A 72,089-nucleotide genomic window follows, 5' to 3' on the forward strand; every position below is an offset into this window, starting at 1 on the left:
ATCACATAGATACGAAGATCACGAAAATCGGAGCTAAAACGACCAAGTTACGACCTTTCAGCGATTTCCTATAGGCAATTAATTAATTAAACCTAACCCTGAAAATAAAAAGTGGCAAACTATAGAAACAGTGGTACTATCATGTAGAGGATTTAATTACGAATCTAACGCAATTTGAACGGGTCAAATCGGAGCTATAACGAATATTTTATGGCCAAAATACTGCAGTGGCAAATCTGTAAATAAAGCAGGATTTAAATGAACTTAAATAAATATAAAATTTCTGGAATATTCTCTGGCCGGGGACTGCGGGCACAAAAACGCAATTTTTGGGGGTCTCTTTAGCGAAAACAACCCGCGAAGGGGTACGGTGCATCCAGGGCCGTTGATCTGGAATCGGACGCGCGAGATTAGAAGGGGAAAGAAAGGGGGAGGGGATGGGCGGCGCTCCTGGCCGGCGCTGCAGCAGGAGGCGGCGGCGGCCATTGCCGCGGCGAGCAAGGTCGCCGGAGTAAGCCGTTCGGGCGCTACGGTGCACCATTTCACAAACCGATTGCCCCGGGAGAGAGAGGAAGGTAAGGGGAACTCATTCCCGGCCTTGGCGTGGCCGGGGAACGCCTGGGAGGCCCGCGCCATGGCCGGCCGCGGCGAGCTGCTCCGGCGAGCGCGGCCGGGGCGCTAGAAAGCCCCAATTCGCTCGGGAATTGGATGGGGAGAGAGCGGGAGGGAAGAGGAGGCTCACCAAAGCGACGAAACGCGGCGAAGAGGGCTCCAAATGGAGGAACGACGCGCGGCGGCGTTAGCTTCTTCGGCGACAGTTTCTTGCGCGAAAGAGAGAGGAAAACGGAGGCGAGGAGGGGGAATGGGGGAGAAAGAACAGGGCTCGGGCGCGGGGCTCTTCAAACGCTTCCGAGGCGCGGGGAAAAAGGGAGAGAGGGGGATCGTGGGCGCGGGGCTCGGCCCGGGCGGTTCCAACCGAGAGAGAGAAGAGCGGGGCGGCGGTTGGGGGAAGATGAAGCTGACAGGCGGGCCCGGCCTGTCAGCGGGTGAGAGAGGGGAAAGGGAGAGAGAGGGGGGGGCGGCTGGGCCGCGGCCCAGGAAGGGGAGGGCGCGCGCGGGGGGGGGGGGGGGGGGGTTTGGGCCGAAAGGCCGAAATGGAGAGAAAGGGGGAGAAAGAAATTCCTTTTCCTTTTCTTTTTCCCAAACAGATTTTCAATGCATTTCCCAAATGGATTTTTAATCAATTTTGATTTTCAAAACACTCATCACATAAAGGAATGCCCCAGCATGAATGCAACAATAAAGCTTTCTCTAAGCTTATATCAAATTTTAATTTCTCCAAATTTATTTATTTTCCTATAGTGAAAATGCTCACAAAATAAATTCATTTAAATTCAAATTCATCTATTTTAAATAAGTAAAGTTTTTGGGTGTTACAATTCGCTCTAAACATGTACCGATTTGTAACAAGTTCTCTTAAACTAACAAGATAATGCAGTCGTCTACGCGTCATATTAAAGACCATGGAGTAAGAGCATAACAAATCCTCCGATCCAATATATGTAGGGAAACACTAGACTAGTGATGACTCAAACGATCTAGGGGTTGTTTAGTTTTCTAAAAAGTTTTACAAATTTTTTTAAGATTCTCCATCACATCGAATTTTACGGTACATACATAAACATTAAATATAAATAAAAAATAATTAATTATCTGTAATTTGCGAGATAAATATTTTAAACTTAGTTAGTTAATAATTAAAAATAATAATCAAATATAAATAAAAATACTACGGTAGCCATTTTTTTCTGCTGGCCCTACTTCTATGTTACGAGCATTCAATAATGGACGCTAGTAGTAGTACGTCATGACCCAGTTCCGAACCTTCGATAGCTTAACGCGCTCCTCCATCTTTTTTAAATGAAACTGATGTGACTTGACTCTCGATCACAGTCTCGTCAAGGAGAACAAGCAACATAACTATCCACGCGCGTTGTGCCAGCAATTCTAGTCTAAGCCCTGTTTAGTTCCCAAAATTTTTTGTTTCGTACTATCACACATCGAATTTTTATATACATATAAAACATTAAATATAGACACTAGTATGGATGGGTTGTAATCCCGGTTGGAAAACCCCTTTAGTCCCGGTTTTCCCAGGAAGGAATTCGGGACTAAAGGTCGTCCACGCTTTTAGTCCCGGGTCATGCAACCGGGCTAAAAACATATCTTAAAAACTCAAAAATAATTATATGCATTAAATATAAAAAATAGGTAATTGTATAGTTTGCATGAAATTTGCGAGGCGAATCTTTTGAACCTAATTAGTTCATAATTGAGTACTAGTTATCAAATAAAACAAAATGCTACAATAATAAAATCTAAATTTTTTTCACAAACTAAATAAGGCCTTAGATATTTTGTTAAAATTTGTGGCCTGCTAGCTAAAGTACTACCCTCTGTCCATAAAAGAATGTGCTCGAACTGGTCAATTAAGCTCAAATTTGACCAAATTCATAGTAAACAGTTTTAACATTTATATATCTAAATAAATTTATTATAAAAATATATTCTATAACTAATTTAATGGCACTTATTTGTATAAAAGTATTTATATTTCTTGTATAAATTTAGTCAAAATTCTGATTGTTTGACTCCTTGAAATTTGAGAATTGTATTTTTTTTGGAGGCAGTAGTAGTTTAATCTCACCAACTAATAAAAAAAAAGTCATGTCATTATATACCTCACGTGACGAAAGAAATAAACGCAATATATGCAGAGGTCAGGTGCGACGCTAGTGTTGAATTGACCGTCATGCACGCTACAAGGATATGACGCTATAGGCAGTAGCAATTTTTTTTTCTCACCCTGGTGCATTGGTAAAATTGATTTTGGTTGAACCCATAGAGATCTGATACTTCCTCGGTCACAAATATGAGTCCATGCATGTGGTTCCAAGTGAAAATTTTTATTATACCAACGTTTATAACATATTTTACATCAATGAATATTATGAAACTATTATATATATATATATATATATATATATATATATATATATATATATATATATATGGTTGGTATATTGGGAGCCTAGGGCTACAAATAGCTATTGGAAGCCCAGTCAGCCACCTCTACCCAGCTGATGTGCGTGCGGGTGGGGGACAGCATCTGACGTAGTCTGACACATGCATGTATACCTGCCAACATTCTAATCACTTCTATTTTTTTTACAATTATTCCTCAACGAAGCATCCGATTCAAAAACGGTTTTCACCATTGAACTCCTGATATTTTTGTGAATGATTCAAGATCCATTATGAATATTTTTTTTTTAAAAAAATAAAATTCATAAATTTTAAATTTGAATCATAGCACGTGATGGCTGATTGGATGCGTAGAATCAAGTGTCAAGATGCGTAAAAAAGTTTTTACGCCGACGTTGTATAGAAATTAGTTGTTGGGTGAATATAAATTAATTCTGCTATCGCATAAAAACTTCTCTGTGAGAGATATTCCACCAAACAACCGTAATTGCCTCCACCAACATCATGCTCCTCACTATAGGGTGTATAACTAACATAGGAACAATGTATAGAACATAGAGACTGGAAGTGTAAAATATGGAGATGATCTCGTCTTCCTCTAAACTTCGAAATTTGAATTATGGTATGTGATGGCCGATTGGATGCATAAAATCAATGGCTAAGATGTAAAAGTTTTTGGTGCTGACGTTACATAGAAGTTAGTGGTTGGATGAATAAAAATTAATTTTGTTACCATCTAAAAACCTCTCTACGAGATGGATATTAGATGCACAGAATCACTGATTAAGATATGTAGGAAAGCTTTTGGCGCCGACATTGAATAGAAAGTAGTGGTTTGATAAATAAAAAATATTTGTTTGTTACCACATAAAAGTATATCTACATGGAAACGACCTTGTCTTCTTTGAAATTAGTGGTTGAATGAATAAAAGTTAATTTTGTTGTTGCATAGAACCCTCTCCACGAGTTAGATATTCCAAGTAATGGAACCGTGATTTCCTTTACCAATATCATGATTCCCAATATGAGCATGTATAATTGACATGAGAATAATACATCGAATATAGGAACCACACACGTAAAACATTGAAAACGATCTTGTCTTTTTGAAAATTTAAAATTTTAAAAATAGCACGTGATGGACAATGAGATTCATAAAATCAGTGATCAAAATGCGCTTAAACTTTTTCTATGCTGACATTGCATGGAAATTAGTAGTTTGATGAATAAAAGTAATTTTTTTTGCTGCATAAAAACATCATAAAACTGCTCCAACCATATATAGAAACTTATACTCACAACCATAAGAACACAAAAATGCATAAAACTGCTCTCATTACGTGTATAGAAACTTATTCACACAATTATAAGAACAGAAAAAACAACAATCAAAATCACAATGGACTGCACCATTGACATTTTCACCCAACCAACCACTACCGCTGATTCGCACCAGTGCCACCACTATGGACTGCATGCCACCAATTGCTTCGCGCCAGCGCCGCCTCATTGGTCTACGTCATGCAACAGACTACCATCGGAATTGATCTGAATGTGTAAAAACTTAATTCATTTAGTATAGAACCCATGAAGCATAAAGGTCCAAAATCAAATGCACAAAAAATTATTAATTGCACATACAATCAAAGAAATGCATATAAATCTAACTTGTTAAGCATGCAAACTTATTGGTGAAATTAATATCAGCTACATGATTAAACAATCACAGACCATTTATAAAAATCAAAATCCAAAGCACAGAACAATACAACTAGTTTCAGCCAATGTTGGTAGTGACTATTGCCTTACTGCACATTATGGCTACCCAAATTAGAATGCATAAAAACTAGGAATGACTTTTAATGTAATTAATAAACAATCAAACTAGACTATAGGAGCTTGCAAAAGATAAAGATTTGGCCACAATTATTTATGCTGATACAAGCTGTCGGCTGTGGACACGAGCCGTCCCTGGACCCATGAGCCTGTCGCCGCTTTCAGACTTGGTGGCCTCGCCGCTCATCCCCTCTGACCTGGTATACCAACAGTGTTTAGAATTCTATACTAACAATATATAGAGCATTTAAACTGATACACACACGTTACACTTTAGCTATTACACAGTTGGCATAAAAAATTTACGACCTATGGCTATATTCCTCAGATACACAAAATATTCAAACATGTCATAAAAACACAAAAATAAATTGATCTAGCCGCAGTTGGATCCCTTGTGCTCATTGTATTTTAGTGAAGCATAAACAACCAAGGTCAAATTCATAAAACACCCTATGTGACCAAAAAGATCACACAAAGTACAATAAAACAAACTACAATAGTCATTATTGATAACTGTATAGAAATCTGTAACAAACTATAGAAATATCATCTAGTGATGTATAGAAGTCATCTAAAAGAATGCATGTCATAAAAACTATAGAAATGTCATCTAGTAATGTGATCCAACATTATATATAAATATACCTCAATAATGTATAAAATTGTGTTCCAACAATATATAAAATACTATCCATTAATGTATATAAAATTCTGCATAAACCTTGCCACTAGATTATCGCACTGACAATACACATAGAAATGTAACAACACATAGAACCTTGCCACTAGAAGTATAAAAACACTAGTGATAAAATCACAGAAAGTTGAGTATACATATAGAAATGTAACAGTGCATATAACAATCCGTCAAAATTTAGAGGCATCCGATATAGATGAATGGAGAAATAAATTTTGAATTGACCTTGTTGTTCATTCTGTAGCTCAGAGATGGATGGCCCTGGGGGACCAACAATATATCGAATGTCATGGGGCAAGCATCTAGAACCCACCACAAATTATTACTTCCAAGCATAGAAAGCTTAGTGGAGGTAAGTAATTAGAAATTTACATCCAAAATTCAAAATTGCATGAAAATGAATTGCATAGAATCCTATGCACACTAAGCATGAATAATTTGAACAATCAAGAGCTACAAGCACACAAATTGATATGTGTCATGTTCTAAATCAGCAAAAAAAAAACAATCAAATTTCATAGTCAAAATACAGGATCTAAATGTGTAAAAACCTAAGCATAGAACACATGGGAAGCCTGGAGGGCTGCAGCAGTAGGTGTAGGATCCTCTTGCGGCTTGCCTCTAGTCAGCTGCAGTCAGCAGCAAGCACATTAACTGATATATGTCATGTTTTAAATTTACAAAAAAAGCAATCAAATTCCATAGTCAAGAGTGAATTTGAATGTGTAACAACCTAACTCGTGGAGCATAGAATACATAGTCAAGAGTGGATCAGGCCGATATGAGCCCGAGACCAAGCCTAGATGGCTAGAATGCTCCCCCTAAATGGCTGAGTGGGTGCATAGAAACATAAATACAAGTTTTTAATGAGGCCTGAAAACAGTCTCACCATGCATAAAAAACTATGCATGCAAGCAAAGTAATCGACTAGATCTTCCCTAAGAGCAACTCCAGCTAAAATCACATTACACACATGAATTGAACGCATAAAAAGCTAACTCATCAAGCATAGAACAAAAAATAAGATTTCAATTTTATAGCAGACACTAACGCAAGCATAAAACTACTGCTATGAGAGTTAATAAGCTTCACCTTCTCCACTTAAGTGCACACGGGTCATCTAGAAATAGGAAAGTATTCTATAAACGAAGGCACAACAATATATCAATCCATGTAATATGCATACTTGACCACGCCGTGCCATTGTCGTTGTCCACGCCACCATCCGCCACCGTTGATTGGCACTACACTCATGCAGTAGTTTCACAAAAATAAGTAATTTTAGCCTCTTATCAGAGAAAATTGAAGATATGCATAGAAACTCACTAATGCTAGAATAGAAACTTACATTGATGCAAATACTAGAAAATTAGAAAGCACAAAACATATAAAATTGAGTTCCAACAATGTATAAATGTATAAAATTATGCTCCAACAATGTATAAAATATGCTCCAACAATGTATAGAGTTCCAGATGATTTCTTAATTGCACGGTTGGCTCAAGAAGTATAGAAATAAAAAATTAAAGTATATGAAAACAATCTGCGAAATTCATTATTTATTTAGTCAGATTGCCAAGTCATAACTGCTATGCATAGAAACTTATATATGCAAGGACAGAAATAAATTTGCAGGAAATGATTTGAGTTGCATTCACATTAAATCAAGGCTAAGCACAAAACATCCATGAAGGCATAAAAAATGTTAAACAATCACGTAAAAATCCTTGGATGTCTCGTGCAACACCGTTGCCGTTGTCCACGTCGTCAGCCAGTGTGTCCCTCTTCTTCCCCTTATCTTGCTGCTTTAGTTACTATGCATCCAATGATCTAGTAATTATAGGGGAAAAAACAATTTTATGTGGCAAAAAAATAATTCACGGGCATAAAAAATCCACCTATTCCTCTGTGAAGCTGCTACTCCCAGAACACTTAATCATTTGGTGCCACATATACTACCAAAACGAAACACATACTAAATTAAATTTACAAAGGCTAGCATGTGTTTGGTCCATTTATTCAAATCAATTTTGCATTCAAAAGCATAATCGCGCACATAAAAACATGCATAGAAGTGCATAGAAACTCTATTTATTTAGTCAGATTGCCAAATCAAAAGTACATGAAAACAATCTGTAAAAACTATTATTTATGTAGTCAGATTATCAAATCATAATTGCTATGCATAGAAACTCATGTATGCAAGCAAAGAAACAAATTTGTCTATAAATAGAAGCATCAATATTGCATAAAAAGATGCTCCAACTATTATAATCGTAGAATCATCTCCATGTTCATGTATATTATTAGCTCTAAATGAACTGTCCTGGCTTCCAAACAAAGCAACATAACTACTAAAATCACCAGAACTTCAGATGTGACCATTACCAAGGCTTTCAATCAAATCAAACAATCTGATTAATATAACTTGCCCCAGAATATAACATGCTATAGCTCTATAAAAAAAAATTGAATCGACATAAGAAATCTTCTGACTAGACTGACAATATCACGAGGGATCAGGAGCAAACAGTGCATAATTCTGAGCAGTCCAGTAGTTTCCTATAACAACCAACAGGCACTGGTTTTCTCCACGATGGTGGTGTGGTTTGCTTGGACTGGTTGGCTGGTCCAGTTGGGCTAGGGCTTCCAATAGCTATTAGAAGCCCTATGCTCTCAATAATATATATATATATATATATATATATATATATATATATATATATATATATATATATATATATATATATATATATATATATATACGGTAGCGCTATTCTACACCCTAGGTGTAGAATATTATTCTACACCGCAAGTCAAAACTGAGTAGAAAAAATACTGAGCAGTACTGGAGAGTGTTCAGTATCAACTTGTCCAACACTCAGGACCATGAAATACTGAATAATACTGAAACACGAATACTGAGCGATACTGAATTTTGCTCAGTATAACAGTTCGGTGTAGAATAGCACTTATATATATATATATATATATGTTGTCAATCTACATGCAGTTGCAGTTGTAGATGCTAAATATAAAGGTTAATAAAACATATGTCTTAGAACAAATTTAAATGAACTAATATATATGTTGACGATATGAAGAATTAGTATATAAGCATAGCACCAAGACAAACACAGGGTGTTTTCCTTAAGTACGTGAATCGTGATTTCACCTATATGGCCAAAAAGATACTCCATCCATCTTGAAATATAAGGGATTTAAGTTTGAGCTAAGTGAAATAGTCACCTTAAATTTGATCCAGTCTATATAAAAAGCATTAACATACTACATCAAAGAGACAAATTATGAAAAATATTTTATTATGTATCTCGCAATGCTCATTTATTGGTATCATAAATATTATTGTTCTTTTATATACTACTAAGTTTAATCAAACTTAGAATAGTTTGACTTAGTACAATTAAAAATATCTTATATCTCATGATGAAAGCAATACTAAGACTAGTCTCAATGAAAGGTTTCACCTTCCAGTTTCCAAGATGTGAAACATAAAACGGTCTCTCTCAATTCATAGTTTCATCGACACAATTTCATGGGATTATTTTTAGCTTTTCATGGGTCCCACCTGTATTTCACACGCGCACGAGATGAAACGAACTAAAGGTTCTTAATGGGGGCTTCATGCGGTTTCCAACGTTTTGGAAACAACACTCATTTGTTTCATCTCCATAAAACATTTCCCTTATCTCTCCTCCTCGATATATGTAAAAGCTCTATTTATGCTGATTTGTCACTCTATTTAATGTACATGAAACCCTATGAAATTTATATTGAGATTGACCTAAAGCTATTATGAAGTGTTTGGCATATTAGGAACAAAAAAAGCCCTAAAGTGGCACGCATATTCAAAACAGAAGTTGATGAACTTTTCTATGTTGATTATGGATGTCCCAAAATGGGGTGCTTAAGGTTTACAAACTGATTATATATATCCATTATCACACATTAAGATACCTATTTCGGGATAGCCGTGATTTTTGCTGTACTTGGTGAACTTTTCTGTGTTGACCTTTTCTTTCTCAACTAATGTCACCAAGCATCATCTACTTTTGATTTGGCGGCTCATCATTAAAGATTTATGCAACCAATGGATCCACTTTGGAATGTAGATAAGAAAGATGGTTTGCATTTGGTTTAGAGACAACAAGGAATGTGATGGACCATTTTTCTAGAATGGGATGAACATGTGTTTCTATTTGGTTGAGGGAAGAAGGATGCCCCTGATTTATGTTTCGTAGGAGAGATGGGAAAGAATCGTATGCATGGATTACAATTTTTGGCCCGTTTACCACTGTTAAGTAGGCCCTAGCTGTTAGTCTCCTTCCTTTCGCCCAATATGATCTTCTTCCTTTTTTGCTCGATCTTTGCCCATATGATGGGCTTGACCGTGCCACCCAGGTGGGCCCCCTGCCGATCCACGGCGCCTATCCAATGTGGGGCTTGCCCGCGCCGCTCTGCCGGCTGTGCCATCCATCCAACAACATGCGCCACCTAGTGTGGCCCTCGCCCATCCATGACGCGCCTAATGGTGGGCGCTCGCTAAATTATCCCAAACCACTATATCTGAACCGTTATGATATAGTGATAAGGGCTGCTAAGCAATTGCGGCCACTATTGATGCTATCTAATACTACCTTGCCAATAAGAAAAAAAATATTTTTGTCCTCTATCTTCTTCTCCCTCCATGTCCAACTGTCCACGCGCTGTTTCCACAAGTCGGTTTCATGGCACATTTGGGTCATGCATGCCAGGTTTTGGTGCTATGGCTCCACACACCAAAACGGCTTCGGTTCCGTGCACAGGAGGCCCGAAGCACTCCTCCGCGTGACATTATTTGGTGTGGTTCCGCCCGCTCGGTTACATGAGGCGCACACAGATTCAACATGTGAGGCGTACCAAATAAGTCTTTGATTTAGGTTGTCATTTCTCACATTCTATATTATATCATTCGGTGCGGTTCTTCTGCTCCGTTACAGTAGGCGCACACGGTTTTGATGCGGGAGGCGCACCAACCAAATCCTCGATTTAGGTTGTCATTTCTCATATTCTAGCTTATAACTTTCATTTCATATAACAAAATTTGAATAACTCATGAGCCCTAATCATATAGACTAGTTGTACAGTATTATAACCGCTCCTGGCCAAGAATAGTACCTCGTAAGTCGTAAAATTATACACGAGCAGTGTTTCCATATACCAGAAATCCCAGCAAGCAGCACACTCGGCCCCCCACAAAATTCTAAAACCCCAGAACCAAAGGCAGAAAATCATTATTATTATAAAATATACTCTATGCAAATAAATAAATAAATAAATAATAAATAAATGAATAAAATAAAAAACAAAAAACAAAAAGAAATTGCGAGGCAGCTTCCAAGCCGCGTGCTCTCTGCTGTGGCGTCCCCTTCTTCTCCCTCCCACGCTGGCCGCTATAAATACGCGCGCCCCGCGTTTGTTCCCGTTCCTCTGTTCTCTCGCGGTCTCGCCATCCCAAGAAGAGGCACGCACGGGCACGAGAGGAAGGTGGGGAGAAAGAAAACCACAGCCGCTTCAGGCGGGCGCTCACCCTGCTCCTCCCTCCTCGCCTGGCCTCGCCATGGCGGCGGCTTCCAGCAGGTGGACCCCGGCGGCCGGGCTCCTGCTGCTGCTCCTCCTCCTCGTCCCGTTCGCCGCCATCCCGTCCCGCGCCGCCACGCCGGCGGCGTCGTCCACCGCCATCTTCCAGCTCCAGGGCAACGTCTATCCCACCGGGTACGCTGGCCGACCCCCCTCCCCTCTTCTCCCGTCCGTCCCCTGATCAGGGACGATTAGTATAAGAGTCTGTCGAATCAGCACGGGCGCGCGCGACTGCGAGGAGGGAAGGGATTCCGCCGCTCAATTCGAGCTCTTGCCGTTCGATTAAATGCGCGATTCGGACCTTTTTTTGCTGGAGCTGTCGTTGCGCCTTCTTGCTTAATCATTTGCGGCCCCGCGCCTGGCGATTTGGGGGCTTTCTCGCGGAATGCAATGCACGGCATCGTCGCCTCCGTCGCTCCGCGGGCGTTGGCGGCCTTGTCTGACCAAGTCGCCGGTCGAATCGCGATGTTTAGCTTTTGACTCTGCGCCCCTTTCTTGCCTGTCTCTATCTGTCTCTCAGTTTTCATTGCTGGCTTCAAGCTTCTTTTTTGCCGTTTCCGTCAGCACTTTAGAGCATCACGAGTTACTCTTCACTACAACTAGATGTCACTGCAAGAGTGATCTCTTCGAACTACTTTCAGGTCTGGGAGCCTTTTTTTTTTTATCGGCATTGACTTTTACCCCAACCGAAATTTCCTAGTTTCCTCTGTTCTTGCTCTTAGGCTCCCCTGCCTCTACTGGCTCTTTGTTCCTCAGTAATAACTCCAAATTCTCCATTCCGATGAAGGAAAAGAAAGGGATAAAAATCCTCTGTTGTTTTTCTCGTGCAATTTTACTTGTTAGGAAACAAGAATCAGATTGCTTTTACCCTTGATTCCATCGAAGTTTATAAGGTTTTGAGCATCCACTTGTGTACAGAACTTGACATTTTTCTCTCCATCTGCAGCCACTACTATGTCACGATGAACATTGGGAACCCGGCGAAGCCCTACTTCCTGGACGTGGACACTGGCAGTGATCTCACCTGGCTGCAGTGCGACGCACCCTGTCGGAGTTGCAACAAGGTACCGTTGACTCAATGCTGCATATGTATTCTTCAGGGTTGTGCCATAACTCTAGTCTTGGTTACTGAATGCCTTGTGTTTGGCTGAAATCCCTGCGATTATCTTATCCATGATAGAATGAGCTCTGTGCCAGTGTGTCAAAAGAACATTTTATCTGTTTCAGGTTGAACTTTTTCTTTATATCAAACATGCTTCAGGTGTAAATATGACTTGTCTTTGTATTCCAAGTTGACCGGTTGCTTTGACCTAGGATTTGATATCAGTTTTGCTTCAAATCACCTCACATTGACTGACTTTTCCCCGTTCAGTGATGACATTATCTTCATTTGTATATGTAGAAGAATCTTGGCTTGGTCCTTGATGTTGCATTCCTGATTTCTGTTGCAGGTGCCACATCCCTTATATCGACCAACGGCAAACAGCCTTGTGCCATGTGCAAATGCACTCTGCACTGCACTTCACAGTGGACATGGCTCTAATAACAAATGTCCTTCACCGAAACAATGTGACTATCAGATAAAGTACACTGATAGTGCATCTTCTCAAGGTGTGCTGATCAACGACAACTTCTCACTGCCCATGAGATCCTCCAACATTCGTCCTGGCCTCACATTTGGGTATAACACTTAACGTTGTCTGATGAATGCTACTGGGTTCAGCTGTTAACGGTTAATTTTGTGTTGCGCAGCTGTGGATATGACCAGCAAGTGGGGAAAAATGGAGCTGTGCAGGCAGCGACTGACGGCATGCTTGGGCTTGGGAGGGGATCAGTTAGCCTCGTTTCACAGCTCAAGCAGCAAGGGATCACCAAGAATGTCCTTGGCCATTGCCTCAGCACGAATGGAGGGGGGTTCCTCTTCTTTGGCGATGATATTGTGCCTACATCACGTGTAACTTGGGTACCGATGGCGAAGATATCTGGGTAAGCATCTTTACAGCTGATGTTTGTGTCACTGTTACATTGTATTTGTCGTGCTGACTTCTTGATTTTGACAAGGATCAAGAAAAGGCATAGTTTGTCTGATTGCTGCAAGTTTGTTAGCATTCTATTACAACATGGACTTGAGGTTTTCATAGAAAAAAATTATGGTCCTAAGGTCAATATAGATCTTTATAGGATTAGTTTAAGTTATTATCCTTTTTGTCCCTTTGGATTGAAAGGCCAATTTTCTGCATCAGTTTCCTTGACAGCTCTCTGATGTTATTAGTTTGCAAACAGTTTAAACTCTTGTTTATCATTTCCAGTCTATTTAAAGATTTTGATGCCAGTTAACCAAATGAATGGTCATTCTCTAAAAATAGAATAACCTGGAGTGAATAATGAGAATTCCTCCATCATGGATGATCCCATACGAAGGACTTGTATATAAGGGAATCTTTAAGTTCCTTTTCCCTTTTCCATTTTGTTTGATGGATTATACACATTTGTAGGAACTACTACTCACCTGGCTCAGGAACATTGTACTTCGATAGACGTTCACTTGGCGTGAAGCCAATGGAGGTGGTATTTGACAGTGGTAGCACCTATACCTATTTTACTGCTCAGCCATACCAAGCTGTTGTTTCTGCGGTATATTTCGACCACGGATTGTTCTGATTAAAATGAAATTTTCAAGAAACAAACACTAAACTATTGATACTCTGGCGTTGCAGCTCAAAAGTGGTCTCAGCAAATCACTTAAACAGGTGTCAGATCCCAGTCTGCCTCTGTGCTGGAAAGGTCCGAAAGCATTCAAATCTGTGTTTGACGTCAAGAAGGAATTCAAGTCACTGTTTCTGAGCTTTGCCAGTGCCAAGAATGCCGTCATGGAGATCCCTCCTGAAAACTACCTCATTGTTACAGTAAACCCTTGACACTCAACTGAATAACCAGCAGTTGAACCACATTTATTTTGAGAACCAAATGATGGCTAAATTGTCTTCTTACATGTATGTACCAGAAAAATGGAAATGTGTGCTTGGGCATCCTTGATGGAGCGGCTGCCAAGCTGAATTTCAACGTAATTGGAGGTACAGAGTGCAGTCGTACAGTACCAAATTTCTGAGATTTGGATGCAATGCATCTTTGTGTACTAACTTGTCTTGACTTTTGTTTTGTAGACATCACGATGCAGGATCAGATGGTGATATATGACAATGAGAAGTCACAGCTGGGATGGGCGCGTGGGGCATGCACTAGGAGTGCCAAGTCTATCATGTCTTCCTTTCCCTGAACTCAGTTCTTTGTACTTCTGATGACTTTGAGAAAATCAATATATCAAAAAACTCCTCGGGATGCATGAATTTCCTAACTGAAGAGTGCCAGCTTATGTTGAACGGAATAAAGATTAGTTTGGATTACTAAAAGGCTATAGGTTTCTTCAGAGAGAGAGAGGGAGAGAGAGAGAGAGAGAGAGAGAGAGAGAGAGAGAGAGAGAGAGAGAGAGAGAGAGAGAGAGAGAGAGAGAGAGAGTATAGGAGTGAAGTTTAGATAGGCAGATAGGAAGTTACTAACAGTGGCTGTATGCTCCTCCTGTTCATATAGAAGTGGAGTCCGTAATTTGTAAGGCTCATCTGAGTTGTTCTCCATATGCTATTAATGATACAGGAGAGCTGCTTATTTCGTTATTACAATGCTTTAAGCATAGGGCTCCATCTGTGTTTTTTTACATGTCATATTTGGTTTGTCCTAAGTCAAACGTGTGTATCTTTGACCATTGATTTCCAAAATTTTAAGATTTTATATTTTTAGACTTATTATGAGAAATATTATCATAATATGTAATTCATATATTGTCAAAGTACAAGGATTTTTAAAAATGGTTGGTCAAAGATTGCAATGTTTGACTTAGGACAAACCAAATATGACATAAAAAACAGAGGGAGTAGTATGTGAGTCAAAAGCAAAGAAACTGAAAAGATGGAGAAGATCACTGATACCCGGATATTTCTCTCCACATTCAAAAGTTTCTGTGCACAAGCACATGGAGGTGAGCTGGGACCAGGGTTGAGAATTGTTCTGTGAGGAACTAAGGAGAATTGGGAAGGAATCAATAACGAAATCAAGCAGAAACTTGTATTCAGGGATAACCGCAGAATATCCATGTATAATCCATGGAGTACTGCAGATGTACTCAACTGCTACTGCTAGGGTCCTGTCCTGAGTTCATCCTGAATGGCATAAGCCTTACAGGCAGCCTCGGGTGGTCCTTGTATACATGGACCGGGGATTACACTTAACGCAGGAATTAAACAGAGTATAACATAGCGATAACATACACATAATTGCCGTTTGGTGGGAGCTTGGTGAGTGCTTAAACTTGTTCTGTCAGATGGAGGATGGAGTTTTACTGAAGACTGAAGAGGGAACTGCAGTCAGAATTGTGCTGTCAGATGGCTAAATTGGGCATGTGCAGGAATTGTTCTGATTTGGAAGTCTCCTAAGCTGACTTGGGCACTATGTGACGGCTTACAATGGCCAAGTTTGGATAAAGAAATTTCTTTATTCTGGCTTTGTGAGTTGGCTCTGGTGCAAAAAATATTGCTTGCGCTGCAGAGGTTGTCCATTTTCTGCCTATGGAACATGAGTGGCGATTGCTTAAACGCTTGCACAAAAGGGTTACCAATTGACTGTACAAAATGTTTTTTGTAGCATAGGTGTCGTTGAGTGGGAAATATTGGAAATGCAGCCGTTATTATACTAAAACGGGAACATCCTACTCACATGCACACTTTCATGCATGTTCCGTATATATCAATTGGATAGTTATGAACGAAGACAATAATTTAAGAGGTAACTTGCAAACCTGTTCTATATTTTTGCACCATATATAGACCTAAAAAGAACAAAAAGAAGTGGTGTTTCTTTAGTGCAGATGCCTCTAGTGCGCTTGGATTGGCATAATTTACATCTATTGTTTTCTAATGTGTGGTAACATATATACTTAGAATCCAATTTATGCATCTCTTAACCTTTTGAGTGGAATATTGTGCACAACTATTTATCTCAATTCTCAACTGAGTGGATATATACGGTAGGAATGAATACATTTTCATTTATGGAAACTTTACACTAATGGCTTTTAGCGATGCACAAGCAACCAACAAATAATCAGATGTAAATCCAATGATCCAAATTAGATACTTATTTCTAGAAACCCACAATTGGGCATTCCTGAATATGCATATACAGCTTGAAAAGAATTGACTATGGATTCTATATGTATTTTTCCACAATAATTATTTTTATTTATCAGTCATTTAGTGCATGTTTTAGATTTTATAAATATTTTAAAATCTAATATTTCTTTAATTTGTAGGAGTCCATACTCCATAGAGCCTGTTCGCTTGGCAGAAAAGCCATGACTAAAAGTACTGTTCGCTTATTTATTGTGAGAGAAAAATACTGCTGAATGGTTTGGATTCTATAACATTGTTTTCACTAGTGTATCATAGTAAAAAAGATCAAAAGATGTAAGAAAGTATATGGACTTGGCATTTGATCGAGTTTTTTTTACCAAAAGTTGTGGCTTGCTTATCTTTCAAGGAAAAGGAAAAGATGAAGGCGCTCAAATAGGATGGCAACCTCTACTTATCTACAAAAGAGACAACTCTTGATCTTTTTCTGCCAAACAAATGATTGACATCGTTTCAAGTAAAACACTAAGTTCCATGCATGGGATGGGAGGTGGCAGACACATTCTAAACAAATGAATGCATTTTGTTATAACCTCCCACTGCATGTTTCCTGCATATTGTGTTATGTGCTATCTGTGTTTTGTGATTATATATACACTCAAATATTTTCGGATGCTTTGTAGTAGAGATTTTAATTTGTCACATTTTAAGAGCCTGGTGCCTTACTAACCTACCCGTCTGGTGGCCACTTCCATTTTTGCAGATGAGTTTTTTTCTCTCCCAAAAATAAGTAATCGTGGGACTCACCTTGCTGATCTCACTATTAATTTTTAGAACGTAACTATCAGATGGCATATATGGTTGTGGAGTGGATTGTTGAAACTTCCTGTGTGCACTTTTTTAGAATATGCGATGAAGATATATATCTTGCTAGAGGTTTAGCATTTCCTGATCCGTCTTCATCTTTCTAGACGAAATGTACCACTATTGACATAGTTCCAAATGTGTTTCATTCTTGTACATTAATAGATCATATAGTTGGCAATTGCAAATCATATTTTAATTTGCATTATATGGAGTACTATATAGCTCACTAGAATCGAAGATGTTACAAGATGTTTTATTAAATTACACATGATTCAATTTGCATAATTGACAAGTATACTTTCTAATGTGCAGCAATAAACTTGAAATTAATAATCTAACCTTAATTTTTCTGGTTTTCCTCAATTGAATTGATGTTTTTCTCTGACATGATGATCAAGATTTTGGAAGTGATCGACTAACTTATCATGTTTGGGAATCCTGTGAAGACTGGTAGGTTGTATGGATATTGAACTCACGAAATGGATGTACGTAATCACGAAGCAAAATGGTAGACCTACAATTAGTCACTGCTAACTATATGTAGCTTGAAAATATTAGTTAAAAGTTTATTTTTTAATTATGTTATCTGTATTTTGTTTGGCTGTACTTGTATCCACCCAATCCATGTATGTTGAAGTGGGTTGGGGTGGAAAATTAACTAATTTCCACTCCAATCCACCCTAATACATGTTGATTGAGGTAGTTACAAGTGTAGCCAAACAAGGCCCAATGGATATTTTTGTTTACATGCAAGTTTCATAAATTATTGGTTATATGTGATATCGTAATAATATAAATATTTGCTTATTTATGAGTAGTCCACTAGCATAGCATAATCAACTAGATGCTAAAGATGGAAATAATATAAAATTTCAATGTTAATTATTTTGGATTGAAGGAAATGGACCGACTAGAATAGGACAACCACCTCTCCTTATTGACAAAAGATAGAACTCTAATAATGTTTTTCCTACTGAATAAACAATCATGCCAAATATACATGGGAAGGATCCATCATGTATGTGTGTTTTCATCAGGAAGGGACATTATGTGAGTGTGTTTGCTATATGCCCCAATTCTAAGCTTGGGATAAAAAATAGTTAGGAGGTTAGTGAGGCAGCTAAGGCCCTAAAGAATGTGAAAAAGGAACAGATTTTCTAGAGTATAAGAAAATGTTTGTGATTTATACTCATCATCACTACCATAGCATGCCCATTACTACTACAGTATTCTTAATGGAGACAGTCAAAATGGATTATTGGAGGCGAGCACCGCCTCCGATCGTTGACCTTGGTTAATGAAGGCTTAACGGAGGTGGTTGCCCTGCCCGCCTCGATTAATCGCTTAATGGAGGCGGTTGCATTAAACTGCCCACCTCTATTAATCAATTAAAAAAATAAAAAAAAACTAGTAGGCCCATTGAGCCCACTATCAGGCCCAATCAAGCCCGCAACCCATCGGCGCATGCGCCGCCGCTGATCACCGCATCCGCTGCATCGATGCAGGATCCATCGTTGGCCACCGAGATCTGCAGGAAGAGGAAAAGAGGGCGCGGCTCCATAGGGTCACCAAATCTGCCTTGGTCTGCCAGGACCCGTCAGGATTCGACTCACTGAGGGTGTGCCACCACTGCCGGGAGCACCCTGCACCTGCTCTGGATAGATCGAGCCCGCTGCCACACCCTCCACCTGCTCCACGCTGCACGTGGCCCTGATGCAGATCCGTTGACGAGGGTGTAGATCCACTGTCGGGGTCGCAGATCCGGCCCTTGCTCGCATGCCTGCAGATCCACCGCCATAGGCGCGGGCCGAGAGGCCACGCCAAGAGGGAGGGCGCAAGGCCGCACCACGAGGGAGGCGGTGAAGTCGGGCCGAGAGGGAGATGGCGCAAGGGAGAGGGAGGGGGCCGAGGGAGGGAAAGGGTGTCGTGGGAGAGGTTGGGGTGCGAGAGAGGGAGAGCGTGCATGGGAGAAGGAGGGTGCAGTTGGAGCCTTGAAGGGAGTCAGAGGGAGAGCGGTCGGCTAAGAAGGGAGAGTGCTCGGTTGAGTGAGTGAAGCATGAAACCCTAACTTCCTCTATTTATGTCGAAGACAGCTATCGGGCCTCACTTGGGCCTGTTGGGCCTTGGCCTTTTCAGAGGCACTACCTCCAAAAATAGATTTATGGAGACATACATCTTAAGACGACCGCCTCCGAAAATAGGCTATTAACCGAGACGGTTGAGCAACATTGACCGCCTCCATTAATCATTTAATGGAGGTGGCTGCCCTATAATAACCGCATCGCTAATGCGTCATTAATCGTGGCGATCATGTTAAGGCGACTGCCTCCGTTAATGTTTAATTGAGGTGGTTGTTCGGGAGGCCCAGCTGGCCGAGAATAATGAAGGCGGTCAAAAAGGGTGCCCGCCTCCATTCAAAAAAGACCGACACCACCTAAAAGAAATCTTGTACTAGTGGATATATTATTATATCAACACAGAAATCACCTCTATCAGCATTCCCTTGTGATCAAGCAATTCAGTTGGGCAAACCTACAGTTTTAGAAGGTAATTAGTGCATATGACGTACGTGCTTCTGACTTGGTTGGTGGGTCAGTGATGCAGCTGAGGCTTAAGGATGCAAAAAAAGGGTGAACACTTTAGTAGAGAATGATACAATGTGTGATTTATACACATTATCACTTCCCAAATATCATATGTTGTGCTTATTGTCTAGCACATAGATCACATCCCCTGGTGCTCAAGTCAATTGTACGTAGCACTCAGTTGAACAAACTTACAATTTTAGAAGATGCGCTTGTGAGTGGGCTGTTGAAACTTCCTGTATGCACTTCTTTAGAAGATAACTTGTGTGTGATACCCAGCTATATGTGCTATGTTATCTGAAGATGCATGTGAGTAGGAAATGAATATGTGTGCACTCTTTTAGAAGATGGCTTGTGTGTCTTAGAAGGTAACTAGAGGTCTAACATTTCCTACTCACATGCATCGTGTGCAGAGAACAGAGCAACATATAGCTAGTTAATCATACTTTTGCACCGTACATAGCTAACTAGAACAAAAAGGAGTTACAATGATGTTCCTTCATTGATTAAATTTACCAATCAATTAGTAGACAACTATAGTTTCTAATGTGCAGTAACCTCCTTGAAATTTATTCTATTAATCTTTCCTCGAGTGAGTTGATATTTTTCAAAGTTGTCATGTTTGGGAACCATATGAGGACCGGTGGATATACAGAGCTACCAAATATATGGATGTTACGATTCTTATTTCTGGGAGCCACAATTAGCTTGAAAAAATATTGACTAGATTGTATCTATATATCTTCCACATTTAATGGATAATTATCCGTATGCAAGTTTTAAGAATTATCGCTAGAGATAATATGTTGTTGTATATTGTAATCCATTCATTCCAAATTATATGTCACTTTAGCTTTGTACTATGCAGAACTTCTTTAACTTGGACCAAGAAAAATATACTGACATCTACAACCACAAACTAGTTTTATAACTTTTATGAAATATGTTCTGATAATGCATTTATTTGAACTTGTAGATGTTAATGTAAAACATTGGTCAAAGTTAAAGAAATGACTTAGGATAAAGCAAAAGTGAGCCATAATTTGGACCAAATCCCATTTTGTATATGATATTCACTAGCATAGCATAATCAACTATAGGTGTAAAAGGAAGGAAAATATCTAAAGAAATAGAATTTGATAAAAATAACAAGGTCGACTTCTACGGAGTATAGAAACTAAAGTATGATCACTGCCATATATTTTGCTTGTTATCTGAATACAGATATAGAACCTGGATAGGTATTCCCTTGTCCTCAAGTAAATTACATTATAGCATTCAGTTGAGCAACCGTACCATTGTAAGGAGGTAACTACTCCAGCATGTGCTTCTGAGTTGGTTGTTGAAACTTCCGTCGTGTGTGTAAATTTTTTCAAAGAACTTTGTTTCACGTAATCATAGCATATTTCTCTCTACTGCCCCAACCACTACATGAAACAGCTGCTTTGCTGAGTGCCTGCGGCACTCGGCAAAGGGCTCTTGGCAAATTTTCGTCGGTAAAGGGTTCTTTACCGAGTGTCTTTTATCGGGCACTCGACAAAGACTGTGTCGAGTGTCTCCGGGAGCCCTCGGCAAAAAAAGTTGCCGTGACGACGATTTTGGGTGACGGTTGCTTTGCCGAGTGCCTCCAAGAGAGCACTCAGCAAAGATTTTTTTTCTTTTTTTGGAAATTCTTTGCCAAGGGCCATTTCAATAGGCACTCGGTAAAGAAATTATTTTTTTTTGAAATTTTTTGCCGAGTGTCATTCACTTGGCTCTCGGCAACTTGATTTTTTTGCTGAGTGTCCTACGGGAGGCACTTGGCAAAGAAATAAAATTTCCTTTTGGGAAATTCTTTGTCGACAATAAAATAAATTTTTTTTTTATTTGCAAATTCTTTACCGAGTGCCCTTTCAGCAGGCACTCGACAAAAATTTGTTTTTGGAAATTCTTTGCCGAGTGCTCTCCCAGGCGGCACTCGGCAAAGAAATTATTTTTTTTGGAAATTATTTGCCGAGTGCCCTCCCAGGCGACACTCGACAAAGAAATAATTTTTTTTATAAATTCTTTGCCGAGTGCCCTCCCAAGAGGTACTCGCCAAAGCTGGGAAGGGCAAATGGTCACTTTGCCGAGTGCATTCTCCCCGTCACTCGGCAAAGTGAGCAAAACCGACCTATTTTTGTGTTTTTTACAAACAAACACAATATATCGCATATATTTCACATCCATCACATTAATCTCACATCCATCATATAAATATCATACACATCACATAAATGTCACATCTAATCAAGTGCACAAGTCCATCTAAACAAATCCACAAGTCCATGTAAACAAATTCACAAGTCCATTACAAGTGCAAATAATTAACACAAGTGCATCATAAGTCCATCACCAACTAAACAACACATGCAAAGACAACTACCCGGTTCCCCAAGGTCCCCACTGCGACTGTGGTGTACCATGACCTAGATCATTAGAGGTCCAGACAAGTGGATTATTCGAATCGGCTGATGGAGGCTGCACAAAAGAGAAGATGTTGCATGTGTCAGACAAAAAATCTAGTAGGCTACATGTAGTGTTGTAGTTTGGTCCTAAGCATTTAGAAACAAACTTAAACACTCATACTCATACTTACAGGAGTACCGTGCGCGGGAGGAGGTGGAGGTGGAGGTATAGCGAATAACGAAGGTGGCACAACTAGACCCGTATGTTGTCCAAGAGATTGCATGTATTGGAGAATCTCTGCCATTTGCTGCTGCTATCGATGCTGCTCCGCCACACTCTGGGCCTCTACAGCCTCCATAGCCTCTATCCTCTGCTGAGCGGCCTCCCGCTGGGCCTCTAAAGCCTGGATCTGGGCCTCCAATATTTCACCACAATATTTGAATATTGCAAAGCTAAGATATGTAAATATAAAGGTACGACGAATAAAATAGGAATCACCTGGAGTGACACAATTCACTGCTGTGAAGTCTCCGGTCGTGGGCGTATGGGAATGCTTGTGTTCGTGCTACGTGCTCAGGTCTGGGAGAGAGGGAGTAGAGGTCGAGTCGATGACGCCGTCGCCAAGATAGTACCGCCCATGCTTCTTGCCTCCTCCAATCCTCATGACAACCTCTGGTTCAAAGTCCTGAGAGCTCGGGTTGTAGTCATTTTCATGGATAGACCCTGTCGCCGACGTGTACTCATTGATGCGGTCGTAGACGGTCGGATTTGTGTACATTTCAGGCGGGTCGTCCGGGTTTTAGGAGACGTCAAACGTCGCCTTGCCCTTGTGGGCCATAGCATATGCCATGAACGTAGTGCACTCCTGACCCGCATGTGCCGCCGACTGCAAGAAACAACAAATTAGTAGAAATCAAGCAAAATTGAGCGTTTAAATAAAGAAATGATTTTGCGTACCCATGCTTGTCCGTATGTGGCGAGGCTACGACTGCTTTGATGGTGTGTTACACCTGGCATTAGCAATTGCCGCTCTCGGGCAGCATTGTGTGCTCAGCCCACTCAGGGCCGCACCACCTGTCCACCATCATCGCCCAACACTCGGGATACACAGCGCACCACCATGGACACATCTACAGGTAATCAAGTATTTGACATATGAGACAAACAAATTAAAACTAATAAATTGAAAAGTTCTTTGTCTACTTGTATGTACTGGTCTCGTGTCAGCGTCATGCTTCTTGCTTGTGGCTTCTTCACATTCTCGCCAAGGATCAACTTGTGGTAAGTGATGATGGCCTGAACGCGTGCCTCGTAATGAATGTCCACAACAAGCTTTTTGCATGCTTTGGTAAGCATGGCCTCCGCTCGGACCTCAAATCCCTCCTCGCATCTGAAATAAAGCTGCATACAAGCACAATGTATCTATTTATTATTGTAAAGCTAGACAAAAAAGTTTGGAGGCAAAAAACCAAAAAAACCTTTGCCGTGTGCCAAATTTGGCACTTGGTAAAGACCATCTGTGCCGAGTGTCATATTTTTTGCACTCGGCAAAGACGAACGGTGTGTACCACCATTACCCTTTGCCGAGTGCTTTTCTTTGCCGAGTGTCCGACACCGGCCGAGTGCTTTTCTTTGCCGAGTGCCTAGCTTTGCCGAGTGCGGCACTCGGCAAAGAGGCTCTTTGCCGATTGCCCGACATTTGGCACACGGCAAATCATTTGACACTCGGCAAAACTCTGGTTTCCTGTAGTGAACTTTACCCCTTAGTCTTTTTGGGACACAGAATTTTTGTAGGAATCATGCAAGAATTTCATGGGACTCAGTTCAATTTTACATGAGAAACATAGGAACATGAAAAATTTCCTGCATTGCAAACAGTCTAAAGAATCCTCAAAGCTTCTATCTAAAAAACTATTGTGTACATGAGGCATCAAAAGCACACTATATCCATTTTTTATTTAAAAATGAGGAGTTCTCAAATTCATCCATCCCTGTATGAAAGAAAAACTGATGTACAAAACAATAAGTGAAAGGGCGGGTTAGTAATGCAGCTGTGGACCTCAGAATGTGAAAACAGGTGCGTGGTTTGTAGCAAATGGATCAGTTATCCTCTGGTGTATGTTCAATTCAACTGAGCAAACTTACAATTTTAGAAGGTAACTAGTACAAGCGCATGTGCTTCTGAGTTGGTTGTTCAAACTTCCTGTGTATACATTTTTGAAGGTATCATGTGATGTGTGCTCAAAATTTAGGGGTGCTATCATATTTTAAGGTAATTTGATCCATTTAACTGACTAGGAATCGTCACAGTTTCTAAAAAAAGTGCTTACACACATAAAGCATCTCACAAACAAACTACTATCCAATTTTTCTAGATTAAAGTTTTCAAATCCAATAACACTGACAAAGCTCATTACTTGTTGTCATAAAAGACAGATATTCAATCCCAGAACTATCCAAATGTAAAACAACAATAAAAAGAAAAGAAAATTGAACAGGCTGGAGAAAGCCCCAGCCCCCAAGCCAACAATGCCTATAAATACCTCGCATCCCTCTGTCACTCCATCCCACCAAAGAGAGGACTGAATTTCAGCAAGAGGGAAGTGTACTGCAACTGACATCCACCGCAATGGCTGGCAGCTGGAAGATGGTCGTCAGCGTTCTGCTCCTGCTTCCACTCCTTCCGTTGATCTCCTCCTCGTCCATGGTGTTCAAGCTTGGCGGCGACGTCCACCCCACAGGGTATGTATAATGTACACGACTACCTTCTCCTCTCTCGAACTAGCATGGCTTGATGTCAATTGGGAAGTTGTAAAATGCATGCAGCCACTTCTACGTGACCATGAACATTGGGGAGCCGGCGAAGCCCTACTTCCTGGACATCGACACCGGCAGCAACCTCACCTGGATCAAGTGCCACGCAACCCCTGGTCCCTGCAAAACGTGCAACAAGGTACGATCTATCAGTGCTGCAGAACTCACATTACGATTGCAAACGGCGCGGGCCGCGCCGTCAGCCTGCTGGGCCAGATGGCGCCGCGAGCAAGAATCAGCACGCACAGCAGCCCACCTATGCGAAGCGGGTTCAGGGAACGGACACATGAAGCCCAACTAAACTTGCAAGCGGCGCGGCGACGGGCAGCCCGTCCCGTGTCCGCATAAACCGCAAGCGAGCTAGCGGGTAGAGGCGGCGGCCCGCATTGTACCGTTTGCTTTTTGCGGGCAAAGGCGGCGGCCCGCAGCGCCGTTTGCTTTTTGCGGGCAAAGGCGGCGGCCCACAGCGCCATTTGAACGATGGCACAATGCATGTAGTATATACGTAGCTTGAACTGAGTTGCTAGCTCACTCAGTCATGTCAACTTGCATCTCTGAAATTGCATAAATTTACAATCCATTCACATACTTGAACAAAATACAAAAAAAATGAAAAAAAAATCTGAAAATATAAAAACATGACAAGGACATGTCTGCTGATAGATATATACTTATTTATTACAAAACTTGGCACAAGCAAACTAAGTAATTGCTAATTAACAGCTTCTGTGCACCCTCTAGAGCAGCAAGTCGAGCTTGCAAGTTAGAGTTCCTGCTCATCAATCTATTGTCCATAACAAAAACATTTGGCCCATCTATCTGCAAGGCATGTATTATTATCATTAGTGTACAATATGACACAAACCAGAGCTCAAAAGTGCAGATACATAGGCATACATCCCAAGCATTATACTATGAAACAAGATCAAAGTTAGTACAAACTAATAACAGTGCAATCATAGATATACCACATAACATACTGCAAGTCTAAAGATGATACATAGCAAGATCAGGAGGTTCACATGTAAGAATTCATTACATAAAGATTGATAGAGGGCACTAGTACAATTAAGGAGCTCTACTGTAAGATCAGCAATGCAAAATCGGTGATGATCTTCAAACTCATTGAACTCAGGACCCAACAATGAGTTCTTACAAGGCTGCTTGTGAGCACCGCAGCAACCATGCCTACATTTATTTGGCACCTCAGCAGAAAAGGTATAGGATCAACAAACTTGAAAACCTCACTTTCAGGAGTCAAGACTTTATGAGTTGAGTCAGACTTGACGACGACAGAACTTGAAATTTCTTGTTGGGTAGGTTCTGTGTGTCCTAAATTGTATGGTCTGAAAGCATCAATCATAGTATTATTTTCATGACTCCTGAAAGTCTACATAAGCCCTAAACTTGGATATAATAATATAGTCTTATCACATGTTGGACATAACAAGTCACATTCCCGCATCAAGAAACCTATATAACTTTATAAACGGCACATTGCTCTGTACTGTTTCATGACCATCATAATATTATTTCTGCAGTCTTGCTAGTATACTAAAACCTTAATAGCGCCCAAACAATGGAAGCAAAAGCAATCGATAGGTAGATTCAAAAAAAAAGACTCTCCAGGTTAAGATGACAAGGACTTGTTAATGGAATTTCCCATTAGCAACGATTACTAGGTACTAGCTTTGCAGAATCTTAAGCATGCAACAAATCTGCCGACCCCTGTCAGTCTGTTCCTTTCACCTTTGCCTAATCTTCTGTGCTCAACGAGTCAGGGAGAAACACATGAATCAAAGTGACAACAACTCTAGATCTGAGTTGTAGCTAGCTAGGAGTCAGGGATAAATCTCTGCAGGCAAGGACTAGGTATACCTGGTGGGTGCTCATTACCGGGGAAGGGCCCAACGGCGCCGGGGCGTAGAGCGGCCACGGCGAGGGCCGATGGCGAAGACTCGCCGATGGCGGATCCGCCCGTGGCGATGGCCGCGGCAGGGAAAGAGCCGCCTATGGAGGTTGCGACGGCGGCGGCTGTGTCACCTGTGGTGGCAGCGGCGGCGGCCTCTTGTCATCGCGAGTTGCTCTGGCATCGCTCGTGAGTCCGTGTTGTGACGGGTTGGAGCGGCGCCGTTGGGCTTACGATTGCAAACGGCGCGGGCCGCGCCGTCAGCCTGCTGGGCCAGATGGCGCCGCGAGCAAGAATCAGCCCGCACAGCAGCCCACCTATGCGAAGCGGGTTCAGGGAACGGACACATGAAGCCCAACGGCGCCGCTCCAACCCGTCACAACACGGACTCACGAGCGATGCCAGAGCAACTCGCGATGACAAGAGGCCGCCGCCGCCGCCACCACAGGTGACACAGCCGCCGCCGTCGCAACCTCCATAGGCGGCTCTTTCCCTGCCGCGGCCATCGCCACGGGCGGATCCGCCATCGGCGAGTCTTCGCCATCGGCCCTCGCCGTGGCCGCTCTACGCCCCGGCGCCGTTGGGCCCTTCCCCGGTAATGAGCACCCACCAGGTATACCTAGTCCTTGCCTGCAGAGATTTATCCCTGACTCCTAGCTAGCTACAACTCAGATCTAGAGTTGTTGTCACTTTGATTCATGTGTTTCTCCCTGACTCGTTGAGCACAGAAGATTAGGCAAAGGTGAAAGGAACAGACTGACAGGGGTCGGCAGATTTGTTGCATGCTTAAGATTCTGCAAAGCTAGTACCTAGTAATCGTTGCTAATGGGAAATTCCATTAACAAGTCCTTGTCATCTTAACCTGGAGAGTCTTTTTTTTTGAATCTACCTATCGATTGCTTTTGCTTCCATTGTTTGGGCGCTATTAAGGTTTCAGTATACTAGCAAGACTGCAGAAATAATATTATGATGGTCATGAAACAGTACAGAGCAATGTGCCGTTTATAAAGTTATATAGGTTTCTTGATGCGGGAATGTGACTTGTTATGTCCAACATGTGATAAGACTATATTATTATATCCAAGTTTAGGGCTTATGTAGACTTTCAGGAGTCATGAAAATAATACTATGATTGATGCTTTCAGACCATACAATTTAGGACACACAGAACCTACCCAACAAGAAATTTCAAGTTCTGTCGTCGTCAAGTCTGACTCAACTCATAAAGTCTTGACTCCTGAAAGTGAGGTTTTCAAGTTTGTTGATCCTATACCTTTTCTGCTGAGGTGCCAAATAAATGTAGGCATGGTTGCTGCGGTGCTCACAAGCAGCCTCGTAAGAACTCATTGTTGGGTCCTGAGTTCAATGAGTTTGAAGATCATCACCGATTTTGCATTGCTGATCTTACAGTAGAGCTCCTTAATTGTACTAGTGCCCTCTATCAATCTTTATGTAATGAATTCTTACATGTGAACCTCCTGATCTTGCTATGTATCATCTTTAGACTTGCAGTATGTTATGTGGTATATCTATGATTGCACTGTTATTAGTTTGTACTAACTTTGATCTTGTTTCATAGTATAATGCTTGGGATGTATGCCTATGTATCTGCACTTTTGAGCTCTGGTTTGTGTCATATTGTACACTAATGATAATAATACATGCCTTGCAGATAGATGGGCCAAATGTTTTTGTTATGGACAATAGATTGGTGAGCAGGAACTCTAACTTGCAAGCTCGACTTGCTGCTCTAGAGGGTGCACAGAAGCTGTTAATTAGCAATTACTTAGTTTGCTTGTGCCAAGTTTTGTAATAAATAAGTATATATCTATCAGCAGACATGTCCTTGTCATGTTTTTATATTTTCAGATTTTTTTTCATTTTTTTTGTATTTTGTTCAAGTATGTGAATGGATTGTAAATTTATGCAATTTCAGAGATGCAAGTTGACATGACTGAGTGAGCTAGCAACTCAGTTCAAGCTACGTATATACTACATGCATTGTGCCATCGTTCAAATGGCGCTGTGGGCCGCCGCCTTTGCCCGCAAAAAGCAAACGGCGCTGCGGGCCGCCGCCCGCCTTTGCCCGCAAAAAGCAAACGGCGCTGCGGGCCGCCGCCTTTGCCCGCAAAAAGCAAACGGTACAATGCGGGCCGCCGCCTCTGCCCGCTAGCTCGCTTGCGGTTTATGCGGACACGGGACGGGCTGCCCGTCGCCGCGCCGCTTGCAAGTTTAACTCACATACACATCACCTTTATTTTCAGGTTCACTGGAACCTCTATTACAAAAGTAATAATCACAATGAAACAACTTGTGCTTGGATGATATGATGCACACAAAATCGACATGTTATGCTCTATGTTGAGTTGTTGACAATGTTTTTATATATTGAGCCTGGCCAGTGTGCTTGTTGCTATATATATATATATATATATGTCCCTGCAGGTGCCGCACCCACTGTACCGACCGAAAAAGCTCGTTCCATGCGCAGATCCTCTCTGCGACGCGCTGCACAAAGACCTGGGTACAACCAAGGACTGCCGAGAAGAACCCGACCAATGTCACTACCAAATAAACTACGCAGATGGAACGACATCTCTTGGTGTGCTCCTCCTTGACAAGTTCTCATTGCCTACGGGCAGTGCGCGCAACATCGCCTTTGGGTATGTATGCAACGGAATGCATGGACATTACATTCTCTTTGCATTGCTCACTGAATATGTTCATGACAGTTTGTAGTTTTCTTAATTTCTGCATGCAGCTGTGGGTATGATCAGATGCAGGGCCCTAAGAAGAAGGCCCCCGAGAAGGTGCCGGTCGACGGCATCCTTGGGCTTGGAAGGGGCTCGGTAGACCTGGTCTCGCAGCTGAAGCACAGTGGAGCCGTCTCCAAGAATGTGATAGGCCATTGCCTCAGCTCAAAGGGAGGGGGCTACCTCTTCATTGGGGAAGAAAATGTGCCCTCTTCACATGTAACCTGGGTCCCCATGGCTCCAACAACACCCGAGTAGGCACTATATATACTAGTACTGCTTATCTTTTCATGCAAAGTGCTTGGTTGTTCACGATGATGGTCTGATCGAGAAGGCTGTTAGTTTGTTGTGAATTTCATTGGTTCATTATATTCAAGCATGCACACACTATTAGCACTATGTAACAGCACTGATTCCTGCACAGCTGCATATCATATACATATACTGCATTTCCAGGTAATAATCACCATTTAACAGGACGCATTTTTTATTGATGCCCCCCTTTTGTTCGTCAATCTTGTAAAAGGAACCACTTTCTCTACTGAAAAATGGAAATTCAATAATGGAAACTAGTTGAGAAGGATACCATTTATTGGAATTTGGGGGAAGTAACTCTCACTGTGTGCCCCCCAGCACACTCGATCTTTATTATTTCCTCCACTATTTTACATATGAGTCCCCATACAATTTAGTATTTACACCAACACTCCCCCTCAAGATGGGCTAAAGATATCTAACATGCCCATCTTGCTACAACTCAACTCATTTTCACTAGGTCCTAAACCCTTTGTAAGACAATCCGCTAGTTGACTACGTGATTTTACATACTTTAACTCTAGGACCCCACTATCTAGCTTTTCCTTGATGAAGAATCTATCAATCTCAATATGTTTGGTTCGGTCAAATTGAACTGGATTGTTTGCAATATTGATTGCAGCAACATTATCACAATGAAGCATCATGGTCTCATTTCTCAATACTCGTAGTTCCTTCAGTAAGCCTTTCAACCATAGCATCTCACATAGACTCAATGCCATTGCCCTATATTCGGCCTCTGCAGTAGACCGAGCCACAACTGCTTGTTTCTTACTTCTCCATATGACAAGATTGCCTCCCACAAATACACAATACCCAGAGGTAGATCTTCTATCATCTTTGCAACTTGCCCAATCTGCATCACAGTAACCTTCCAAATCTAGGTGCCCATTCATCCTAAACCATAACCCTCTCCCAGGGGTTCCCTTTAGATATCTCAAAATTCTGTAAACAACCTCCATATGTCCTGCTCTTGGATCATGCATATACCTGCTTACCACACTCACTGCATAAGAAATATCAGGTCTTGTATGACACAGGTATATTAGTCTTCCCACCAGTCTTTGATATGTTTCTTTATTCACAGAATCTCCACATTGGGCACTAATTTGATGATTTTTATCAATTGGAGTACTACATGGCCGACATCCAAGCATGCCAGTTTCAGTCAATAGATCAAGAACATATTTTCTTTGAGAGAGAACTATCCCCTTTGGTGACCTGGCAATCTCAATCCCAAGAAAATATCTTAGTGGTCCAAGATCTTTTACCTCGAAGGCCCTTCCTAGATTCTCCTTCAAGCATTTGATTTCCTCCACATCATCTCCTGTAATCACAATATCGTCTACATACACTGCCATAATGGTGATAAATGTCCCTTTATGCTTATAGAAGACAGTATGATCACCATTACATTGAGTATAGCCCATACCACAAACTGCTCTCCTAAACCTGTCGAACCACGCCCGAGGTGATTGCTTTAGTCCATAGAGTGACTTTTTAAGCCTACACACTTTCCCAACAGTTTGTCTATTTGAAAACCCCCGGTGGGATTTCCATATAAACTTCTTCTTGCAAGTCTCCATGAAGAAATACATTCTTCACATCCATTTGATGTAGAGGCCAACCAAAGTTTACTGCACAGGAGATTAAGGTCCTAACAGTACCCATCTTTGCCACAGGAGCAAAGGTCTCATCATAATCAATGCCATAAGTTTGACTATAGCCTTTTGCAACTAATCTTGCCTTATATCTGTCCACCTCTCCTTTTGGGTTCTGCTTCACAGTGAAGACCCACTTGCAACCCACGGCCTTTTTCCCTTTTGGAAGTGGGACGAGTTCCCACGTCTTATTCTTCTGGAGAGCATGCATCTCTTCTCTCATTGCTGCACTCAATTTGGATCCTGTTTTGCACACTTCCAGTCCTTTGGAATAGGCATTGTTTGTAAAGATGCAACAAACGCCCTATATGCAGGTGAGAGGCGAGAGTATGAGAGGAAGTTGGCAATATCATGATCTGTACTAGGATGCTCAAATCCATAGCGAACAGGAGGTTTTCCAAAATTAGATCTAGTATCTCTACGTTGTGCAAGAGGTAACTCTACATGCTCAGGAGTAGGAGAGACATTACCACTTGGTCCCGATTGGGTCAAAGGGCTCAATGGAGAGAAGTCCGAGGAGAGATTTGGGACTGGTGATGCAGGCTATTGTGACTGTAGTGCACCAACTTGCTCCCCCTGACTCCTAAACCACCTCCTCTGGTACACTATTGGCGCCTTCTCAACTATTTGCTCCCCCTGACTCCTGACCTGTCTCCTTTGATTCTCAACATTATCCTCTATTTCTCTACCCTCTGTTAGACATGGGTTCATCCCAATAGCTTCACTCCCCTCAACAAACACTTCCTCACTCTCATCGTGAATCATCTCTCCATTCTCATGGCCACCACTTCTCGTATTCTCAACACTATCATGATCCACCACCTCCTCATCCATTGGACATGGGATAGCACCAACAATTACCTCCTCCTTTTGAGTAGCTCCTTCATTCTCCCCCTCTCTTCTGTCACTCTCAATGACTGAAGAGAATTCTTCCAACAACGGATCAAGGTCCCATGGTTTTATATAGTATGGTTCGAACTCACGAAACGTCACATCCATACTCACAAACAATTTTTTTCCGATAGGATCCTAACACTTGTAGCCCTTTTGTGTAGAGGAATATCCCACAAAGACACACTTTACGGCTCGAGGATCTAACTTGCCAACTGAAGGTCTATGGTCCCTGACAAAGCAAACACAACCAAATACCTTAGGGGGCACCTTGAATTCCCATTGTCCCAATAAAAGTTCAGCTGGAGATTTCATGCCTAGGATCCTAGAAGGCATACGATTAATCAAATATGCTGCTGTCAGCACTGCCTCACTCCAGAGGTACTTAGGCACATTCATCTGAAACATCAATGACCTTGCTACCTCCAACAGATGCCTATTCTTCCTTTCAGCCACACCATTTTGTGATGGGGTACTAGGACATGTGGTTTGATGGATGATCCCATGACTCGAGAGGTATGCCCCAAAGTCATTATTCACATACTCCTTTCCATTATCAGTTCGGATAATTCTAATCTTGGCACTAAATTGATTGACAACCAAGTTGTGGAAGTCTTGGAAACATCAAAGAACCTCATGCTTGCCCCTAAGCATGTAAACCCATGTCATACGTGTGTGGCAGTCAATGAATGTGACAAACCATTTATACCCACTCAACGACATAACTGAGCAGGGACCCCAAACATCAGAATGTATTTGCATAAATGGTTCACAACTGCGAAGACCCATACTAGGATAGATTGACCTTGTATGCTTTCCCAGTTCACATGCATCACACACAAGTTTGTTTTTGTCCACACCCTTAAACATAGCAGGATAGAATTTATTTAGACTTTCAAAAGGCACATGTCCTAACCGACAATGTAGCAAGTAGATCTCCTTCTCCTGTGTTCCAACTGCTGCCGTCAATGCTGATTGCTCCTGGTTGATGTACCACAACCCATTACGCCTGATTCCAGTCCCAATCACTCTCCCCGTCCTTTTCTCCTGAAGGATACAGAAATTTTCATCAAATATAACCATGCATTTAAACTGATCAACAAGTGAGCTAACAGAGAGGAGATTGACTGGGAATGAGGGAACATGCAAAACAGAAGATAAGTGAAGAGACGGAGTGCACTCTATAGATCCTACACCATGAATGGGTTGAGAAGTACCATCAGCAGTTTGAATGGTCTCAGAATAGGAATGTGGGATATATGTTCTAAAGGAACTAGATATGCCAGTGACATGTTTGGAGGCTCCTGAATCAATGACCCATTCTATGTTATGCCTACATGTGGATGCAAGTGCCTGTGCCTGAGTACCTTTGCCCATGTGGGCATAGTTGGCAACGTTACCAAAGTGACTGGTGGTGACAAACACTGAACCAGTTGGAGTAGTGCTGGAAGCTTCAGATACTTTAAACTTTTGCCATTGCTCCCACTGTTTGACCTGTTCTCCAGTTAAGGTGAGGGACTGAGTCTCTGAACCACTCTCTGTGGTGGAACTCTCCATGGTAACTGCATTGGCTTGAGGAGTACCACGTCCTCCTACACGTCCTCCAACATGTCCACCACGACCTCCTTGATCACCACGAGCACCACCACGACCTCCTCAAGTTCCACTCCTACCACCATAGTTTCTCGGAAGGGGACAGTTGTAGCTCATGTGTCCCTTCTCTCCACAATTGTAACACACCCTCTCTGTCACAGTAGTATAGGCTGACTTCACGGGATTGTCGCCACTCATCATCCGAAGCCTACTCTCCTCAATGACCATAGCTGAGACGGCCTCCTCCATGGTAGGTAAACTATCCTGGTGACAGAAAGCAGCCCTTCTACTCTCAAACTCAGGATCCAAGTTTTTTAAGAAATGAGTCACCCTCCTGTCCTCAATCCACTTCTGAACATCATGGGCATCCTCTGGATCCCTCATACGAAGCGGAGCATAGTGATCCAACTCCCCCACAACTGCTGCAACTCACAGGCATATTGCTCCACTGTTCGCCCTCCTTGTTTCACTGCATCAGCCTTGCTTTGGATTTCCATCATCACCATCACATTTCCCTGCTTGGAGTACCTATTACTCAGAGTTTTCCATATTTGTGCTGCTGTATGCATTGCTTCTACCACTTTACTGACTGACGGTGACATGGATGCCAATAACCATGCCACTACGGTAGAGTTTGTCGTGTGCCAAACTCTCCACTCGGGGCTAAGCTTGTTAGCCGGCTCAACACAATCCTCCCTCAAATAATTTTCTACCCGTTTTCCTCCTAGTATCACCTGCACTCTTCTGGACCAACTCAGATAATTTTTACTTCCCTCTAGCTTCACATCATTTGGGATGAGTTCCAGTTTGAGTTCACGCGCTTCCCTAGGACCAATCAGATTCATCTCCAGGAGCCCCTGAATCATAGACTTCATCTCACTTCTTAACTCGGCTTTGGTAATCAGTGAATCATCTCCACCATTCTTTGCCTTTTCTGCAGCCTTCCTCTTTGCTTCTTCCTCTGTATCCATGTTCTCTCTGGATTCAGACATCCCTAAAAACACCACTGCGCAGCCACTTCACACTTCCCTCGCAAATCAACAAGACAGGAAATACAGAGAGCTACCAGCAAATACAGAGAACTATCTGTCCCAACACCTTCCTTCTTTTTTTTTTTTTGCTCAACAACTCACCACTGCTTGCAAGGGCCTCCCGCACCCGCACACCAGCAACCGCACGGAGCAGCTGCCGCACGGAGAAGCCACACCCGTACGGAGCACTCCCGCACGGAGCCTAGCAGCCTCGGCCGCGCCCGTACGGAGCACGTTCGCAGAGCCGACCCCTGCTTGCCGGCACCTCGCGCACCTCTGCCCGCGCTGCTCCGCAACGCCTCCTCGCTTCCTCGCTCAGGCCCGCAGGCCGCCGCCGCACTGTCTTCTCCTCGCGCGAGCCCGCTTGTGTGCCGCGCCGCCACCTGCGCTCCACGCCGGCGCTCAGCTCCACGCTGCGCCGTCGCAGGTAACCCTAACCCTACTCTTGGCTCCAATTACCATATTGGAATTTGGGGGAAGTAACTCTCACTGTGTGCCCCCCAGCACACTCGATCTTTATTATTTCCTCCACTATTTTACATATGAGTCCCCATACAATTTAGTATTTACACCAACACCACTGAACTTTCTTTTCTTTTGACTTTGTTTCAACGTGTTTCCAGGGAACCTAATCACTACTCGCCAGGCCAAGCAACCCTGCACTTGGGTAGAAACCCGATAGGCACAAAGCCATTCAAGGCGATCTTCGACAGTGGCAGCACTTACACCTACTTGCCTGAGAATCTACATGCTCAACTCGTTTCTGCGGTATGATCATAATCAGTAATCACAATTCGTTATTAATCCCCAGGTACCACGGTTATTAGAGACAGTAGACATAGGATCATGACATGTGAAGGATGTTGCTGTAGCTGAAGGCCTCTCTCATCAAGTCATCACTCAAATTGGTGTCTGATACTGATACTAGACTGCATCTATGCTGGAAAGGACCTAAACCTTTCAAAACTGTGCACGACCTCCCGAAAGAATTCAAGTCACTGGTCACTCTGAAATTTGATCATGGTGTCACTATGACTATCCCTCCTGAAAACTACCTCATTATCACTGTAAGCACTCCAAACACGACTGTCATCAGCAGTGAATGCTAATTTGTCAAAAAAGGATGAGAATGATTTAAATTCTTGTGCTTTTGTGTTTGTGGCAGGGGCATGGGAATGCATGCTTTGGCATTCTTGAACTGCCAGGCTATGATCTGTTCGTGATTGGAGGTACAAAATTTTGCATATACCATGCTCAATTCAGATTACAGTGTTCAGGCATTATCTGTAAAATATTTTTGATTCCAATGGTGCTCTGTTTCTGCAGGCATCTCAATGCAGGAGCAGCTTGTGATACACGACAATGAGAAAGGGAGGCTTGCATGGATGCCATCACCGTGTGATAAAATGCCCATGTCCAAAGCTGCGATCATTTCGCACATCTGAAATCCTGAATGAAGTTGCCAGTAGCCTAGTACCGGATGGGATGAAAGATTGAAGAAGGTGAAGAAGAGAATACAGAAAAATTAAGGATTGTAAGAAAGGAACTCTATAAACAAGAAACCCGTGTGTGTACCTCCTGATCAGTGATCAATGCTCATAATAAAGCATATTTGATGATTAGGTTTGTTTTTTGCATGAGATGTTTTTTTTTTCCTTTTTGCGAACGCACCTGAGATGTTCTTTGTGCTGTCATAAATTTGATTGTGCAGTCCATATATATGTCTGTTTCATTAAAAAAGAAACAATTCTTACGATGCTATGTTTTACCTGGGTAGCCTCCAGGAATGACTGGAACTGTAATTGTAGACATGGTATTAGATTAAACGGACCAACTCAGTTTCTTTGTGTTCATCATTAGCGTTTGTATTTCACAGTTATAGACAGCAATTGGTACAGTGGAGTGACAGTCGTGGCACAGAATTATCATTAATTTTTGTTTTTTAATGTGAAAGAAGTTCTACCTATTATTGAGATGAATAATGGGGTATAACAACTAGGGTCCAGCACTGGCAGCCCCATAGTTTGGCATAAGTACTATAGTGTCTGCCCTGGCATCCTGCAGCAATTGAAGATTGTCCTGATCAAAGTCTTAAGGTAACTGATTTTAGACCGATCAGTCTCATACACAGCATCGTGAAAATCTTCTCTAAATTGCTAGCCAACAGACTTGCCCCACATATGAACTCTCTAGTTTCAAACTGCCAGAGCGCATCCTTTAAAAAATGAAGCATCCATGACAACTTCCTCTATGTCCAAGGTGTGGTGTGGAGGATGCATACGTTTAAGATGCCGTCCTTGTTTATTAAGCTCAACATCCACAAAGCCTTCGATACTATCAACCAGAGCTATCTTTCGAAGGTCCTTCAGGTCTTAGGGTTCGGGCCATGTTGGCGCGAATGGGTCTACACCCTCTTCCGCACAACCTCCTCTTGTGCAATCCTTAACGGGCAAAAGGGACCCAGCTTTAGCCATGCCAGAGGCATCGGTCAGGGGAACCCCGCTCTCTGCTGCTCTTTATCTTGGCCATGGACCCTCTTCAATGCCTGCTCGACATGGCGACTCAGCAGGGGATCCTAACCCCCCTGCCTCTGGTGGCAGCTAAATGGAGAACCTCTATGTATGTGGATGATGCATCCATCTTCATGAACCCCATAAAAGAGGACGCCGTGGCCACTAAAACAATACTAGAAGCATTTGGGCATTTTTTGGGGTTGCACATGAACCTGCAGAAAAGCTCCATGCACCCGATAAGATGTGAAGAAATTGATCTGGACGAGGTACTGTCCCCGTTCACAGGTACCAGAGGCAATTTGCCTTGCAAATATTTGGGGCTGCAGCTTTACTTCAGATCACTCCAAAAAATTCATGTATAGTCACTCATCAAACGCATCGGACAACGGCTTCCTGGATGGAAGGGTTGCTGGTTAAATAGAGCAGGACACCTCACTCTCATCTCATCAGTCCTCTCAGCTATGCCAACTTATCACCTAAGTTTTTCCTGCTAGCAGCATGGGCCAAAAAGAAAATCGTCAAAATCAGGCGATTGTTCCTATGGAAAGAGGAAGATAATGTAAGTGGAGGATTGTCCGGTAAATTGGCCAATGGTCACCCACCCGAAAGACCTTGGTGGCTTAGGAATTTCCGATCTCGAAAGGTTTAGTCATGCTCTTCGACTTCGCTGTCTCTAGCAGGATTGGACGGAAGGCTCCAAACCTTGGGCAGGAATGGAGCTTCCCTGTAATGATGTTGCTCGTCTCCTTTGCAACTCCTCAACCACAATCTCCTTAGGAGATGGCGCAAAGGCTCGCTTCTAGCACAACAGTTGGATTGATGGGGAGGCACCCAAGTACCTAGTCCCAAATCTTTTCATGCTGGCTAGCAAGAAAAATAAGTCTATGCAGCAGGAGCTCCGCAACAACAATTGGATACGATCTCTAAGGGGACATATTACCACAGCCACGCACATTGAGGAGTTTGTCTCCTTTTGAATCAGGATCCATGGATGTGCATCTGGTCGAAGGCGTCAAAGATTCCATCACTTGGAAATGGACATCAGATGGTATTTACTCAACTCATTCAGCTTATCGGATCCAATTCAGAGGTTCCTTTGCCAAATTCCTAAGGGGTCGCATTTGGAAGGCACATGTTGAAAACAAGTGCAAAATCTTCACCTGGATTCTAATCCATAGGCAACTCCTAATAGCAGACAACTTGCAAAAGAGAGGCTCCCTAAACCCTAAACCCTAAAACCCTAAACCCTAAACCAACGTTGTGTTCTATGCAATGGGCCCTTAGAGACTGGACTCCATCTTTGTCTTTGTTGTCCCTATGCCAAGACGGTTTAGAGGCAAATTCTTACGTGGGAACACTTCGATACTACTCTAGGACAGCAACATGTGGACCCCTTACAGATCATGTCCTAGGGGACAAGGCTGTCAACGTAGTGCCCCTAACAGAGCGGAGATGTTTTACTGGCATGGTCATATACACCTTTTGGAACCTCTGAAAAGAGTGAAACAAGCGCATTTTCAACATCAACTCTAAATCATTAATGCAAGTGGCAGCTACGACAGTGGCGATTCTAGGATTTTACGGTATGCCATCCAAAAAATTTTGTATACAACTAGGTAAAATTTATTTTACCAATTTGAGGTATAGATGCACTAAGTAAAGTAACACAATAAATCTTAAATTCATGGATTAAATTGAAACCATCCACTAAACACAATATAAATAGTTCAAATATAGATATAAAAGAGCACGAGAGACTTACAATGCCTTTTGCTGATAGTTTGTTAGACACTTTTGAAGGAGCGGTGAAGATAGGTGTAGCCGTGGTGGTAGTGGCATAGGATTTTACAATTTTCTTAATTACTCTCATCAATCTGCTCTTCCACCCTAGGTTCAACTAGATCAGGAAACGATTACAAGTAGCAGCAAGAGCCACCTTCTTTGTTGCATGCTTTTCTGAAGAAGAGATGCAATATTGAGTTTCTCTCCATAACAACACAAATATTAAAAGAAAAATCAAATGACAAGTAATTAAACAATCTAGTATTTGTGATGCTAGCAAATAGCTATGGGAGTAGATAATATTTTTCTACGAAAATACAAAGAGCAGAAGTGACCAAAGAGCAAAGATTGAATTTCACCTCAAAGAAATAGCGAATCAAGACAGCGAGACTTCTTTGACTGCCAGACTGGTGCGGCTAGCTGTGCAGACTGTAGATGTGTGATCAACTTGAGTTTAGACACGTGCGAAATTGTGAATCAAGATGGCAGCGAGCCTCTAATCCCGAGGGGGACGGGGCACCAGGGCGTCATGATGTCATCTTTGCGCCATCACCGCGCGGTGTGTCAGGCGGCGTGTTCCATCGTGTTCTCCTCCAATCGAGACTAGGTTATGGAAACCGGAAAGGGAACGTCATGTACATGTACGTACTGGACTTGCTTGCCGCATTGGGCTGTGTCTCTTGGGCCTGCCGTGTTCCGTGATGGAGTATTTTTTTTCCTTTTATTTTTTTACATAGCAGTAGTACTATGCTCACCGGTTTCGTAGGGTATGCTGAGGCCACTGAGCAAGGATCAAAGAAGACACTGAGCAAAGGAGAGCTTTTGGCTAGAGAGGGTTTAGTGTTTGGAGAGAGCCTATCCTTCTCCTGCTCCCCAGGCGTGTTTAAACCCTGCTTTTGATTGTACTTTTTCAACTCTTTTTTCTCTTAATTAAAAAACAGAGCTCCTGCAACTTTTCAAAAAAAAAACATAAATGTGGTTTGAAAAAGCAGTACGGCTGCTGCTGCTGCCTTGTAGCATTTGACCCTTGTTTAGAACGAATTGAATCCTGCTATACGCATATGACGGCACTGTATGGCTAGTTCGAAGCAGGGACTACATTTACCATAGCACAAACTGCCAGTGTGTACATAGTATTCATAATTACATATTGACAAGATTCTCTGAAACTGGTGTATCCTAAGATCATGATAGATGAGTTTGAAAATTATTGTGTAGTTCTATCTCATGAAGTCTATAAGAATACTCCCTCCATATCATTTTTAGAGTTCGTTTTTAGGGGGGCACGTCCATCAAGGAGCGCTTAATTAGAGGTTAATCTTCCTGTTTTGTCCATATTAAATAGATCTTTGGGTGCACATCCTACCTAGCCCGATTGGTCAAGCCTCCACGATGCGATGCCACAGGTTTGGGGTTCGAGCCCTGGACGCTCCGTTGATTTTTGCGTAAATATTTTTGCATGGCACTGTGCGGGCGCGTCCGTGCATTGCACTGGGTCGCGTTTTGGCCATTCGCGCGCTCTGGACTTCGCGTTTTGGCCTTGCGCGCGTTTTAGCTAACGAGGTTTGGCACGAGCGCTCTGGACTCCGCTGTTTCTTCAAATTTTTTCGGCCGCTTAATCTTGTGGACGCATATTCTATTTAAACGGTGCCGCTACGCTGTGACGGTCCTTCTTCTCAACACCAATTCTTCTTCTTGCTTTCTTTTTCCATCTACTCCTTCACACAAATGTCAAACTACATTCCAGTGTGGGATTTAAACTTCCAACCAGCAGATGTTGACGAAGCGCACTTTGGCTTTGATTTGAACATCCCAGCTACACAAGTTGACAACTCCAACGTGTTCAACATCAATGAGCCAGAAGATGACGACGAGCCAGAAGATGACTTTGTCGACGAGAGAGATGACAATTGTAACACCCTAGGTGTTAAGCATGCATTTAGCCCTATCACAACATGCATAAGCATTCTCATCAAGCATAGCATCATGAGCATGTCATTCATCCCAAAACATGATTTTATGTGCTTTATTTCATGTGTTTTAATTATGCTAAAAATATGATGCTTGCTTCTAAAAATGTGAAATATTCAAACTAGGTTGATTTATGTGTAAGAAGAATTAAGAACATTTTTGTGCAATTTTTGGAGCTATAGAATTTGAGAAATGGAATTTATACAAAAATCCCCAAAATGAATTTATTTGGAAACCTAGAACTAGTTTTAATTTGTAATTCAAATTCTGTTTGGAATTTGGTCTTGCTTATTAAAACAAAGTTGTAGGGTTTTTGTTTTGGAACAACTTTGCATTTGGGGGCAAGAGGTGAAAATGATTTTAAATTAGTCCAAATGAATTTAGAAAATAATTTGAGAAAAGAAATTAAAAAAAATGGAGAAGGGGCAGGCGCTGCCGGGCCAACCCCGCCTCCCTTTTGGCCCAGCAAACGGCCCGGCCTGCTTCCCCCTCCCCCTCTCTCCCGCGCGCGCGGACGCGCCTCGTCCCAGCCAGCGTCGGCCACGTGGCGGCCGTACGCCGGCGAGGAGCGCGCCGCGGCCGGCCACCTACACCCCCTGGTCGGGACGACGGCTCGAGCTCCCAAGCCATTCCCTTCACTCTGTCGTGCGCCCCTCTCCCTGATCCCTCCGCTCGCGCAGCGCAGCCGCAGCAACTCCGCCGCAGCGCCATCGCCGGAGCAGCTCCGCTGCTCACCGCCGGCCACTCCAGTGACCAAACCTCGACACCGAAGCCACCGGCGCATTCGCCATCGTTAGGGTAAGCTCCTGCGAGCGTTCTACCGAGGTGAGAGTCCGTCGAGCGCCGCGAATCGCTCGCCGGAGTTACCCCGAGCTCGCCGGAGTACTCCGCCGCGACGGATCTTGCGTTTCCCTGCTTCTTTTCGCTGGTTCTTGGTTGCGCTAGGTCGGTAGGGTGGTGAGGAAGCTCAGAGAGACGTTTGCGCGCGCTCTACCACGCCGGAGCGGCCTGGCCACGGCGAGCAGCGCCGCCGTGCCGCCATGCACGCTCGTCGGAGGTGCTCCGGCCATCCTCCGTTCAATCCGAGAGTACCGCTGGGTGCGCCTCGCTGCGGGGAGCACGTTGGTGCTCACCCCGTGGCCGGGGACCTCACCGCCGGCGAGATCTGCTCGTCGGAGGTGTGCTCCCTCTCGGTCTCGCTGACCAGTGGGGTCAGAGGCCCACTGTCAGTCGCAGGGGGACCGTGTTGGGTGTAGATCTGGGTGTCCCTAGCGTTTTCGATCCCGATTTCGATTTGATTTTCATAAATCAGAAAATGATTTAAAACTTGTAAAATTCATATCTTGAGTTCTACAGCTCCAAATTGGATGAAATAAATTCTGGTGTACTCTATATTTTCAGATCTACAGCTTGATGTAATTGCATGTCATGTTTGAGTAACTTTTCTGTATGAATATATTTAATCCATGTTTTTGCTAAAGTTGGAAAATGCGTAGTAACTAATATATGGTTCAGAAAAATGTGAAACTTGATTTGTTGGCTCTGCATGTATGTTAACTCACTGGGAAAATATTGCTATACATTATTGGTGTATAAATGAATTTATGGTAATTTAAATGCTTGCATGACAGTGGTTTATGATTTTTAATAATTAATTGGATCATGCAATTAATCTGGAAATTTTTGTGGGTGTTTCTGATGATATTAGACAAATTGTAAAAATATGAAAGCTGTTGCTTGACACTTATATCATAGTGGAGTAATTATACTTACCTTATTAATTAATCTTGTGATTTTTGTAGCTCAAAATAAGTATCCAAAAGTTATGAAAAACTTACAGTGGACCTTATGCTTGGCTGGTAGTCTCCTGTAATTTTTATGGAATTTATTGAGGAACAGAACTGCATGTAAATTTTAATGGGCCTAGAAATGAATAAAGAAAATTATGGATTGTTGTATATATAGGTTGAATAGAATAAGTTTGGGTTTGGTGTATCTTTGAAGCAACTTGTGGGTTGCTGGTCACACTTGAAAAATAATTGTAGAAGAGAATGCACTAGATGTTTAATCCAATTGCTTACTCTTGGATGATGTTGACTACCTTGTAAAGAGCATGACCAATTAAATCGCCTACGCATCATGTCATGACCCTTTGGTACTTTCTCATACAAGCATCCACTCGAGCATCTCTCACTCCACTCATGAGCACACATGCATCATACAGGCTCGCAGGAGAACGAGGTGGGACCCGAGGAGCCAGAGGAGATTCAGGAGCAGGAACCTCCGGAAGCACAGGAACCCGGAGAGGATGTCCGGATCACCGACCCAGCACGTTTGAGAAAGGCAAGCCCCGGAGCATTCTAAGTCTCCCTATTCTCGCTAACTTACAGGATATACTATGCTTGATCTACTATACTGCATTTAAGTGATAGGAGTTGGTTGATACCGTTGATGCATATGTACTCCTTGTTATCCCTACTCGTTTATTTACCTTGTCCTATGTAGATAGGCGCGAAGTCTCTGCTTAGCTTGCTTAGTCCGGTAGAAGTCGGGTGATTTCCTGTCACCTGCGAGACATAGGTGGATACCTACTTGTTTAAGCAGTGGTTGCTTTGGGAAAAGAATAACCAAGTATGGAATTGGAATTGGAGACCGGGCAGGGTCTTATGGTGGGTTGACTATAGTGCCCCTGCCTGTGTCGTTTAAGGACCGATCGTTGACGGCCCTCTTGTCATGTTGAACGCATGCCCCACACTTAGCTGGAAGGATAAGTCGTTCCGACCGCGAAGCCTGAACACTATCCGGGCCGGGAGTCGAGCCGCCATGCGCTGTATTGGTGATGGTTGAGGAGAACGACGAGGGCGCGGCGCGCAACCTTGGTATACCTTGGATACCTCGGTCGCCGGAACGGTCCTCGGGTACTGGCGGTGCCTGCCGAACCCGCGAATTGGTCCTGGATAGTGTAATACGGTGATCTGTAGCTCACTTGATCAGTGAGTGTGGTTTGTGTGGGGAATACCTCGCCAGCTGGTTAGAAATCGATTCGAATCGCCATCGCTCCTGGATAGTGAGCACTTGACATGAGCTTCGTCCTCGTAGTAAGGACTATGGAACACTTGGGTTATAATGATAAATGGTTTATGAATGCTATGATGAGGTACTATCATATCCTTATACTTGCTTGTAATAGTGCAGGTGCAAACCTAGATAATAGGTAATGATACTTTCAACTTGAGCAAATTAAAAGAAGAAAGATTTATGTAAGTTATGATAGTAAAATCCTGCGGTTTTGCAAAATGGTTGTCAGCTACCCCACTATATAGCCTTCATGATCCTTGAAGAGTCTTTATTTTAAGTTTATGACGGGTAAGTCTAGTTGAGTACCTTCTCGTACTCAGGGTTCTACTCCCATGTTGTTTTGCAGATGGTCAAATGTACTATGGTTATTGCATCCTCTGTCTGTACCCAGCCATGGGTGATGACTAGACCAAGGGCGATGGTCACTCCGTCTCCTCTTTTGCTTTTGTGGGAATGACCGAACTATGGCACTGTATCAGACTAAGTGTGTGTGTTGTATTTTCGAACTATGAAGCTTCCGCTACTTGAAGAACTTGGTTTGTAATAATTTTAAGAACTCCGATGTATTTTATGAATGTTGTAATCTGGATGTATTTGTGGATGGCGACCGCTAAACTTATTACGATCTTGGCTGTTGTACGATGTGTGGTTTGAAATCCTTCGAGATTTCACGGACTACCGGGATTATATGGGCTTAAGTCTGATGGGTTCACTATGCAAATGGTCTCCGTTTGGCTTAATCTCTTATAATTTGGTCGGTTCTGTTACAACAATGAGCCACACCTTCACCATGGCGGTAAGCATCACTTAGCGTTTGTTTTTGTATTTTGTGTTCTGTTCTCATCACTTACAACGAGCCGGATTTTTTTTTATTTCAGTCGATTTGAACATACCACTAGATGAATTCGGTGCCATGGATTTGACGTATGCTCATGTAGACAACCATGCTGGTACTTTCTCATCTCTTTCAGTACATTGCCATGCATCAGAATCATGCTTGCCGTATGTTCTTGTTCTTGCCGTGATGATTACAACTTGCCATGCCTATTAGTAACTTGCTGTTTATTTGAACAGCACATGTTGGACAGCCACACCGAAACAAAGAGATGTCAGATGACCTTTGGAAACTAGTTTACCAGACGTTGTTGGCTAGAAGCAACAATGGTAAACTAGGCAGGAAGGACACTTCCATTGTTGCCGAGCAATTTGGGCTCACACTTCAGGTTGTTCAAAAGTTATGGAAAAGAGGTAAAACACAGCATGCAAACTCAGTTCCGGTTGTTGTGTTAAGTCTTAAGAAGGGTAGAGTAGGCCGCAAGCAAGTTCCTGTTAACTTAGAAGCATTGGCAAACATTCCTCTAAACCAAAGAATGACTATAGAAGGTGTGTGCAAGGCACTAAATATGAGCAAATGGCAGATTCAACGGTACTTGAAAAAAGGTTACCTTAGACGTCATTCTAGTAGCATCAAACCCTATCTCACTGAAGCTAACCAGAGGGCTAGGTTGCAGTGGTGTGTTGACATGGTTAACAAGGAGTTGCAAAACGATCCAAAGTTTAAGGAACTGTATGACTTTGTTTTTATTGATGAGAAGTGGTTTTACCTACATCGCCTAAATGAAAGATATTATTTGCTACCTGAAGAAGACGTACCCTATCGATGTTGCAAGAACAAGAACTACATCCCTAGGATCATGTTCTTGTGTGCTTGCGCTCGACCAAGGTTTACGGATGGGCTTTGTACTTTCGATGGCAAAATTGGATGTTTCCCACTAATTCATTATGAACCGGCCATGAGAAGTAATGAGAGGACCGGCCGTGTTCGTGGTGAAATGGTTATGAAACCCATTGCATCAATCACTAGAGATGTGATTAGGGACTTTATGATCAACAAAGTCTTGCCGGCCATTAGGTCCAAATGGCCAAGAGAAGATGTGGGTAGACCAATCTTCATCCAACAAGACAATGCGCCCTCTCATTTGAAATTGGATGATCCAGAATTTTGTGCGGCTTCAATGCTAGAAGGATTTGACATTCGCTTGATATGTCAGCCACCAAACTCTCCGGACTTCAATATTCTAGACTTGGGCTTCTTTCGTGCAATTCAAGCAATTCAATATACAAAAGATGCAAAAACTATCGAGACACTAGTTCCAGCCGTTGAAGAGGTAAATCAGTATAAAAAAAGATTCAAATTGTACACACATTCATTCAAATTGGTCCATAAAATTTCTCATTCACTCAAACTTGTTGTTCAACTATTTTGCAGTCATTCATGGAGTTCTCGCCACACCGTGCAAACCGGATCTTTCTAACGCTACAAGATGTGTTCATAGAAGCCATGAAAGTAAAGGGTTCCAACAAGTATGAGCTACCTCACATGAAAAAAGAAACATTGGAAAGGCAGGATCGGTTGCCATCTTGCATCTCTTGTGATCCTCTTCTTCTACAGGAAGCGGAAGCTACTCTTGCTGCATGAAAAAGAGCCAATGCTAGTTAGCTTTTGTAGTAGAACATGCTAGTTAATTAGAACATTGCCGATTGTAATGGTTACTGAACATTACCGATGCTTTGCCGTCGTCCTCAGTCGGCAGCCAGCCGGGATAGTGCACTGCAAAACGTTCGCAATTAGCCAGGGACTTCACTATGGTCTTGTTGTCCACGAGGCCGAGCACGGCGCTGATGGTGAAATCCTCATGGATCAGACCACAAAGACCGCATGGGTAGAACCGCGAGTGTCGCCGGTTCCACGCTTCGCGATTCTCATGGACGTCACCACACGAACGGCATACAAACGCTTCGGAGAACTGTGTGATGGAGTCCGGCGGCAAAGAATGATCAGGGACCATCTCCATGGAGTCTGGCGCGAGCTCCGAGTCCTGCGTGATGGAGTTCGGCTGCGACTCTGGCAGCACGTCGTCCGGCTGATGCAAAACGACGTCCTCCGTGGCAAGCACCTCCGACAGCACCGCGTCGGAGTCGATGATGTCTTTCTCAGGCGGCTCGACGACGTCCTTCTCAGGCGACTCGACGACGCCGTTCACGACGGAACGGCGACCATCGACGAGAACCGCCGACTCGACGACGCCGAGCACCGCGTCGGAGTCGATGATGTCTTTCTCAGGCGGCTCGACGACGTCCTTCTCAGGCGACTCGATGACGCCGTTCACGGCGGAACGGCGACCATCGACGAGAACCGCCGACTCGACGACGCCGTTCGCGCTGTCCACGATGCCGAGCGCGCCGCAGTTCTCCATAGCGACGGTGCAGTTCTAGCGGCGCCGCGCGTGAGCACAGACGAGAGGGTGAAGTCCGTCCGGCGCCATCGCTATTACTACTGCGTCGCAACTCGCGAGGAAGCCGAACCGACGCCGCGTCGCTTTGATGAGGGGCAGTCGCGTCCAACGGGAGCCTCGATCGCCGAAACGAACTCTATTCACGCAACTCGTCGTCGCTTCAAAATGAACGCTATAGATGATATGGAGGGAGTACTCTGCACTCTTAATTTGCCATAGGTTTATTGGAACCAGTCGTGGACAAGATGAGATGTCCAGCCTATTCTAACTTTATATATACTACTACAAAAATGACTTTACGAGACACTGCCCAAACAAGGGGCGGTCACAAAATTCAACCGTCTCGTAAAATGTCTGAGGATTTTTTAAGGTGGACGATTTCATTTACGGAGGTGGTCAAAATTAATTGCCTCGCAAAATGCATTTATGGAGGTGAACATGTTATTTACGGAGACGGTCACGGTTACCCACCTCGTAAAATCGATTTATGGAGGCAGTTCCTAAAATCTATTTACGGAGACGGGTCTTTTAAGACGTTCGCCTCTCAAAATGGAGGCCAACCTCCTAAATGGCCCACCAATGTGAAAGTGTCGAAGCCCCAACCAAAGCCCATATCCAACTTTCTACTGGGTTTATATGAATATGAGCACTTAGGGTTTCCACAGCCCCTCTCTCTTTCCCTCTCTCCCTCACGCCTCTCTCCCTCTCCCTCACGCAGTGGCGCATGCTACTGTGCCCCTCCCTCTCCCCGCTTCGTCCCTCCCTCTCCCCCCAATGCAAGCGACCGTGCCCCTGCATCTCCCCCTTGTGCACATGGCGGGCTGGTAGGCAGGACGTGGCGGGCCTTGCAGCAGCGCCTCCCCTAGCATAGCATAATCAAGTAGATACTAAAGGACGGAAAGAATATAAAAAATTCAATCTTCACATTATTTTAGATTGGAGAAAATGGACCGATCTTTTAGAACAGGAGAACCACTTCTCCTTATTGATAAAAATACAACTCTAATAGTTTTTCTGGCTGAATAAACAATCATGCCAAATATAAATTGGCAGGATCCATCATGTAGTGTGTGTTTTCATCAGGAAGGGACATTATGTGAGTGTATTTGCTATAATGGCCTAATTCTAAGCTTGGGATAAAAAATAGTTAGGAGGTTAGTGAGGCAGCTGAGGCCCTTATAAAGAATGTGAAGAAAAAAACAGATTTTCTAGAGCATAAGAAATGTTTGTGATTTATACACACCATCACTACCACAGAGTGCCCATATATTATTATCTCAACACAGATATCACCTCTATCAGCATTCCCTTGTGAGCAAGCTAATCAGTTGGGCAAACCAATGATTTTAGAAGGTAACTAGTGCATGTGACGTGCTTCTGCTGACTTGGTTGGTGGGTCAGTGATGCAGCTGAGGCCATTAAGGATGCGAAAAAAGGGGGGACACTTTTGTAGAGCATAATACAATGTAACATTATCACTTCCCAAATATGATATATTGTGCTTATTGTCTAGCACATGGATCAAATTCCCTGTTGCTCAAGTCAATTGTAGCACTCAGTTGAGCAAACTTACAATTTTAGAAGTTGCGCTTTTGAGTGGTTGTTGAAACTTCTTGTATGCACTTCTTTAGAAGATAACTTGTGTGAGCAAACTTAAAATTTTAGAAGTTGCGCTTTTGAGTGGGTTGTTGAAACTTCTTGTATGCACTTCTTTAGAAGATAACTTGTGTGTGATACATCTTAGAATCTGTATGCACTCTTTTAGGGGATGACTCGTGTGGGATACATCTTAGAAGGTAACTAGAGCTCTTACATTTCCTACTCACATGCATCGTCTGCAGAGAACAGAGCAACATATAGCTGATTAATCATATTTTTGCAACATACATAGCTAACTAGAACAAAAGGAGTTACAATGATGTTCCTTTAAATTTACCAATCAACTAGTAGATAACTATAACTTCTAATGTGCAGTAACGTACTTGAAATTCCTCTAGTGAGTATACGGAGCTACCGAGTATATGGATGTCATGGTTCTTATTTCTGGGGGGGCACAATTAGCTTGAAAAAATATTGTCTAAAGTTTGTTTTAGATTGTATCTATATATCTTCCACATTTAATGGATAATTGTCCATATGCAAGCTTTATGAGTTATCATTAGAGATAATATGTTGTTGTATATCATAAGCCATTGATTCCAAATTATATGTCACTTTAGCTTTGTACTGTGCAAAACTTCTTTAACTTGCACCACAACCACAAACTTGTTTTATAACTTTTCTATGAAATATGTTTCAATAATGCATTTATTTGAACTTGTAGATGTTAATGTAAAACATTGGTCAAAGTTAAAGAAATTTGACTTAGGATAAAGCAAAAGTGAGCTATAATTTGGAACAAATGGAGTATGATACAAATACTTGCTCCATTGTAGTAGTCCCACTTTGAATATGGTATTCAGTAGCATAGCATAATCAACTATAGGAATAATAGGATGGAAAATATATAAAGAAATAGAATATGATAAAATATTAAGGTCAATTTTTATAGAGCATAGAAATTAAAGTATCATCACTGCCAATTTATGAAATATATTGTGCTTGTTATCTGAATACAGATATAGAACCTGGATAGCTAGCTATTCCCTTGTCCTCAAGTTAATTATATTATAGCATTCAGTTGAGCAACCCTACAATTGTAGGAGGTAACTAGTCGAGCATGTGCTTCTGAGTTGGTTGTTCAAACTTCCGTCCTGTGTAAATTTTTTGAAAGAACTTTGTTTCGCGTCATCAAAGTATATTTCTTTGTACTGCCCCAACTTTATCCCTTAGTCTTTTTGGGACGCAGAATTTTTGTAGGAATCATGCAAGAATTTTATGGGAATTAGTTCAATTTTAAATGAAAAACATAGGGACATGAAAAATTTCCTGCGTTCCAAACAGGCCAGTCTAAAGAATCCGCAAAGCTTCTATTTAAAAAAAAATATTGTGTACATGAGGCATCTCAAAAGCACACTATCCATTTTTTATTTTAAAAAAGTTCTCAAATTCAACATTCTCTGTATGAAAGAAAAACTGATGTACAAAACAATAAAGTGAAAGGGTGGGTTTGTGATGCAGCTGAGGTCCTTAGAATGTGAAAAAGGTGTGTGGTTATTTTTGTAGCAAATGGATCAGTTATCCTCTGTTGTATGTTCAATTCAATTAAGCAAACTTACAATTTTAGAAGGTAACTAGTACAAGCGCATGTGCTTCTGAGTTGGCTGTTCAAACTTCCTGTGTGTACATTTTTAAGGTATCCATGTTATGTGTGATCAAAATATAGTGGTGCTACCATATTTTCAAGTAATTTGATCCCTTTAACTGTTTAGGAATCCCCACAGTTTCTAAAAAAAATGCTTACACACATAAAGCATCTCACAAACAACAAACTACTATCCAAATTTTTAGGCGAAAGTTTTCAAATCTAATAACACTGACTTGCAAGCAAAGCTCATTACTTGATCATAAGAAAAAAAAAAAAGATTGAATCCCAGAACCATCCAAATGCAAAACAACAATTTAAAAGAAAAGAGAACAAATAAAACAAAGTAAAATTGAACAGGCCGGAGAAAGCCCCAAGCCAACAACAACGCCTATAAATACCTCGCATCCCTGTGTTACTCTCCATCCCACCAAAGAGAGGACTGAATTTCAGCAAGAGGGAAGGAAGTGTACTGCACCATCAGCACTACCATGGCTGGCAGCTGGAAGATGGTTGCCGGGGTTCTGCTCCTACTTTCACTCCTTCCGTTGGCCTCGTCGTCCATGGTGTTCAAGCTTGACGGCAGCGTCTATCCTGTAGGGTATGTATAGTGTAGTATAATCTACACGATGCCCTTCTCCTCTGTCCAACTAGCATGGCTAGCTTGATGTCAACAGGAATGCTGTAGATAAAATGGAAATAAAGGACCGTCATCGTTGTTTACTGCATATTATCATCATGGTTTCTTTGTTATTTACTGCAACTTTGTTTGTCGTCCACTTGTGCATGCAGCCACTTCTATGTGACCATGAACATTGGGGAGCCCGCGGAGCCCTACTTCCTGGACATCGACACCGGCAGCAGCTTCACCTGGCTCGAGTGCCACGCAAAGGATGGTCCCTGCAAAACGTGCAACAAGGTATGATCTATCACTGCTGCAGAACACTTATATACATCACCATTATTTTCAGGTTCACTGGAAGTTTGATTACAAAAGTAATAATCAGAATGAAACAACTTGTGCTTGTGGATGATGATGATGCACACAAAAATTGCCATGAAGTGCACGTACTATGTTGAGTTGCATTGCTGAAAATGTCTCTATGGAGCTTGCTTGGTGTTTGATGCTATATATATATATATATATATATATATATCTCGGTGATCCTTGTCCCTGCAGGTGCCACACCCACTGTACCGACTGACACGGAAGAAGCTAGTTCCATGCGCAGATCCTCTCTGCGACGCACTGCACAAAGACCTGGGTACAACCAAAAAGTGCACAGATGTACGGAAGAACCAATGCGACTACAAAGTGAAGTACCAAGATGGATTGTCATCTCTTGGTGTGCTCCTCCTTGACAAGTTCTCGTTGCCTACGGGCGGTGCGCGCAACATCGCCTTTGGGTATGTATCTATGCAACTGAATGCATGGACATGATTACATGACATTCTCTTTGCATTGCTCACTGAATATGTTCATGACAGTTTGTAGTTTTCTTAATTTCTGCATGCAGCTGTGGGTATGATCAGATGAAGGGCTCCAAGAAGAAGGCCCCCGAGAAGGTGCCGGTCGACGGCATCCTTGGGCTTGGAAGGGGCTCAGTAGACCTGGCCTCGCAGCTGAAGCACAGTGGAGCCGTCTCCAAGAATGTGATAGGCCATTGCCTCAGCTCAAAGGGAGGGGGCTACCTCTTCATTGGGGAAGAGAATGTGCCCTCTTCACATGTAACCTGGGTCCCCATGGCTCCAACAACACCCGGGTAAGCACTATACTAGTACTGCTTGTCTTTTCACGATGATGGTCTGAGAAGGCTGTTAGTTTGTTGTGAATTTCATTGGTTCATTATATTCAAGCATGCACACACTATTACCACTATGTAACAGCACTGATTCCTGCACAGCTGCATATCATACGCATATACTGCATTTGTAGGTAATAATCACCATTTAACAGGGCACATTTTTTATTGATGCCCCCCTTTTGTTTGTCATTCTTGTAAAAGGGAACCACTTTTGAATAATAGAAATTCAACAATGGAAACTAGTTCAGAAGGATACCACTGAACTATCTTTTCTTTTGACTTTGTTTCAACGTGTTTCCAGGGAACCTAATCACTACTCGCCGGGCCAAGCAACCCTGCATTTGGATAGTAATCCGATAGGCACAAAGCCGTTGAAGGCGATCTTCGACAGTGGCAGCACTTACACCTACTTGCCTGAGAATCTACATGCTCAGCTCGTTTCTGCAGTATGTTCCTAATCAGTAATCATAGTTCATTATTAATCTCCAGGTGCCACGATTATTAGAGACAGTAGACATAGTATTCATGACATGTGTGCTGCAGCTGAAGGCCTCTCTCAGCAAGTCGTCACTCAAACAGGTGTCTGATCCTGCACTGCCTCTATGCTGGAAAGGACCTAAACCTTTCAAAACTGTGCACGACACCCCGAAAGAATTCAAGTCACTGGTCACTCTGAAATTTGACCTTGGAGTCACCATGATTATCCCTCCAGAAAACTACCTCATTATCACTGTAAGCACTCCAAAAAAAAAACAGCTTACTGTCAGTAGTGAATGAGGAAAATGATTTAAATTCTTGTGCTTCCATGTTTATGGCAGGGGCATGGGAATGCATGCTTTGGCATTCTTGATATGCCAGGCTTGGATCAGTACATAATTGGAGGTACAAAATTTTGCATATACCATGCTCAATTCAGAATACAGTGTTCAGGCATACATATCTGTAAAATATTTTCTGTTCCAATGGATGTTCTGTTTCTGCAGACATCACAATGCAGGAACAGCTTGTGATATATGACAATGAGAAAGGGAGGCTCGCATGGATGCCATCACCATGTGATAAAATACCAAAGTCCAAAGCTGCGATCATTTCGCGCATCTGAAATCCCGTATAAAGTTGCCAGCTGCTGGGATGAAAAATTGAAGAAGGTGAAGAAGAGAACAAACAAAATTAAGGATTGTAAGAAAGGAACTCTATAAACAAGAAACTTGTGTGTGTACCTCCTGATCAGTGATCAATGCTCATAATTATAATAAAGAATATTTGATGATTAAGTATGTTTTTCGCCCAAGATATTATTTTCCCTTTCTGCGAACACACCGGAGATGTTCTTTGTGCTGTGGTAAATTTTTTTTTTTGACGGTCAACGGGGGGGAGGCGTTCCCCACCTGAAACTTTTTATTTTTTTAGCCCCAAACGGCTCGTCGGTTGTACACATATGCTTGGCAGCAGTTACATAGAACAGAAAAAAGAGGTGAAAAGGAACCTAGCCTTGGCCCTGCCTTGCCATCTGTAGGATGGAGCACCACTGAGTTGCCGTTTGCCTCTTTGCTCTTGGGAACCGGTACTGCCATAGTTCAGCGGCTAATCTGCAGTCCAATAGGACACGATCAACAGAGTGTTCTTCGTTCCTAAAGACCTTTGCGTTTCTGGCTTTCCAAACGTGCCAGCAAACCAGCGCGATGAAGGAAGGAAGCTCGGGGATCACGGTTGCTGTGTGGTTGGCGATAGTGTGCAGCTAACCCATGTCCATTGAGATCATGGACTGAAGGTTCAGTCTCATCCAGACTTCCTTTCCCAGCGAGCAGCCATGGATGATGTGTTCCAGCGTCTCGTCCGTGATGTTGCAAATCTCACAGATCGGTGAGTCGACGATGTGCTTCCTGAATAAAACGGTTCTGCATTGGTTTCTTCTTTGCAGTAGTAGCCACATGAACAGATGAACTCTAGGTGGTGCCCAGGTATTCCAAATGAAGGTTGCCTTGGGGTCTGAGGGTTGGCCCCTGGCCTTGAGCATTTTGTAAATAGCCCCGATGTCGATGTTTTCATCTGGTTTGATGAAGTCCGAGATCCTCTTATCCTGTGCTGCCGAGAGGGTGGTTTGGTCTAGCAGTTGTTGTGCAAGTTGCAACTCATGGTCTGCCAACATAGATAAACGAGGTACAAGTGTCGATCGTATTCCGGAGGACTTGGCTTCCCTCACTGTTTGAGTTTTGATGTTGCAATGTGAGAAGAGAGCTGGAAACCTGTCTGCGAAGCAGTCGTCACCCGTCTAGACATCATTCCAGAGTGAACAAGTGCTGCCATCTCCAACCTCCACCGTGGTGATCGCTTGGTACAATGGTAGGATAGTTCTCAGGGTTTGCCAGTGGTCACCATGAAGGTCGCCGTGCAGAGTAGTGATTTCTGCCCGTCTGCGGACCCAAATGGCCCAAGCCGAAGATTGAGGGTTATATAACCGATGGAGAAGTTTGAGCAATAAGCAGATGTTCTGGATTCCTAGGTCCCTTATGCCAAGGCCACCGAGATCTTTGGGGGAGCAGACTTTGATCCAGGCAATGAGGCATGACGAAGGTGAGGAGTGGCCAGATTTGTCGCCCGACCAGAGGAACGCCCTTCTTTTCCTGTCCATTTGCTCGATGGCAGAGGGAGGCAGCTGTAGTGAACTCATGAGGTAGACCAATAGGGAATCAAGCACCGAATTCACTAAGATTGTCCGCCCCATCGGGTTCAGCATGTCAGCCTGCCAGGAGCTTAGAAATTTGTCAGCCTTGTGAATATAGACGCTGAAGGCTGAGACAGGCAACTTGTTGACGGACAGTGGGAGTCCCAGATACGGTTGAGGGAAGCTTCCCCTGGTGCAGCTGAGGATCTGCACGCAATCGCTGACAATTTGTTCTCTGGTGTGAATAGGTATGAGAGTGCTCTTGCTGAAGTTTATGTGTAGGCCACTGAAAGCTGCAAATTGATCTAAGATGTCTTTCAGCTTCACTGCCCCAGGCACGTCTGCCTTAAAGCCAATTAGTGTGTCGTCCGCGTACTGCAAGACCGCGCATGGCAACGCCTCATCGGTTGGGTGTTTGATCTGCTGTGCCTCCCTGATCATTCTCTGTAGGGTTTCAGCCACCAGGATGAAAAGATAAGGGGACAGCGGGTCACCCTGTCGTAGCCCCCTCTTGCAACTGATCCAAGGTCCCGGGTGTCCGTTAACTAGCACCGCGGACTTTGAAGTGTCCAACAGCCTGAGCATCCAGCCGATCCATCTCTGATCGAAGCCCCTAGCCTGTAAAACCCTTTGTAGACCCACCCAATTAACAGTGTCAAATGCCTTGGCAAAGTCTAGTTTGAGCACGATGGTCGGTCTTCTTCTTTTATGACAAGTTTGTACTAGTTCAGCTGCGTAGACAAAAGTGTCAGCAATTGATCTTCCTTTGACGAAGCCTGTCTGATGAATGTCGATTAGCCTCGGAATCTGCTTCTGCAGTCTCGTGGATAGAGCTTTTGTTAAGATCTTCAGTGCAGTATTTTGGAGACAGATTGGTCAGAAAGCGTTCACATCGACAGCATCTGGCTTCTTTGGAAGGAGGACCATGTGGGAACGGTTGATGCGTTCAAGATCAGCTACTCCCTCATAGAAGGCCTCCGCAAATGCAAGTATTGTTTGCTTGATCGACGGCCACGCCACTCTGAAGAAGGCTGGTCCAAACCCATCCGGGCCCAGAGCACTCAGGTTATTCATCAGAAGCACCGCTTGTTTGAGTTCACATTCAGTGAAGCGCCCAGAAATGCGCTCGTCCAGTCTCTCAGAATCACCATAGATGGAGTCAAGATCAATCAAGGTCACCTGACCAGGGACCCCGATGATCGATTTGAAGAAGTTTGACAAGGCTTCAGCTTTCCCAGCGTGACTGACCACAGCCTCATCATTCACCCGGACCATCCTGATGAATTTGCGGCGCATTTGCATAGTTGCGCGCGCATGATGATAGGCAGTATTGGCATCGCATTCCTTGATGACCCTCTGCTTGCTGCGTTGCCGCCAGTAGGCAGCTTTGTTTTTGATTTCGTCGTGTAGGCGTTCCCGAGCAAGTCCGCGTACCTGTGACTCAGCCTGCGAAAGAGTACGGGTTTCTTCGAAGAAATCAAATAACTGAATTAGGAATTGACAGTTTTGTGTTATTTCTGGAGGTGCCCTGTTACACCGTTTCCAAACCTTTGCCGCAGCACGCGCAGCCTTGATGCACGCAACCAGTTGTCCCGCCGCGTCTGTGCAGGCCGCTGCCCGGTGCCAACCCTGGGTTATAGAAGCGAGGAAGGATTCGTTCCGAAGCAAGAAGTTGTCCATCCTAAAGAAGTCATTCTTTGGGATATCAGAGGCCAGAGAAAGGAGCAGAGGAGTGTGGTCGGAGGTTGGCCGAGGCATGGAAGAGAGGTTAGCCATCGGGAAGGCAAGGTCCAGATGTACATTGGTGAAGACTCTGTCTAGCTTGGCCAGGATCGGAAAGGTTTGGTTGTTCGTCCAAGTGAATCGACGATCAGAGAGGTCTACCTCACTGACGCCGACGTCCTGGATAGTTTGGTTGAAAGCATCAGCAAGGTTCGAGTTGAAGAGGCCGTTGCTTTTATCAGCAGCACAACGAACTAGGTTGAAGTCGCCCAGCAGGATCCAGGCTCCGCTAACCAAGGCTTTGGTGTTGCGGATACCCTGGAGGAATTGAGGTGAGGCAGCGTGGTCGGAAGGACCATACACATTGGTGATGGTGAAGTCAATGCTGGAGGCATTGCAAGAAAAGGATGTTGTGAGGCTGAAGGAATTTGAAAGCTGAGAAGTAAGCGTGAAAAGGGCTGGATCCCAGGCAGTAATCAGCCCCCCTCTGGACCCGGACGCGGGAAGCATGACGAAAGAGGAGGAAAACGGCCGGGGGAGAAAGGTTTGAGCCTTGAAGAAGCTAACCTCCGAGAGCTTGGATTCTTGAATGCAAATGAAAGTAGTTTTAGCATCAGAAAACACATTACGCACAACATTGCACTTGTCCGAGTCGCCTAGACCTCGTACGTTCCATGATACAACGTGAAAGTGGCGAAAGCTAGAGCTCGAGTTCGCGTTCATTGAACTGGGTTACAGCACCAAATACCGGCAACAAGCCAAGGTCTAAGAAAGAGAAAAGAAGAAGAAAAAAAGGTAGGTGCACTTCCGTTGCCACGATCCCAGCGACCATTGGGACAGAAATGCAAGCCGCTGTTGGTCCAAGCCGATGCAGGTACTATCATTCCGCAGCCTCGGCCACCATGTCGTTCCCGCCGTCGACGACGTCGCCCGAGCTCCGGGGGCCCAACTTGGCTGCTGCGACGAGCGCACGCAGGTCGGTTGCGCTCATGGGCAGGAGGTTGCGCGAGAGGATGTTGCGCTTGGCGACGTGTTTCTTGAGAGACACGGAGCAGGTTGACAGGGAGTTCAGCAGCTCCTTGCGCTGAATCGCCTGGGTGGCCGTGTCGACGAACTTGCCCGAAGCCCCTGCGGCCTTAGCGGCAAGGCGGGAGCTCGAGCGACGAACAGCAGAGTTGGCCACCGAAGGCTTCCGGCCAGCTCTGGGAGGCGCAGGAGCAGCCAGGACGCTGGTCTTGGAGCGAAAGCGGCGGCGTTGGTAGGTGATCACCGGCTTTGCCCCTCCGCGCCCCGAGGCGGACCGCGGAGCAGACAGAGTCAAGGTGTTCGCCGGCGCGGTCGCCGTGGGAGCCGCCTCCTCCGACCCCAACAACACGTTGGTCGGGGGGGCTCCCGGCCCCGAAGACGCCATTGTCGGAGGAGCATCGAGCACGCGGGCTAGGGAGAAGGCCAAGGCCAAAGCCTGGTGGGGCAGCAGTAGAGGTAGATGCGACCCGGACGGCGCCGAAGTGCCGATAGGGTCAAACGGACGCTGCAGGTTACTGGCAAACCTACCGGCATTGGCAGTCGGGAAGGCGAGGCTGTAGTAGTGCGACTGCGGACGTAGCTGCTGAGCGGAGATCAATGGCCCCGAGGGCCCCAGGGATGGCCCCGAGGACGGCGGAGCAGGAGGGCCGAAGAAGGGTGCCAGGTTTCCACGGCTATCCAGCTGGAACTCTCGCGGCCACACCCTGATCGGCGTGATGCGGGCCACAGCGCCGGAACGTCCAACACCTTGCTTGCAGGAGATGCACAGCTCCCTCGGGATGTTGAGGCGGTCATTGACCTCCAGGAGAAGCCGGAGAGGTCCGTAGTTGTCCCCGCTGAGACACTCCGGATCGATCTCAGCAACCTCCGCGAAGCTGCTAAAGCATTCCTTGATCTTTTCCGTGTACCAGTGCTCAATGGGGAACCAGTCGACGTGGACGAAGGCGAGCCAGACCGGCACACGGAAGAAGCGATTCGTGGTGTCCTCAGGCTTCAGAAGATGCAACAGAGACCCCCCAAGGCTGATGGGACCAAGCAGGTGGAGTGAATCACGGGCCTCCGGCGACTCGCAGCGTAGGATCATGGCACCCAAGGAAGACTGCAGCAAGTCGACGGGCTGCAGCGGAGCAACGGTCCGGAGCGCGTTGCGGATGAACGCACTAACCTCGAGCGCGGGAACTGGGGGCTCGATGAAGGCGAAAAGCAGGCGCTGAGAGGGCTCAGCGCGGCCAGGGGAGACCCAGGCGTCAGCGTGACGTGGGCGCCCCTCATGCCAGGAAGAGCCTGAGGCATAAGAGACGGAGTCCAGCTCCAGCTCCCCGCTGACATATTCCTCGGTCGAGGACACCACGCCCTCCACGCCTGGCTCCAAGGAGTCGGTGACCGCCGGCGTGAGAGCAGGCATGACGGAAGGGCCTGCAGAGGAGACCTGCCTGGACGTCCCCGTGGGCTGGAGGCAGGGCGAGCACGGGGACGGCAGGACGAACTTGTCGACGCAGGGATCTTCCGTCATCCTTTGCGAGCTGAGGGCCTCGACGGGAGGAGGCGCCGAGGAGGAGGAGGCCACCATGTTGATCTGTAGGAAGGCCGCTGAGGGTGGTGGGGGTGGAGGCGGAGGCGGGTGGAAGTCCGACGGGGGCTCGTCCTCGAGCAGCGCAGGTGGCAGCCTTGCGTCCGCGGACGGCGATGCAAGGCGACCCTGAGAGTCCTTGGGCAGCGACGGGGAGCGCATGCGCTTGGCAGCAGCACGAAGGAGGACGCAGAGCTTCATCTTGCACTTGGGGCTGCGGTGCCCCGAGGCGCGGCAGCGACGACAGCGAACAGGTTCGCGACAGGCGTCGACGAGGTGGTCAGTGGCCAGGCAGCGATAGCAGGCACGCGAGAGAGCAAGGGGCTTGAGCGTTTTGAAAACCTGGCGAGTTGGCGCTGGGGGAGAGCGAGCCGCGTCAACATAACTCTTGGGCCGCTGGTGCACATTGAAGACAGACGGGAGAGGCACGTCCGAGGCGGCTACAGCTGGGGCGACAAGACGTCGCGCCGCTCCCCCAGAACCCGGCAGGGAGAGAAGAGATCCAGGTAGCACACTCAAAAGATCTGCAGGGACAGACCCAAGGCGGATTGCCTCGGGAGCCGGCAGAGAGGGATTGCTTGTCGCAATGAAGCCGGTTGTTGGGCAGCCACCATGAGCCTTAACTGCAGGGTTGCCCTTTTGGGCGAGTTGTCCGGCCGCGTCGCCGAGAGGAGGGAGGCGAGACGCAGCACGGGTAGCAGACTCCAGGGAAGGGTGGAAAAACAAAAGAACGTCGGCGAGGCGCAGAGAACCGATGATAGCCAAAGCAGCAGCGACCCTCTCACTCGAGACGGTCACCACGAACACGGCATCACTAACACGTTTGACATACAGGCGACTCGGACGCTGTGCAGTCCATATATATGCCTCTTTCATTAAAAAAGAAACAATTCCTTCAATGCTACGTATGTTTTACCTGGGTAGCCTCCAGGAATGACTGGAACTGTAATTGTAGACATGGTATTAGATTAAACAGACCAACTCAATTTCTTTGTGTTCAACATTAGCGTCTGTATTTCACAGTTATAGACAGCAAGTGGTGCAGTGAAGTGAAGTGACAGTAGTGAAACAGAGTCATCATTAATTTTTGTTTTTAAAATGCGAAAGAAGTTCTACCTACTATTATTGAGATGAAGAGTGGATAGGGTCCAGCACTGGCAGCCCAATAGTTTGGCATAAGAACTCTAATGTGTCTGCCCTGGCGCCCTGCAGCGATTAAATCTGTCCTGATCAACTGCACTCTATGTAGCATAATGTGGTTTCAAAAGGCAGTACGGCTGCTGCTGCTGCCTTGTAGCATTTGACCCTTCTTTAGAACGAATTGAATCCTGGTATACGCATATGACCGCACTGTATGGATAGTTCAAAGCAGGGATTATATTCTTCGTACGTAGTCCAACGGAATAACACTCGCCTTACATATCGGTCATATGCATACCCCTGTTTACTTTCAAAATAATTTATTGATAAAGCAGACAAAATATATGATGCTATATGAAATTTTGCATCAACTAGAAGTCTAGAACTGCCATATGACGACCATCAGTTGCTCCTCTCTTTACCTGCATGCATTTCTTTATTCTGTCCTAATAATCTGTTGTAACAGTTTAAGAAGCTTCCATTGTTTCCTCCCCACACATACTGTCAGTAACTCAGTATTTATGTTCGTTTGTAACAGTGTAAGAAGCTTCCATTTTTTTCCTCCCCACACATTGTTAGCAACCTCAATGAATTGGTTCACTGAATACAATACCTCAGGGAGCGGGAGGTCTGGAATCAGCAAGCAGAGGGATCGGGGCTAGAATGAAGGTTCTACAAGACTCTAGAAGGTGATGAGGTAGGAGAACCGGGTACAGAGAGGGAGGACTTGGGGAGGAAGATGAACAGTGAGGAGAGATGTTAGTATTTGTGTTCATCAGTGATTTGCATTTCGAATTTTTGCAGCCATAACGTGCATGATTTTTCTGTTATGGTTAGTTCTCCTGCAGCTGATTTGTCAGCGTTAGGACACAACAGCAGTGATGTAATACCCTGACAAAAAACTGAAGAATGCATGTCTGCAATCGCCATGTACGTACTGTTGTCGCGGATGGAGTGCGGTGAGTGGTCGAACACGAGATAGGTAGGAGTAGGACACCTCTCGGTAGTTTCAGAGTAGTTACATACGGACTTAATACCTAAGAAAAAAGAAAAAGATACAATTCTAATCCTAGTCCGTTTCTATGTAGGCTTTTACCAAAACTCTTAGACCTTGGAAGGACTATATATACGTGGAAGCTCTACGTTGTAATCACCAATATTCAGAGAAATAAAGAATATTCTCTTTATTTTATGTCTATTTGTTCTCTACTTTTATCTACTATGTTGATCATGAGAGACGGAGAAGGAAAGGTCCTAACCGCTGGCACCATATTTTATAACACAGAGTTCTGTTATGGTAAAAAGTTGCCTTAGGCCTTGTTCAGTTCACCAAAAAACCTAAAAATTTTTAAGATTCCCGTCACATCAAATCTTGCGACACATGCATGGAGCATTAAATATAGATAAAAATAAAAACTAATTACACAGTTTGTCTGTAAACCGCGAGATGAATCTTTTGAGTCTAGTTACTCCATGATTGGATAATATTTGTCAAATAAAAATGAAAGTGCTACAGTATCCGAACCAAAAGTTTTTGCCAACTAAACAAGGCCTTAGGCCGTGTTTAGATTGGAGATGAAAATTTTTTAGGTGTCACATCGAATGTGTCGGAAGGATGTCGGGAGGAGTTTTTAGAAACTAATAAAAAAACAAATTACATAGGACACTACAAGACAAATCTATTAAGCATAATTAATCTATCATTAGTACATGTGAGTTACTGTAGCACTTAAGGCTAATTATGGAGTAACTAGGTTTAAAAGATTCGTCTCACGTTTTTCAATCAAACTGTGTAATTAGTTATTTTTTATATACATTTAATGTTCTATGCATGTGTCCAAAAATTCGACGGGATGAACGAAAAAATTTTAGACGGGAAGGCCTTACTCTCCACGACTCTCACCCTCCAAACAACCGGACACGACGGCTGCTTTGTTTCAGCAGTGCAGCTGCTTCTACGCATAGGAATCAAGCCCATTGAGGCCCAGTCACGCGAGAGCTATAGGACTCCAGATACATTAATAATAATTAGATGGGCCTAGAAAGTGGCAGATAAAAGGAGAAACTAAAGCCTGACATTTTGATATTTCCCCCAACAAAAAACTGTTATAAACAAAATAGAAAAAAAAATCTACATAACTCACTAAACTTCGCAGGTGGACTACTTCATCCCAAAACCGCATATTCTGCCTGTGAACTCTCCAAAATCGGCCAAATAACCCCTCTAAATGGTTTTGGACGGTGGTTTTGCTACAGTAAAATAGTTTTATCTTTTTATTTTTTATTTATTTTGATAAATTTTTTGAAAAATCATAATAAATCATAGAAATATTATAAAATAGAAAATTTAATTTTGTTGAACTCAGCAATTGGACCGATTTTGGTGAAATTTTTACTACAATTCAAACATACAATAATTAGTTTACCATAAAAATTTTACCACAATTGGACCATTGAAGCTGCAATTATAAATTATTATATTTAATTACAGAATATCATAGATCTAAAATTATAGCAAAAACTTTGTACTAAAGCATATCATATTATATATTAATTGTGTACATCTACTCATATGAAGTCCTTAGATTTTCTATTTTTCTATTTTTTATGATTTTTTTAAAAATCAAACAAAATAAATAAATATAAAAAAGACAAAACCACTTCCCTATAGCAAAACCACTATCCAAAACCGCTTGGGGGGTTATTTGGCCGGTTTTATAAAATTCAAGATGTAAAATATCCGAGTTTATATATAGTTTGAGAAGTGAGGTAGTGCAGTATACATAGTTGGGGGAGGAGAGGGTTATATAGACTTTTTCTAAATAAAATATATTCTCAAAATTATGTGCTAAATATTCTATCCATATGCTTAAAAAAGTCACAAACAAATGATATGTATAAAAGAGGGGAGCAAGATTTATAAGTCCATTATAGGTTTAGGATAAACATGTTTCAGGTCCACGAGAAAAGTGTTTTCTGGTTTAAGAAAAATGTTCCAGCTTCGCACCAAAATTCCTCCATCTTCATCAGAAAATGTTACTGTTCATGGGCACTGTGCTAGTCATACTAGCTCCAGCTTGAAAAAAATACAACTCTCTCTCTCATCTCTACAACTAAAAATTATAAAAAGGACCCATCTACTATACTCATGGTGAAACCACAACTCCCATCCTTTTAGCCATGATAGGCTATCCCATCAACCTAGGCTCCACTCACTCATGCATGCAAAAATATTTTAGCGAATTTAAAAAAGTCATAACTTTAAAACTGAAGATATAAATTAAATTCCGATTGCACCATTAAATTTCTCATAATAAATCCTTCGAAACAAGATCACACGTGGATATATTTAGATAAAACATTATTAATGAATATTTATCTCTACAACTAAAAATTATGAAGAGGACCCGTCCACAACTCTCATCCCTATGGTGGTCTTTTTTACTGTGCGATGACACACTATCCCATCAACCTAGGCCCCACTCACCCATGCATGCAAAATTGTTTTAGCGAATTAAAAAGGTCATAACTTTTAAACCGAAGATATAAATTAAATTCCAATTGCACCATTAAATTTCTCATAACAAATCCTTCAAAACAAGATCACACGTGGTTATATTTAGATGAAATTTTATTAATGAATATTTATCTATATAACTAAAAATTATGAAGAGGACCCGTCCACAACTCTTATCCCTTTGGTGGTCTTTTTTACTGTGCGATGACACGTTATCCCATCAACCTAGGTCCCACTCACCTATGCATGCAAAATTGTTTTAGCGAATTAAAAAAGTCATAACTCCTAAACTAGAGATATAAATTAAATTCCGATTGCACCATTAATTTTCTTATAACAAATCCTTCAAAACAAGATCACACATGGATATATTTAGATAAAATTTTATTATTGAATATTTATCTTAGAAAGATAAAATATTTTATTTTATTAAGTAGAAACAATATTCTAGGTTAAACAGACAATGTTCTGTCTTTGTAAAAAAAATATTATCGATTTAGAAGAATAGTATTTTGGTTTTTTGTTATATGAAACTGATATTACAATATACATAAAAATACATAAATACATGACATAGATAAAAATAATAAAAATTCTAGAGTAAAAAGCATAAGAAAAAAAAATAAAAATACAAAATGGAGAAAAATTTTAAATAATGTCAAAGGGTTACATTTCAAATAACGTAAATATATTTATAGAACATTAACGTCACTAAATACATCATAGAATATCATTAAATATATTATAGAACATCACATCTATTATAGATTACATGTATACTAAGTGAACACTGTAAGAAACATCATAGAACATCACATATATACTACGTAAACATGACATAACACAACATAGAACACTAAATATATACAACATAAATATCACATATATATAGAAAATAAAAATAAAAAAAAATTACTAAGAAAAAATATAAAAACAAACATAATTAACAAATGATAAAAAGTGCATAGAGCAAATAAAATTAATGAATAATTTAAATAAGGATAAAAATAAGATTAAAAGGAAATAAAATATAAAATAAGAATGAAGAAACATAGAAAATGTGAAAAAAAAAGAAAAACAAATAGAAGCAAGAAAGAACAATAAAAATAAAACCAAAAGAAAAATAAAATAAAAGGTAAAATTAAAACAAGAAAAGAATAAGACGAGGACAGAAAATAAAATAAAATCAAAAAACAAAAACTGAAATGAAATGAAAAAAGAGGAATATAGACAGAAAAAATAAAATAACAATGAAGAAACATAGAGTATGTAGATTTTAAAATATATATATATATATATATATATCCGCTATCAAATTATTAAAATTTGATTAAATCTGTAAAAACAAAGTATCAATCCTTATGACACCAAGCCAGCTCAGCTGATTGGATTTATTATGGTAGAACTTGCTCATCCAAGTTTAAGTCCCTGACATTGACACGGGTATTCATATTTTTTCTAGATTTATTTTAGGATTTAACGACTTTATTGTCTTAATGGTTGGTGACATGCCCGTTGACAACGAGGTGTCTATGGTAACTCCGTTAATCTCAAGATTTGTCAGTCTATCTTAATTTTTTCAGAGGTGCTCATAGGGTTAGAGTGTGTGTGCATGTGTTTATAGGAGTGAATATGCACATGTAGATGTAAGTGTTTGCGTTTGTAGTTGAGTCTCGCAAAAGAAAATACTTATGGCACCAGATAGGTATACCTTAATTTGCATCCAACGAAAAATCTAATAATTCTTATTTTTGTTTTATAAATATTTATATTTTTCTATATAAATTTGGTTAAACTCAAAATGATTTGGCTCGAAACTATACTAGAATTGCATTCTTTTTCTGAACAGAGGGAAATATACATATACGTATAATAGTAACACCATTTGGAACAAACTTATGCAAGGTTTGGATCCGCGAGAAAATAGTAGATAAATAATTCACAGATAATACTAGCTATAGCTACGCTTCATGATTCTTAGGACATATTAGTGGTGAAGCAAAGAACTTAGATATATCCATCAAAAGAATAATTTGAACAGTGTGTGACGAACTAAACAATATATGTCGATACCATACTAAACATATATATATTGATGATAGAATGTCTTCCTTTGTGGGATATCTATTATTTGAATCTCTATAAGGGCTAGTTTGGAAGCAAGGGGAGACACACCTAGGAATACAAAACTTCTCCATGAAAAACTAAATAATCATTCAAAATTTTCCCATAGCTTAATTTTCTAGCCTGGAAAAAGTCAGGGATTCAAGTTTTCAAATTAGCCCTAAGGTTTTGTTTTATGGGGATGGACGAAGAAGCGTCACAAACGATCTAGTCTAGCTAGTATGATGATTTGAGGAGGGAGCACATGATTATTCCGTCTAACATGCAAACTGGTGAAACTGTACTGTAAATCATAGGGCTTGTTTAGTTCATTCCAAAAACACCAAAAACTTTTCAAGATTCTCCGTCATATCGAATCTTGCGGCATATGCATAGAGCATTAAATATAGTCAAAAATAAAAACTAATTACAAAGTTTGCCTGTAAGGCCCTGTTTGGCACGGGTCCACTTAACTAGTGAAGCTGTTTTTTGGGCTTTAGCTTCATGAACAGCTCTATCGGTGGAGCTGGAGCCATTTTGGTAAACCATTTAGCAAAACAACTCTTTTCTTAAAATGTGCTCTCACAGAACGCCAGGTAGGATGAGGTGAAGCCGGGAGAAGCCACTATTTTTGGCTCCTTCACACCCTAAAGCTCTGTAAGAGCATATTTTTAGGGGCTTCATTGGTGGAGCCATTCTATTTTATCCCGTTTGGCACAAAACGGCTCCAAACGGCTCGTGAAGCCACTGGAGAAGCCGTGCCAAACGGGGCCTAAATCGCGAGATGAATCTTTTGAGTCTAGTTAGTCTATATTTGAACAATATTTACCACAAACAAACGAAAGTGCTACAGTGGCCGAAAACTTTTTATTTTGACAACTAAACAAGGCCATAATATGTGATTCATGCATGGATTGGACGATCGTTGTTTTCTCGCGTTCCAGGATAGTAGGTATATACTCCATCCACACCAATAAAGAAAGTTGTTTAGTTGTTTAGGACAACTATAAGGTCTTTAAAGCCTAACTTTGACTTTTTATTTTTATAAAAAAATATTTTACAAAAAAGTGGTATATGTATACTTTTATGAAATTATTTTTCAAGACAAATCTATTCATATGGTTTTCACATTTCCAAATTCAACATCGTAAAATTTATTCATGATTTATATTCTCAATGTTTAATCTAAACTTTGTTCAAAACGATTTTTTTTTTATAGGTGACAGCTTCCCAGAAACCTCGCTGAGTTTGCCTCGCGACCGACGGCCGCTCCCACTCGACTGGACGCACCTGGCCGCGATCCCGTCCGGGAGCCGATCAGCTCCCATTCCCACCATGCATCCATGCATCGATGATCCATCAAAGGTGGTTGTTTGGACCACAGCGACGCGATACGCGGCGGCGGCCCCACATTCCCAACCGCCTCCCGCCTCCGACGACGATGCGCCTCGTTGGCGTGGGCGCCGCGCGCCGCCGGCACGCACCCGCAGGCAGCTGATTCCACCTGCCCGCTCTCGCTTCTGTCTGCGCAAAAGACGCCCGTGTCGCCGCGTACCCACCCATCATCCCTTCTGGTGCGCCCGGCCTCGCCGACTTCTTTATTAGGCAAGTCTCAATGGGGTTTCATTAGAGTTTCATGCACATTAAATATGCTGATGTGGCACTATATTAATGAAGAGAGAGATGATAAGAGTTTCATGGGAGTAGAGAGAGTTTCATCCCCATGAAACTCTTATGCACAGTTTCCAAAATATTGATGTGTTGAAAACTGTGTCATGAAACTCCCATTGAGGATGGCCTTAGCCGTCGCCGTCGCTTTTGCCTTGGCTGCCAAGATTCCGCGGCGACGGATTCCACCCCCGGCAAGTGCACTCCGATTCAGGATCAACTCTCCTCGAGTCACGCGCGCAGCATACAGACGAGAGGGCAGATCGACTGAACACTTGTTTAATTTAGGTGGAGGTTCATGACCCAGTTTTCAACGCATTTATATTTTACAAACAGTGTAAAATTTTTTCACTTTTATAAAATTTTCTCTACTCTCATGAAACTGAGAGCGGCCTTATAGAGCAGCCGGGCTCCCTATACCGCCCGGGAAGCCGAAAAGGATACGACCCTTATGGATGACTTTCAATTTTTTTTATAAAATAAAAACAGAAAACTTTTTATTTTATTGTATTAATATAATAATAAATTAATTAAATACAAACGAGGCAGAGCTGCCAGCGCCCAATGCGACGCCGAGCTGCCAGCAAGGCAGAGGCAGAGGCATCGGCCGCCACTCCCCGGTGCATGGCCAGTCTATTCCCCCAAAACCAAAAGCGAGAGAAGGCCCGCTGCCGGAGCGAGCAAGCAAAGTCAATCGAGCATATTCACGGAGGAGAGGAGGCGTGGATCCAGATGCTCCCTTGCACTGCTTCTCCAGAAGCAGCTCACATGGCACGCTCGTGGGTCGGTCGGTAGGTGTATAAATAGCGGCGGGAGGGGAGAGCGGCAGCGCCGCCACCGTCGTCCTCCGCATGTGATGGTGATCTCCCGCATCCTCCGCTCTGCCTTGTGAGGTTTGGGTTTCGAAACCTCCGCGTCCACAGCGGCGGCAATGGAGAGAAGACCATCGACCTCCAAAACCATCCCCGTCGGGTCGGGGATGGGAGAGCATTCCCCATACCTGTACCCGTTCCTTGAGGAGCCCCATTCACTAGCTCCTGTGGCCGTCCATCTTCATCTATCCATCCAAAACCTTATCCATCCACCCAACCCTTCACCAGACCCTCACCCTGCGGAATTGTTTCTCCGCATGTGGATGTGCCGCCCCTCCTCTCGCGTGCGACGCTGCGGCAGCTTGTCCGTTACTCCGCTCCCTTCATGGCTCCGTCTCTGCCGGTTCGCAGCAACTCAGAGGGCGGCACCAGCCTCCATGCTCCTCCCCCGTCTCCTACCCAAGAGGACGCCGGAGGCCAGAGCAGAAGCACCACCGCCGCCACATGCAGCAGGAGTGCTGCCGCTGGTAGAAGATCAGCGGATCTACATCGTCTCCCTACAGATCTACTGCCTTCTTAATTGATTTCTTCGTATTTCTTTGTTTATGGATCGATTCATGGGAGCCTTCTTATTTGGTTTTTTTTGTTTCTGCTTTGATTCATGGGAGCCTTATTTGATTTCTTTTCTTCTTCACCTTTTTTGTTTTGGTTCGGCGTCTGCCTTCACAATAGTACAGTCCGCTTTGGATTTGGATTTCAGACGTGGGCGAGTCGAAGCTGGTCTAGAAATAGAAAGAGGCCAGAAGAAAATCAGACCAGACGAAAATTTTGGGCTGAAATTTTATCTCTTTAGTATTAGGTATAGTATATATATATGTAGACTAAAAAGGGCCAAATCAAGGCCTAGTGTTTGTGGGGTTACATGCATATATAAGCCTGAGAAGAATGCTAGAATAATACTCCCTCCGTACCCACAAAAAAGTCATTTAAGACAACGACACGATATTCAGAGGTTTTTACCTGTATGTCATTATGAAAGATTGACCAAACCAGAATGCCATTAAAAAGTTGTTTCGCACCGCTGTGCCCAACTTCATCTTCGGCTATACCCGTATGTCATTCCGTCCATTTTGAAGTCTAACGGCAGTTAAGTAGTCTGGCATTTGACTTGAATGCCCCTAGGCCAATTGGTGTCGACAACAAAATCTTCTTTTCCCCAGTGCCACTGTCCGCCAGTTTTTTTCCTTCCCTCTGGTGCTTAGTCAAATTAATTAATTATCTCAGTGATTTTTTCCCTTGTGTGACAAAACAAAAAAAGACCATATTAGACCTTGTTTAGTTTCTTTTTTTTTTGCAAAATGGACACGGTAGCAATTTTGTTTGTATTTGACAAATATTGTCTAATCATGACTTAACTAGGTTCAAAAGATTCGTCTCACAAATTATGAGTGAACTATGTAATTAGTTTTTATTTTCGTCTATATTTAATGCTCCATACATGCGTCTAAAGATTCAATTTGATGAAAAATCTGAAAAAATTTGTAAATTTTTTAAACTAAATGAATTACAATATGACCCCGTGATCCGTGCAGATTCTGGGCTGTGCGTCCTCCTGCGCCCGCACTGAGCTGCCGCCTGCTCGAAAGGTTTTTAGGCTGGTTTAGTTTCCAAAAAATTTCAAGATTTTTTATCATATCGAACCTTTTGGTACATGCATAGAATATTAAATTTAGACGAAAACAAAAACTAATTACACAGTTTGTCTGTAAATCGTGAGATGAATCTTTTGACCTTAATTAGGTTATGATTAGATAATATTTGCCACAAACAAACGAAAGTGCTACGGTTCCCAAAATGCAAAATTTTTGCCAACTAAGGCCTTGTTTAGTTCACCCAAAAACCAAAAAGTTTTCAAGATTCCTTGTCACATCGAATCTTTCGACACATGCATAAAGCATTAAATATAGACGAAAATAAAAACTAATTGCATAGTTTAAGTGTAAATCGCGAGACGAATCTTTTGATTTTAGTTAATCCATAATTAGATAATATTTGACACAAACAAACAAAAATGCTACAGTAACGAAATCCAAAATCTTTTCGCATCTAAATAAGGCCTAAACAAGGTCTTAAAATGCAAAACGTTCCGTCCTGACAGGATCACAGGATTACAATACGTACCTTTCTTCTGCCTGTCTGCTAAAACTTTGTTTTTTTCGTGTTGCGAACCGCGCCAGCAGCCGAGCACCGAGCGCACTCAGCGAGCAGGAGCCGCAGCGTCTCGGAGCTCATCCACGTTGGCGGGCCCGCGACGTCAGCGGCCAGGGAGAGCAGCACGAGCACGGCAGCGTGTGGTCTATGGACTGGAAGGGCAAAAAGGACATTTTTCTACCCAGGACCCACGTGTCAGACCCTTTAAACGTTACAAAACGAACAGAATGGCAACGGAATGACACACGGGTATAGTCGAAGATGAAGTTGGGCACAGCAGTGCGAAACAACTTTTTAGTGGCCTCCTGGTTTGGTCAATCTTTTATAATGGCATACAGGTAAAAAGCTCCGATATTCAAAGGCTAATTTTGACTCTTTGTTTTTATAAAAACATTTATCATAAAGTGGTATATGTATATTTTTATAAAAGTATTTTTAAGACAAATCTATTCACATGATTTTTATATTTCCAATCTTAACATCTTAAAAGTTATTTATAATTTATATTTCCAATGTTTGATCCAAATTTTGTCCGAAATGACTTTTTTTAAGATATGGAGGGAGTACACCCATTTGTTGTTTGTTCCTTGATCTTTGCTGCGGATTTGTGGTCAGAGCATGTATTTGCTTGAGTGTTGCTCCATTATTACCCACATCAGTTGGCACAAATAACATAAACCAGCAACTGGGCTTCAAAACTCGTGGATGTAAATTAAGTA

General features: G+C 42.9%; 3 protein-coding genes and 1 long non-coding RNA gene across 4 annotated transcripts; 3 read left to right on the plus strand and 1 right to left on the minus strand.

Annotated features, from left to right (window-relative positions):
• LOC110435836 lies at positions 4,761 to 8,172 on the minus strand. Its single transcript, XR_002453688.1, has 2 exons — positions 6,768 to 8,172; positions 4,761 to 6,210 (listed from the first exon to the last, which is right to left on the minus strand). It is a non-coding gene; the product is annotated as an uncharacterized LOC110435836 (long non-coding RNA).
• LOC8072780 (aspartic proteinase Asp1) lies at positions 11,072 to 14,933 on the plus strand. The gene is made up of 8 exons (XM_021460660.1): positions 11,072 to 11,356; positions 12,168 to 12,285; positions 12,673 to 12,902; positions 12,974 to 13,207; positions 13,717 to 13,855; positions 13,939 to 14,127; positions 14,226 to 14,295; positions 14,386 to 14,933. The coding sequence occupies exons 1-8, from the start codon at positions 11,202 to 11,204 to the stop codon at positions 14,496 to 14,498; spliced, it is 1,248 nt and encodes a 415-aa protein (XP_021316335.1). The 5' UTR covers positions 11,072 to 11,201; the 3' UTR covers positions 14,499 to 14,933.
• LOC8072781 (aspartic proteinase Asp1) lies at positions 24,928 to 36,692 on the plus strand. The gene is made up of 8 exons (XM_021461929.1): positions 24,928 to 25,022; positions 25,107 to 25,233; positions 29,449 to 29,666; positions 29,765 to 30,010; positions 35,871 to 36,015; positions 36,120 to 36,314; positions 36,413 to 36,476; positions 36,574 to 36,692. The coding sequence occupies exons 1-8, from the start codon at positions 24,928 to 24,930 to the stop codon at positions 36,690 to 36,692; spliced, it is 1,209 nt and encodes a 402-aa protein (XP_021317604.1).
• Positions 51,557 to 54,213, plus strand: LOC8079741 (aspartic proteinase Asp1). The gene is made up of 8 exons (XM_002449078.2): positions 51,557 to 51,732; positions 51,924 to 52,050; positions 52,312 to 52,538; positions 52,649 to 52,894; positions 53,238 to 53,382; positions 53,480 to 53,668; positions 53,755 to 53,818; positions 53,920 to 54,213. Exons 1-8 carry the CDS (start codon positions 51,623 to 51,625, stop codon positions 54,036 to 54,038), a joined length of 1,227 nt encoding a protein of 408 aa, XP_002449123.1. The 5' UTR covers positions 51,557 to 51,622; the 3' UTR covers positions 54,039 to 54,213.

Source organism: Sorghum bicolor, chromosome 5 (assembly GCF_000003195.3).
Source record: "Sorghum bicolor cultivar BTx623 chromosome 5, Sorghum_bicolor_NCBIv3, whole genome shotgun sequence".
NCBI lineage: Eukaryota > Viridiplantae > Streptophyta > Magnoliopsida > Poales > Poaceae > Sorghum > Sorghum bicolor.

Coding starts and splice junctions, on each gene's coding strand:
- LOC8072780 (XM_021460660.1), top strand. CDS start 11,202: ATGGCGGCGGCTTCCAGCAGGTGGACCCCGGCGGCCGGGCTCCTGCTG. Junction 13,208..13,716: donor CCGATGGCGAAGATATCTGG/GTAAGCATCTTT, acceptor ACACATTTGTAG/GAACTACTACTCACCTGGCT. Junction 14,296..14,385: donor GAATTTCAACGTAATTGGAG/GTACAGAGTGCA, acceptor TTTGTTTTGTAG/ACATCACGATGCAGGATCAG.
- LOC8072781 (XM_021461929.1), top strand. CDS start 24,928: ATGGTCGTCAGCGTTCTGCTCCTGCTTCCACTCCTTCCGTTGATCTCC. Junction 29,667..29,764: donor GCGCGCAACATCGCCTTTGG/GTATGTATGCAA, acceptor TTCTGCATGCAG/CTGTGGGTATGATCAGATGC. Junction 36,016..36,119: donor ATGCTCAACTCGTTTCTGCG/GTATGATCATAA, acceptor ATGTTGCTGTAG/CTGAAGGCCTCTCTCATCAA.
- LOC8079741 (XM_002449078.2), top strand. CDS start 51,623: ATGGCTGGCAGCTGGAAGATGGTTGCCGGGGTTCTGCTCCTACTTTCA. Junction 52,051..52,311: donor CCTGCAAAACGTGCAACAAG/GTATGATCTATC, acceptor TTGTCCCTGCAG/GTGCCACACCCACTGTACCG. Junction 52,895..53,237: donor ATGGCTCCAACAACACCCGG/GTAAGCACTATA, acceptor ACGTGTTTCCAG/GGAACCTAATCACTACTCGC.